Genomic DNA, 72,089 nt, shown 5'->3' with positions numbered 1-72,089 from the left:
AAGGAATGTGGAATTTCCACCACTGGCTTTAAGGCCACCGTGGAAGATGAGCACTGCGCTCAATGCTCCTTTGAGCAGGGGACCCTGGTTTTCTCACAACAAGCCGGAGGGCATTGTTATTATTCATGTACAACACACACACAAACATGCCACTCTATGCAAAGACGGTACGGTACTCGTGTGTTGCGTTACTCTGCATCCCATGACCGCCGGTTATTGAGACAGCACGCTAATGAGGGCCTTCTATTCCAAGTAAATCAATGTTGTTCAAACCACGAAGATCATCAACATTATCATCAGCCATGCTCAATCCACTGCTGGATGAAGGTCTCCCCAAGACCTCTCATGACAACGATCGACACGACGATCGACCCGGCACGCGGACGGCCCTGGTCGCCGAGCGGCAGCGCGACACGGCCATCGGAGGGTGGAGTTGGGGGCCCCTGGTGGAACCACGTGGCTGTGCTCGTTGGTCTCAGCCCTCAAGGGTTTCCACTTGCGGTGCCGGGGTTGAAATCCCAGACGGTGCCCGGCGTGATTTGATCCGGCCTAGTGGCCCAGCGTTAGAGCGAGCGGCTCACAATGGGGTGGTTGCGAGTTCAAATTGTGGTTGGGTGTTGACTCATAACCTCGAATGTCGATCAATTTAGGACCATTTTGTGGCAAGTAAACAGTGATCATCCTCTAGGCTAGACTCGCCACCACCTTAGGGATGTGGAATTTCCACTCCTGGCTGCAAATAGGTAATGAACACCAATGCCTCAATGCTCCATCTGACCAGCAACGCACTCTGTCTTGACTTAATAATAATATTTTGTAGGTCTTTGTTATCCCCTGCTGGGTGAAGGTCTATCGGCGGCTTGTCGTGAGAATGCCTCCGAGTGGCGCTGCCGCCATACGGCAGCGCGGCGCGCCGCTCGCAATTGCCGAGCGGGCCGCCCTCCTCTTTGTGGAGATTATTCATCAGGAGTTTATTGATGGGCAAGGGGGTCTAATAACTCCTGATTCAACAAGACAGCTTCATTTATGTCCGGGCTGGTCACCCTACTCGCTGCCCTTCCCCCCGACGGAGGTCCTGTGCCGGGAAGTAATTAAAACGCGGATTCCGTACACCTCAGATCGCTCGGAGATGGTGCGCGGACTGAGAGGCCGATGCAAGGTCGCGCCTCCTCGTGTTGCCAGCCCTCACAGGGGGGGAGGGGGGGGGATAATGCAGCGCGCCTCTTAACTCCTCCGAGATGGATACGTTTCACAAAGCGGACGTAAAGTAACAAAAAAAACATTCCTAACAACTGCAGGGGGTTTGAACGTTTTAGTGTCCATGGTGCAATTATTCCTTCACGGAAAGGGGGCAATGGGCCGATCGGACGGGATTTCATTTCTGGCGTATTACGCCATTAGACTGTCACACGTGTGGCACGATGTTTCATTATCGCATGAAACGTATTAATCCCCGCGCTATCAGACGAAACGCCGCGCGTCTCCGAGCGCGCATTTAGCTGCGCAATGGTAAATTTTGACATTTAAATTAAAATGTATAATGCAATATCCTGGACTTTTTTTTTTTGAAGGAACAGCTTGTACTTATTTCCAAGGCAATTGTAACTGACATATTAAACATGATATGCAATCACGGAGCCCGGGAGACGGCGGGAGGTGTCTGCATTGGGGCCGGAGACTCTCAGCTGATCCACCATCGGCCGAGGTCGCTTTGAAGGACGTCGCCGTTACGAGCGAGGCGACCTTCAGATGACCCCGACCGCCCACTCACAGAGCGGTGGGTCCACGTCGGTTTTTGTTAATTGGCAAGGGGACGACGATCAGCGAAGGTCGGCTTTCCCTAACCCGGCTAGCGTTACGTGGGACTCACACACACACGGCAAAGATCCCGCCTATAGCCTGAACGGACTGTAGGGGAAAGCGCTTTTAACTGGCACCTATGAAGGCCGGCAAAGGCACACGAGGGGATGGGTGGCCAGCACCAGGTCCTCGTTTGAGGCTGAGTCGACGTAAGGGAGGCCCATCACTGGTGTTGGCCGGGAGTGCAGCGTGTTAACCATTGCACTACTGCTCCCCATACAGACACGCACAAAGACAAAGATCCCTCCTCTAGCCTTAACAGACTTGTTGGGGCAAGTGCTGTGAGCGAACTCCTATGAAGGCCGGCACAGCACACTCGGGAAGCATTATCTGTAAGTTCGTTTGTGTTCTTATAATACTGGGAAAGCTGTTATAATGTTAGAATGACCGTTATAATGCTGTAGATGCCTTTATATTGCTGTTCAATTGTTATGATAAATACGAGGCCTAGTTAACAACGAAGCCTGCAACTTTCCCTATTGTGAATTTTACTTGTAATTTAATAAGTCGAGTCAAACTTGTACCCAAGTAACTACATTGCGATCTTGAGAGCAAGGATGATACAATGTCTCATCCACAGTTAAGTGTTATATGTAGTGCGGTATATTTGGGATGCAGTGTGATGAATACACGATGTGCCTTTATGTAACACAGTAGCTCATGCTCTTGTATAGCTATTCAGTGGTAAGATAGGTGTCTGGTCCATCCAGGACGTATTGTTGAGAAACATGTTATCTAAGACAATGTTATGATGCTGTGGTGTTCATTCATTGTGTTGGTGTTTCCGGGTATTAACAGATGCTGTATCTGTGACATTTTCTTACCAGTTTTACCTCGTTCAATTCAATAAATGACGTTTGGAGTCGGATGTTCACCCTGGCTCTGAGGGTTTATTGGACGCGAGGTTAACTACTCAGCTAGCGGTGCAACGCAGCGCACAGCGAGGCCGAGATACTCCGTGTCCGCGTTCTAATTGGTGCCGCGTGCCCTCTGCGCATGTCGCACCCACCAACACGTTGGGGTGCCGTAGTTGCGAGATGTTAACTACCTCGCCTGGTGTACAGGAGGTCGTGGGTTCAATCCCGACCCTGATGCCTGCTGCTGTATATTTGGAGTTTGCATGTCTCTCTCTCCACGTGGTCGCGTGGATTTTTTCTCCGGGTCCTCCGCTTTTTTCCATCGACATTTATAAACACGCGTTAAGACTATTTGGCTGCTATAAATGTCCACTTCGTTGTCCTATTATTTTGTGGCCGGGTCGCGTCTGAACAAGAGCTACATAGCTCAGTGGGCCTCACCTGGTGAAGTTTAATAGTTTAGATTTTACATCTCTCGCTCGTCTCAATGGCCGGTGCACGTGCCGGTACAAGCCCCTTTTGGTCAAGCCGCTGCTGCTGCTGGGGGCTTGCCTGACCGCGATTCATGATCGGTGCCGGTTCGTGAAGGCAGGAAGCATTGACCCGCCACACAACAATGGATGTCGCTGCGCGGCACAGCCTCACAGCCGCCTGTGTCAACCTGGTCTGCACGTGGGTCGCCCAGCCAAGCACTGTCCAGCCTCAAGCCTGCTTAGCTTCTGAGATCTGATGGGATCAGGTGCATAGCCGAGTGATTTAGTCATAGGTTGCAATGGCAAAAAAAAAAACAATTACCATTGACTGATGTAGCTCATCTGTGTGTTGCAATATGTTTTGGTGAGTGAACCAAACGTGTGCTGTCAGAATTGTATTTGGGTGAGGGGGGGGGAGGTCCTTCCATTGTGTCTCGTGACACCGTGGTCGTGAATCTCGTGGAGGCCGCGCTCCAATTCTCAAAGCCTCCAGGCACCGAGGGTGGCGGGGCGGGGGGTCAGTGACCGGGAAAGGAATCGGGGCAGTTTAAATTTTAAAGACGACCCAAAGGCCAATGCGCCGTGATTTACAACGTCCCCCACGACTTGGAAATCAAGCGATCACTCCAGTGCACGGAAGCACATTTGCAACGTCGCGCGATTAAACTCGACCACCGCGACAGGCGTCGTGTGAACCGAGCGGACGTGCGCGGCCCCCCCCCCCCTCTGTGCCACGGCGACCCTCGAGAGCAGGGCCACACAATCCACGGCCCGTGGGCCGGAATCGGCCCCCCGCGACGTAAAACTTCACGTGACACGTGATCCCACGGGGCCCAACACTGCACAACGCCCCACATCGCGACATTTGTCCGTCACTCCGACAAACATCTTAGGCCACTCTAATCACCGAGTCAACGACGCTGCTGTGATCGTAATGCTAGTGCCTCTGCAAGGGCTTCTGTGACGGGGTCAACTCGCACGTTCGTCGCATCATCGCTGGGCGACGCCAACGAGCGTTCGGTCATCTGCGGTTGCCCGCCAAAGGATTTCGAAAGTCCAATTTGGCCCTCGGTAAGGAGAAGTTCCCCTTGCTTCGAAGCCCCGCGGGAACGCAACCCCCGGTGGTGGACTATGGGCCAATGCAGGCGTAGCGGAGGTGCGGGGTGCGGTCGGGGCTATGCCAGGCGGAGGGACCAGAGGTCGCAAACGGGTTTTGATTCCTTACCTGTACCCGTACCCGGCCGCACCAGGGTTGCAAACGGGTACCCAGGGTACCCAGGGTACCCGTACCCGGCCGTACGGGTATCGGGTACCTGATTGCGACCTCTGGGATGAAGCCATGTTGCAGGCGCGGGTGGGTTGATTAGAGGAACTTGAATTGTGAGAAGAGACAAGACGTTGGGAAATGAGTGACAAACAGTTACTCACCAGTGACTCACGGCCTACCCGTACCCGTACCCGGCCGCACCAGGGTCACAAACGGGTACCCGTACCCGGCCGGGTATGGGTAGCCGGGTATCGGGTAGGGTACGGGTATCGGGTACCCGGTTGCGACCTCTGGGAGGGACCCCTCGCGTGGAGCGGCCGAGGTCTCACGGCCACGAACGCCGCGCGGCGCGACCACCGACGTCCGAAACGTCGCCGTCTGGCAGAGCGACGGCGACGACTCGCTGTCGGGGGCACAGAGCGGGGCTGATGGCTCAGACGACGTCAACCTCGCAGGGGGCCACTCTCTCGGGCCACGTGGGCAATTTTGCCGTGGGTTTGCTGGCGGTTTACCGCGATGGAGCTCGTGGAAAGATACGCCCCGGCCCAATTAGATGTGCTCCGTGCGGCACGCGAGCTGCGCGCTTGCCTCATCAGGGCCGCGGTGATTGTAACTGTCGGGCGGGCGTGAGAGCGACGGCGGACACACGCGGCATACTAATTACACATTCCCCCATTAAACACGTCCGCGAGTGTGTTTGTGTGTGGGGGGGGGGGGCGGTGGGAGGTGCTTCAGTGATAATTAAAAAAAATAAAGTTAGGCTCGTCGGTAAACATTATGATAACAAGCAGGCAAATAAACCAGCGAACAAATTGCACGCGCGAGAGGCATAAACAACGCACGATATGTGCGTGCGTGTGTGTGTGCGTGCGTGTGTGCGTGTGAGCGTGTGTGTGTGCGTGCGTGTGTGTGTGCGTACGTGCGTGTGCGCGTGTGTGTGAGCGTGTGTGCGTGCGTGTGTGTGTGCGTGTGTGTATGTGCATGTGTGTGTGCGTGTGTGTGTGCAGCATGTATTGGGAGCACAGTGGTTAAGCCCGGCCACCCCAGTTTGACTCCCAGTCATGGCTAACATCACTGACGAATACCTGAACCAGTCATGAGCCTCCCGTAAGTCGACTCAACCTCAAATGAGTACCCGGTGTAAACATCGTCACTGGGGAGACAAAGGCGGCCGGGCGTGGTGCTGGCCACCCACCCTATCTCGTGCCATGCCGGCCTTGATCGGTGCCCTGCATTTGCCCCAGACGTCTGTTTGAAGGATATACGGGGAATCTGTGTCTTTGCGCTGCCCGTAATTGTACAACCAGGTCGGTGGGCGCTGCGAAACGTCGCGAAAGGGCCCAGAAAAAAAAGAAGAAGCCATTACGGTCAAAACCGAGGGAGACATTCGTCTCAACAACGCAGTCTGAAATGTAATGCGTCGTGCTCGCCGCTGCTATTTGACATCGTTACCCGCGCGTCCCCGGGACCTATTATTGGAGCGCGCATCGCTTCGGTAATTCATCTGAGCCCCGCGCACCGCTCTCGCACTCGCGTGGCGTTTCATCTCCCGATGCGCGCGCCCGCTAAAGGACGCCAACGTTGCCTTGCTACGGTGTCACGGACACGGGCAGGTGCGTCGACATCAAGAGCTCAGATGTGACAACGCAGCAACCTCACAGGCTTCCACAACAACAACAACACAACAACCTCACAGGCTTCCACAACAACAACAACACAACAACCTCACAGGCTTCCACAACAACAACAACACAACAACCTCACAGGCTTCCACAACAACAACAACACAACAACCTCACAGGCCCACAACAACAACAACACAACAACCTCACAGGCTTCCACACAACAACAACACAACAACCTCACAGGCTTCCACAACAACAACACAACAACCTCACAGGCTTCCACAACAACAACAACAACCTCACAGGCTTCCACAACAACAACAACACAACAACCTCACAGGCTTCCACAACAACAACAACAACAAACAACAACCTCACAGGCTTCCACAACAACAACAACAACAAACAGCAACCTTACAGGCTTCCACAACAACAACAACACAACAACAACCTCACAGGCTTCCACAACAACAACACAGCAACCTCACAGGCTTCCACAACAACAACAACAATAACGACACAACAACCTCAAAGGCTTCCACAACAACAACAATAACGACACAGCAACCTCACAGGCTTCCACAACAACAACCTCAGGCTTCCACAACAACAACAACACAACCTCACAGGCTTCCACAACAACAACACAACAACGTCACAGGCTTTCACACACAACAACATAAAACCTGCTCAGGCTTCAACAACAACAACAACAACACCTCACAAGCGTCCACAACAACAACACAACAACGTCACAGGCTTTCACAAGAACACAGAAACCTGCTCAGGCTTCAACAACAACAACAACGACACAACAACCTCACAGGCTTCCACAACAACCGAGTAAGATGCGGCAAGACGCTTTGTGTGCAGAGGAAGAAGACACCGCAAATATTATCTCTCGCCTAAAATTCCCGCGAAACAACCTCGACTCTGGCTACGACGTTACGAACGGGAAAGGCAGGGAGGGGTTGAATAAGGCACTATCGGGATTCAATGCGGCCACGCGTGTGACTCTGCGTAGTAATTCAGAGACAAATTAAATGTAATCATGAGAAAAATATTGTTTAGTTTCCAAAAAAAACAAAGCAATATACTTCAGCAGTGCATTTTTCATCCAGACGTTCTTTAAACATATGCAGCCACATAGGACTAATTCATACAGCCTGGCATAAGCTATGATTATGCTAATGAAATCATGTGTCCCCATAATTTGAAACGTATTGTGAATGTGAATAAAATCTCCCGCCTCCCTCCCAAGTGCATCCCGTCTCCCCATGCAGCTGAGCAAGCACGGCTCATCGGGAGGTTTTTTTTTGTGACACGCAATGTCAAAATTACGTGATTCTCTTGTTGCAAACGCACAAAATCTCTCACTTTCTCTCTCCCCTTCTCTCTCGCTGCCTGTCTCTCTCTCTCTCTCACACACACGCGCGCGCGCGCGCGCACTCGCGCTCTCTCGCAATCTCTTCATCAGAATTAGTGAAGGACATTACCGGTTGAGATCTATCTGATTGTACCGGTTTACAGCTCAGTGCTGTGGAAGAAGTAAAAAAAAGTCAATCTTTCGCAGAGATAGCCACTGCAGCCACGGAGAGAGAGCGCGCGGGCGGGCGGGCGCCTATTTTTAACCGCACCACTCGTCTCTCGATCCATCCTGCCGGATGATTTCCCTCCTGGCCTCCGCGAGTGGAGCTCAGAGGGGAAGGGGGCCGCTCATTCCCGTGGCCGCGCTTACACGTGCCCGATCGTGGCCAGGTATAACGCCGCGAAACGCAAAGTGCCCATTCGAGGGGTCAAGGGAGCGGGCGCTGATGACCCGAATTGGCCCTGCAGCCCTTTTTCTTTCCTCGCCGGCGTTGATCCTTGACGGGAAGAAAGAAAGAAAGAAAAAAAAACGGACAGCGTATCGTTAGCACGGAGTCCATCGTGTGAACAAGGAGGACCCTCACGCTGGGAGGGGGCGGGCGGGGGGGGGGGGGCGGTTGGAGGGCTGTGCGATCCCTCATTAGAAAGTGTGGGGGGCTCTGTCTTCACGTCGTACAGGACGGGGGCCCTGGCAGTCAAAGATGCCACGTGCAGGCGCGGCCACGCGGCACACCGCGCACGTGCCACTCAAAGGGCACGGCGAGCCGCTCTCTGGTTTCTGGTGTGCGTACAGTGCACCGCGAATCGTGCACAAAGGCGTAATTCATCATAGTTACCGATACTGAAATGTCCCATACAACTGCGCGCGTTGTGGTTCATTAACTACCCCCCCCCCCCCCAGCGCTCGCACACGTGACGCGTTTCTCCAACTCATTACGTTTCCCTATTAGGTACAAATAAGAAGCAGTTATGGACAGGCCTCGGCGTAATAAATTATTCAGCATGCACACAATGCGTAATGGTTGTCACTTTATTGTAATTGCAGGCGAGGCAAGCGAAGACTGAACGTTTCGCGTAAACAACCGCCCTCTGTGCCGAGAAAGAAGAAATGCCAAGCGCCAAATATTCACGCGCTCGTAAACGTGGCCTCCTCTGCGGCTCGCCCGCTCTCCTCCGTTTACAGAACACGTTCAAGTGCGGCTGTGCTCCAACACGTGGGAATGAAAACTGAAAGAGTGCTCGCTTGAAATGTCACTCAGACGCAGGAAGGGCAACGCGCGCGTTAACGTCAACGCGAGGGTTAACGTCAACGCGAGGGTTAACGTCAACGCGAGGGTTAACGGCAACGTTTGATCCACGCAGGAGAATGAGGGGACTTGGTCGGGGGTGGCCTTGGGTAAAGAACAATCGCGGAGTGGCAGCCCAGGGGAGGGAACGTGCCTAACATCACATCCACCGAGGAGACGGAGCAACAGAATCAGCTGGTACGCAGCTGCGAGGTGTAATACCAATGCGATGGTGACGGCTGGCTACGAATGACGTCGACGACGATGGCAATTCCAAAACACCCGCTTTCGTTAAAGCCGTCCTGTCACCTCGTGCGTCACTCCCGAGAGGGTCTGTTTGGCCTCGAAATACCGCACGTCCGCGCCAGGGAGTGCGACAGACTCTCAAATAATTACAGGCACTCGCCGCGCTGCGGGTTCCACCGCGGCGACTTTATTTAGCTCTTTAAGTGGCTCCGAGATGAGCGTGTCAGTCAACGCGACGAGCGAAGACGAGGAGCGTCGGTGCGGGAGTGGGACCACGGCAGCCTTTGCCAGGCGCCGCCCGTTTAACAGCCCGTGTCGGGAGCTGTCACACCGGGCGCGCTGTCGCCGCGAGCACAGAGACACGAGCGAACGTCTCGGAGACGTTGGGGTCGGGCGTCAACGCGTCTCAGCGCCGGTGCGCGTGCGCGTTTTTGGACGCCAGGATGAGTTCTAGATTTGAAGCTTTCGTGACTGCAAGGATTCATACTCTTCGTTTTTTTCGGTAAAGTCACGTAGGTACGTACGTCACGTAGGTACGTGACTTTACCGAAAAAAACCTAAGAGCCAGGATGAGTGTCCGTCAGACCCCGGGCCCCTGTGCGGGAGCGCTTGTCACGTCCAAATTAAGTGCCGCGTTCGCCAAACACTCACAAAGGCGCTTTCTCACGAACAATCAACAGCAGCAGCGGCAACAACAACGGGAGCTCAGCTGACACCACCGCACTGCCAGTCGTCTGTAAATTGTTGCAGATACACCACGAAAAAAAGCCCGGCCGGAATACATAAAAGTCTTCTCGGCTTTAGATTCAGGTGGGGTGGGGTGGGGGGGCGACACAAATATATACGCGTGACTTATGTTTTACACAAAAATCCCTGCAACAGGCAATTTTGTTTCAGTGTAAACCGAATTTACATGCATTACTCGGTGTTTCTTATTACATTTATTCAAATATTGTATCTGGGTTATCCCTTGAGATGGAACATTTTGCTGGCAAGGATGTCCAGGGGGGTGTCGAGCGTAGTTTGGAATTAGTAAAACGAGTACGGTGCGGTATTTGCGTTCAGGTGCATCCCAGCAGCGCGAGCTGGGGGTCACGTGTGCCCGTGTGGGGAGCGGTGGCACAGCGGTTAGCACAGTGCCCTTCGAACCCGGAAACCCAAGTTCGATCCCCGCTCACAGCCAACACCCGTGATGATTATCTGAACAGGTCCTGCCCCCCCCTCTAGGTCGACTCAGCCTCAAATGATTACCTGACGCGGCGTGTAAACATCGCCACGGGTGGTCAGGCGTGGTGCTGGCAACCCACCCTCTGATGTGCCGTGCCGGGCCCTCACAGTTGCTCGCTAACAGCACTTGCCCCAATGGTCTGTTAAGGCTATAGGGGGGATATTTGTCTTTGCTATAATGGGGGGTAGTAGAGGAGGGGTCGGGGAGCTTTTCTGGTGTCCTGGGGGCAAATACATCTCGGCGTGACCTTGATACACGCATAACACCAATACTAATGTATGTGTTCGCTCAGCAAAGCTTTGCTTAGATTGCAAAACAAATTTTCAGTCGGGTCCACCGTTGGGATGTATTGCTATTTCTCTTTGTTTTGGTATTCATGTTTGTGGGAGAAAGCTATGGTGTGATGAGAAAAGCCACACATACCCCCACATACGCAGACAATGAGAAACCTACTTTCTGTACTGCCTCATGTAGAGAAAAGGGCTCTGGTGTTCCGGAGGAGAGATTGCCAAATTGAGCCTCTCTTGCTTTGGCGCGTTAGTTTGTTGACCTTCCCCTGCACATCCGATTAGCACGGTTGGCTACGTACGGTGCGAGAGAAAGTCAACAAATGCGAGCCGAGCCAATTCAAAGTGCTTTTCCACTGTCTTGTTTGGCAAGCCAGAACCAAAGCGCGCAACGCTGGCCTCACACAATGCACCTGCATCTGTGTGGAGGAGACCAAACAAGGCTAGGGCTGGGGGGATAACGGCGCGCCGTTCACAGCGTGCGACATCGTTAGGGACACCGTGGAAAACCCTGGCGTCGTCTGCGTCGCCTCTCCGCTCGTTCGCCGCAAAGCGCCGTCACCGGCACGGTTTGGGCTTCTGCAGCGGTGACAAGCGATCGCTGCGGTTCAGGCGCGCAGCGGGCTGGGCGGGCATGGTTCCCGGCGCGGCTCGGATGCGTGTGTGCATGCGTGCGTGTTGAACTAAAGCACAGCAAGTTGGTACAGTAGGGGGGCACAGGTGGTGCATCAGCCAGTCATCTCGGTCATCTCGGTCAGTCGACCCGTGGCACCTGCTGGATCTGTCCTGTGACCTCCTGCCAGCGAGCGTTCGACACTTCACGTGGCCTCAAGGTGCACTTGGCCTGGCACAAGCGTCGTGGTGACGTCACCGCCACTTAGTGGCGAATGGCGGTTGCTGTTGAACTTCTTTCGCCAGTGCGAAATGGGGAGCGAGTGCGTGAGGCTTGAAGAGCCGTCAGTCTGCGGGGGTCTTTAGGCCGAGGCTCCCGCGCAATTACCCCACAGAGCTGCTAATTTCAGCGCGCATCCTGACACCAACGCGGGGGCGGGGGCTCGCTCGTGTTGCGCGCGAGCTCCCGCGTACGGAATAAAATCTATTTTTATATTTTAATTGCTGCCAGAGTTTGGAAATCGAACTGACATTTGAGGAATCACGTCGCGGAATGAACGCTTCGGCCGTTCGGCCGCGCGCTCCGCTACGGCTGACGACGCGCATTGAGTAAACACGGTAACCTTTGTGTGACAAATAAATATCCTCACTTATTTTTCACGATGCGAAACCCCCCCACCAACCCCCACCCCCCGTCTCGTAGGCATTTATAAATATCATCGCAACTTTCGCTGCGGCCCCACAGCCGGTAAATGGTGGCCGCGTGGTTGAGCGGTGGGGACTCTGACAACACTGGTCCCAGAGCCCTTGACGATAACAAGCCGTGAAGCAACGTCGTCGTCCTGGGACGGGACGTCATTCCCAACCTTCTGTGCCCGGTCGCAGCGAAACCCGACTCCCGCAAGTCGCTGCCATCTTCTTCCAAGCCAGAAGCCCCAATCGCTGCACGCGGGCGGCAGTTTGCAGTTTCTCTCCCCACGGGCTTCTAATTCCAACGCCTCTCCTCTGGTCACAGCCACCGTGCTCGCATCTCACCATCGGTGGCCCGCTCGCTCTCGTGCCCTGCGCCGGTGGCATCTCCACTTCCCTTCTCATTGTTGTCGTCTTTGTCTCTTTTGAACACGGGCACAACCCATCTTGGCCTCTCGCCTTGGCTTCGACAGAATGTTGGTAACGCACGAGACGGCTCTACGGTCTGCATCAGAGCAGTGCCACACTTCACGTTAAAGCACGGCCCACTGAAGCGGATATCAAAGAGCTACCTCTGAAATCATTCAAGCGATCTCTGGACCACAGTCGGGCGCTGCACTCTCCTACCCACCCTGCCACTCGGAGTGATGTTCGTCTCGTGACGGTCAAACCGATAGCCTTCATTCTCACAGCTGGAATGCAGCCAAATTCAGCCAAATTCAGTGCAAAACAAAATTGAACATGACCGTGGTTTCATCTTTTTTGCGTGTGCAGACATTCGCGATTGGACCACAGAGTCTCAGCGGCGCCAGCTCAGCGCCGTGACCTCTGCGCCAGGAGGACCACCCCTTTGTGATCGCCGACATGTCTTACTGACATGCAAATGAAGCCCACTGCACGCTGCTTACACCTGAAGGTTGGTAACCATGGAGAGCTGTACGACGGCGGGGGTCGTTCCTGCTGGGCTCCAATTCCCCAGAGAGACAATTGCTTCTCCTTGTTTGGCTTTCTGAAGTATGTGGCTTAATAAAGGTGACCTCGATTATGGCGCTTAAATAACACAGCTCCTTGCCAAATATTGTGACTCTCTCTCTCTCTCTCAATGGAGTATATTTACAAATCAATGTATAACTCCCTGCTACCTGATTCTGGTCAATTGCAATCAAAGCCGTCGCCCCCAACCCTCCACCCCCCCCCCCCCCCGTCGCTTGTATTTCTCGTGTGCACGTGTTTCATTTGATGGATGCTCATCAATCAGAATCGACCGGAATTGCTTACGAATTATTAAAATTGTGCCGGATCAATGTGAAACCCGAGCGAATCAACCACGGCTCAATGCGCAGAATATGAGGGGTCGGCGTCATTAAAGATTTAAACAATGGGACGTCTCGATTTGATTAAGTGGGTGACTTCCCTGGTTGGCTTCAGCCCAACCACACTTTGCAACCGTAGCATTGGCCAAGCGTTGCCTCTAGAAGCAAGATAAGGCGGTAACAATGAAGGCAATTAATCCGGACCCCTCCTGCAACGTAACCCAACGGCCACCTCGCGACACTGCTGTGCGTGGTGCGGACACAGCTGATCTATGGGGCCGGAGCGGCAGCGTAGATGGTTCACGCATCTTGCTGTGAACTCGCCCATCCGAGTTCGGTTTTTCCGGGCTTAGACAAAACACGAAGGAATTTGCCGATCGTCCGATAAGGTCTCAGGAGTCGTGTATCCACTGGCGCGTAAATACATCTCTAAAAACCCATAAGAATACACAAACATAATATATATAACTGACATACATTTCCAATGCCTGACGAGAGCTATCGGAACCGGTCCTGGCCAACCCAGCAACACCAACCTGCGCTCGCGAGCATGGTGAAGTAAGGTCAAACAACCTCCACGACTCACGTGCCCGCGAGAGGCCTTCATCGAGCAGTGTAATGATCGTGGCCGATGGTGATGGTGAATGATCGACGGACTGCAGCACCCGCAGTGTCCGGTAACGCAGGGTGGACGCGCTTAACGCTGCCGGCGCCACGGGAGGGAGGGGGGGAGGGGGGAGGGAGGGCTGGGGGGTTTGGGCGGGCGGCGGGGGTGGGGGCAATGGAGGGGGGGGGGAGTCCCTTAAATCGCTGCATTCCACCAGGCCCCCCACATTCGGAGTTGACCTTTCATCTTGACCTTAGCGCCGACCTCGAGCACTCAAAAAAAGAAACCCATTACCAGACCTTCTAGAAATTAAAAGCAGCTTGAGGTGCGATGCGACAGGCAAAGACAAGCGGCCGGAAGGACGGACGGACGGACAGACGCGCGGACGCACGGACGAAGGACTGATCACATCGACCCGTGAGCTGCGTGTTCATTATTCCAGCACTCGTTGTGCAACAGAGGGGGGGGAGGCTGCCAGGCCGCGCGGGGCGCCAGCTGCCCGTTCCATCCTCGCCGTGTTTTGTTGCATTCCTCTTCATGTCACTTGGGCGACCCGGGTCACTTTTTTGCAAATGAGACTACCCTGGTCCCTGGAGTTCTCACCTGGTTAAGCAAAATAAACAACAACAACGAAACTATCTCGGGCTGAACGGCTCCGCGACGCCGGAGAGGAGAGAGGGAGAAAGGTCGCGGCTCGGCAATGAGGTCACGGGGAGACCGAGGACATGCCGCGGTATGGTAACAGCAGCCTTGCCCTCCGCGAGCAGTGAGCGGCGTGCAACGTTCACCGCATTTCACTCTCACCACCGCACGTTTAATTGATTTTACGTGTCCATTATTAGGCGCCTGATAAACATTGTTGTTTCTTTTTTGGGCGTGTGCCCCCCCCCATCTCGCGGTAGCCTCTGACTTTGAACAAGTCACCTTGCTGGGGCACCGGTGGCCGATGCTGTGGTTGTGGCTGGTGGTGGGTGGTGGGGGCCTGTGACTTGCGGTGTGGACCACCGAGCCATCGCGGAGCTCGGCGGAGTGAAATGCAATTTAGATTTCAAATTGAACATGATAAACTGCGGCTGGAATGTGTTTTTTTCTTGTGTGTGCGTGCGTGCGTGGTTGTCTCCAGTGGCCGTGGCTGTGAGATTGGCTCTGTCTTCTCCCACGGGACTCCCCCTCCGAGCGCGCACGTGGACGAGGCGAGCCGTGGCGCTGGGACGCGGCGCCACCGCCACCTCCTGGCAGCAGTGGCAAGGCCAGGAGGAGGATCACTCGGAAAGGCCCAAGCTCCTTGAACAGAACCAGGAGCGGCAGAGAATAAATGGAGCTGCAGAAGAGCATCCACCTTATAATTTTAAGATGCTTGCCACGAGCGACGCATCCGCCCCCCCCCCCACCAACTCAAATGTAGAAGTAACAATAATATTTCAACTTTGGTTGGTACAATGTTTTGGCAAATTCCTTTCAGGAATTTTGACCCCGACGTGATTGCTTGGTCTCGTTTTGTCCGCCTCGTTTTTGTTTTCGGTTTCGTTTGCACAATCGGGTTTACCCCAATTGGCCGAACACAAATGTCCATCGTGCCGCATCTGTCATCGTTCATCACGCAAGTTTCGCCAAGCGAGTGACCTCCTGCGACAGCTTTCGCACGAACTGCTCTTGCTGCCAGACACCGGCGTCTCGAGCGATTCGTTTGCTCCGCATCCTCGCGGGGGCGACCACGTGGGGCAGCGTCCTCCTTGAGAGGGCCGCAGTCCGCTTCCAACGTCGACCGCCACCTGAACCGCACCTGCGGGTGGGACCGCCTACAGGCAGCGGCTGTGCTCTCGGCCTGACGGGGGCCTCGGACCCCCAAAACCGACCGGCCAGCTCCAACGTGGGCACGCGGCCCGCACGGAGCGACGTCCCTCGGCCGGACGCGTCGAGAGCGCGCGAGGTCACCCCTCTAGAGGCGGCACGCGGGCACAACGACGCAGCCGGCGAAGCTGCGGATTTTCATTTTGGCGGACAACGAACGCGTGACATGAGAGCAGGCGAGGCTGCTCGTGAAGCTGACTGTCTTTTCAGCAGTCAGTGTGATGTCTCTCTCACATCGACAGGTGGTGCCTGACCCGTGCGCATTTCTTGCCGTCTGGGTGATATTCCAAGCTGGTTTCTTCGCGACACCAGTCAGCTGTTGATCTACTTCATTTGCCAGCGTCCACGTTTCCGATCCATGCGTCTCATCGCGGGTAAAAAGCAACGATTGGAACATTAAAATGCCTTTCACTGTCAAACTCCGTTTTCTAAGTTTTCCAAAGGCATGGTATTTTACGTTCAATTAATGTGGGGGGGGGGGGGTTGCCCATAAACTTACAGTATCTCATGCCCACGCAACTTTTTGATTAAATCCCAGTCAACAAAAACGGCAGCGTTGGCTGCGCCTTCAAGTTGATAGCAAGGTTCTGACGTTCAATGTTTTAGCAACTAGAACACGGCCTGCAGAGACACGTGCTCAGTTCTCCTCCCTGCATGGTGTGCCACTCCAGCAGAGACGCGCAGATTAAAATAAATATATAGATCCTTGACAATAACCCTGCGGCTGATGAAAATGACACGTGGGAGGGAGGGTGCTGATGGAGCTGTGCTCGGAGAGTCATTTTCTGTTCCAGCGTGTGATCTGAACCGTTATTGATGCGGCGGTCTTTAGAGTCGATGCCGCGTCTTTCTCGAGAAGCCGAATAGACTTCGGGAAAATTGACTCATCTGCGTGCACGACGCAGGACAGATCAACAAAGATGTGCCTTGGGAAAGGCGCGAATCAGAAGTGGGGGGTGGTGGCTTTGTTCTCGAACAAAGACGGTGGGGTCACCGCATCGCGCGGCGCTTTCAAGATGCGCTTCTACGGCCGTCTGGAACGCTCTTCCTCCCGATGTTAGGAAGCCAGTGGAGCTATGATGCACTTTTAAATCTAGATTGGAAACCCATTTCTTTAGAACTGCCGTTTGTGTTTAGTTTGTTGGCCTTCCCCCGCACCTATTAGCCCGGTTGGCTACGTAGAGTGCAAAAGAAGTTCAACATACGTAAACGTAATGGCCGTGTCAGAGATTGGACTTGGCACCGCTGCAATTCGTCGGTTAGGATCCGGGTGTTGGCCGCCCGCGATTCGACTGAACCACAAAGTGGAGCGCGTTAATGGCCTCTGGAGCGGTCACCAGCGACCGCACAAGTCAACTCTGAGTCATCTCACGCGCAGCCCTTCGTCAATCCATCGCGGCTCGGCGTTTGTTTGACTTTCCTCGACCACGCGCGTCACTGCGGATGCGATGAAGGTGGTGCTCGGGATCGATTCCGATGTCACTCGCCGCTCATGCTCGCCGCGGTCGTGAAGCGAGCTCGGTTCACCGAGTTCAGAGCGCAGCGCGCTAACCGCTGCACGACTGTTTCCCCCCCACACCACAAATAAACTGCTATCATAAAGATTAGCGGGTTCACCGACTTGGGTTTCCTCCAGCTCTCGGAGTGAACGGTATTGGTTCATCGCGTGACCAACTCGAACGGGGTGGGGGGGGGGTGCTTTCCTGAGTGGACAACGAGGCCCGTCGACGGCATTTGAGAAATAGCCCCCCGGCGTCGCCTTTCGGGCCGCTCTCTGACACGTGTTGGTGCACCGCTCGCGGTTTAGAATCCCAGCCGGACGTTTCCGCCCAGCCGTGGCGTGCAGTCGATAGCGCGCGATCACAAATGAGAGAAAAGAAAGAAAAATGTTTTTATCAAAGGAAAAGAGAAGAACCACGAGACCCCTCCGTTTCCGTGCCCCCCACCCCCCCCCGCATGCCCCCCACGCATGCACCCTGAGGCTGTGGTGCTCTCTTAGGGAGGGGGGTGGAGGGTGAGGGGGGGGGTTATGCTTTAATAGCGAAACGTTTGAGTTGGAAGTGACAAGTCTGTCAACATCACCGCTAATGCTTTCGGAAAAAATCGTCGCTGTTCTAATTCATGTGGAACCGCGAAGTACGAACAGCTTCCCAGAAGTCATTACCGAGTATTTTTTTTTGAATCACGACAAAATCGCGGAGGGTAACCGCTTCAGAAAGCGCTCGCAGATTCGCGCAGCGATATAATCTTCGCGCTAGAAATTAAACGTGGATATTTGGTAGCGTTTTTTTTATTTTACGCCTGAGGCGGCTGACGTGAAATAGCAGGCACGGTTCCAACATTGCTTAATAAATAATAACAAATATACTTTACCAAAATATTTAAAAAACGCAGTGTTGAGAAAGCACGCCAGCTCCACCTGATGTGCTGGTGACAAAAAAAGTCTCGATAATTAATTTTACGAAAAAATCCGAGCAGGTGTCAGGCAGTTCTCTGAAGCGCTCGGTGTGTCTGCTAATCACAAAGAGTTTCCCTAATCATCGACACGTTGCAATTTACAGGACAGTAAACAGCGTCTACATGCAACCGCATCTCAAGACGCTTTACCAAAGTGAATAACTTCATTTGGATAGAGAATTGTGGTGTGGGGGGGTGGGGTGGGCGAGGTGGTGTAGTGGAGGAGTCCGGGCAGAGAAACGCGGGGCGAGAGAGGGAGAGGGCCCATCACTGCCACGAGCCCCAGGGGGAAAATAAGGGCAGCACCGATGAGTTCCAGAGCATCGCCAGGGGCCACGGCACCTTCACCAACGTGCCCCAGGAATGTCTGAACAAAGGAAACGAGCAGGTGCGTGTGTGCAAAACACCTGCGCGACACGCACCATTTACAATTTAGAAAAAACCCATCTCGACGGCTCTCCGACTCCGCCCATTTAGACTCGCACAAAGTCAAGTGTCCCGACACTGAACCAATAAAATCACACTGCCGCTACAACTCCGAGGCTAAAGGCAGCCTCGAGCCCGCTTCGCTCTCGCATGGTTTGGCACACTCATCTGGGAGGCGACTGGGAGCTGCAAAACCAGCAGCAGCAGAATGTTCACACTCCCGCGACCCGAGCCCCGCTCCCGTGTCTATTGACACGGCGCGGTTTACACAGGTATGGTTTATACTGCGATCTCAGCAGGTTCCTTTGAACGCGCGAGCGAGGAGGGGGAATGGTTATACCGTGGGATTGGGGGTGCCAGACAATGCTCCATTGTCACGTGATGGAGTGCGACGCTCAAAGCGACGACAGACCTTGTTTTCACAATGCACGTGATAGCATTGACTCGGCCTGCAGTAAAACACGCGCCCCTGGCCCTCCCTCGCGAGCATTCCAATTGCATTTATAGCCGCGATCAAGAACCATACCAGCCCCCCAACCCCCCAAGTTCGTTTACTGCCACGGGTATCACGAGGCGGGGAAGGCGGCCCGGGCGTATGGGGCATTAATCCAGCGGCGGTCGATGCGCTCTGCCCCTGCCCTCTCCGCACCCTCTCCCTTCCCCCCCTCTTGTTCTCTCTATGGTCAATGGACGATCACCTGGGATGAGGTCGGGCCTGCATATTGCTTGGATGCGTGGCCACCATTCTCAATGGACGCACCAGAGGCGGAATCTTGATTGAGCCTGCAGGAGGAATCCGATGAGCGATGAAGCTCTTTTGTTTCGCACAAATGTCCAGTGGGGGTGGCTCAGAAAATGACAACAACAGACGTCAACCTCAGAGCTAAAGTCTCCATCGTCGAATCCGTTGTGCTGCTAGTGTATGAAATCATTTATTAAAAAAACACTCCGCATGTTTACCCAGGAAAGCCTCGCTTGAGTCTCACGACTCTTTGCCAGGAGGGTCCTGCCAAGTATTTTTTTGCATTCGGGGCGATGATTGCTATGTAAAGTATTGCATATGACAATTGAGTAACGTTTCTCAAATTCGGATGATGACGCCGGCGTATGGCATCAAGAGATCTTTCACGTCCACCGTGAAAATAGACGGCGGGGAGCATTATATTGTGGCTATTACACTCGCTGTTATTACACTCGCTGTAATAACCAGGACTGCCGCTGGATTCGAACCGCGAATCCCCGCAACAAGGGGAAAATGCCCGACTGCTTGGTCACGTTACCGCGACAAATTAGTCTGAGAAGCTAAGCGGGTTCCAGCCTGGTTATTGCGTGGGATGGAAGCCTGCCTTGTAAACGCAGCTTGCTGTGGGTTGTAGGATCAGGCCTTGTGGTGGCCAGATGTGAAGTTGGGAACGGAGTCTAGAACAGTCCGGAATGCTCTGCCGGGAATTATGACGGCACGCCACAACCATCTCGCCGCCTAAGTTGTCATGATTATCTTTATAAACCTGTTTCTAGGATTATAGAAACATGGGGTACGATCATTTCGGATTATTACGGATAGGCGTACCGAGTACTCTCGCCTTAACATGCATACTCCAAGCCAGCCGTAGCAGCGTTACGGAAAATATCGAATGAGGGTTGCAGTCCTGGGCGTATGGATTCTGTGCTCTTAACATCCTTCTGTCTCGCAAACACACACGACAAAGATCCACCGGATAGCCTCTACAATCTTTTGGGGCAAGTGCCGTTAGCGAGCACCTCCGAAGGCCGGTCCTCGACACTAACCACTGTGCCACCGCTCCCCCCACACATGGACAGGATGCGTTTTTACTTGCAGCAAGAATCCGCTCAGCCTCACAGCAAATAAAAGTTAATCTGCTAAAGCCTCGGCCCTCAACTTTGATCTGTCAGGCTTTCCACTGCATAGCTGTGGGCGGCAGCCAAGAAGAACCACAAATCCTGACTCTGCTTATGAGACCCAGGAGGTCACAACCAGTCCACCGTTTGCTTGCATAAACGCTGCTTAATCATATCGGTCTAAAACGTACATTCATTCATACGTGGAGCCAACACATTTTGTTCTGCTTGTATTTAAAGTTTGCCATAGTCAGGGGAGCAGAATATCCCGTTATGCCACCACTGCGGACGTCTTACAAAGCCGGAACGATTTTGTGGGAGACCAAACAGCTGGGCGAATTGGCGCGCGCGCGCCCGTGATCGAGAACTGCCAAGGCAAAGGTTGGCGGATCACGGAGAGATCTGCAGAGCTGCCGATGGCAGCAAGAGGGCAGTGCAGCCACCCGCCCGCTGTCACCGGGAGACGAAGTCACGCGCTCGGCGTGTTGACGTCAACGCGATGAGTGAAGTGGCCTGGGTGATAATAAAATAATCAAACTGGGGTTCATTATTTTTTTTGCCGAGGTTTTTGGGAAACCCTCGATCAACTTTCCTGGTTGGCTATCGGGAAAAAAATATCGAAGAGCAACGCATCTTTAAAAGAGCATTTCATATTGGACCATCTTTGTAATAACATTCATATTGGATCTTTTTTTTTATAGCGCAACCTTGACCTCCCCCACACCTCCCATTAGCACGGATGGCTACGTACGGTGCGAAAGAAATTCAACATACACGAACATTATAGGAACATTCATATTGGATCATCTTTGTAATAACATTCATATTGGATGATTTTTACGCGCTATCGAGCACCTGCCGTGAGACAAACAGAGCTTAACGCACGGCGATGCGGCCCAGCGGCTTGTTGCAGCGCTCCACGGCTCGAAACCAACGGGCCGCCCTGATTAATACTGCGGTCGTGCGTATTAACCCTAAAAATACTGAATTCCGCCTGTTTCACAGTGTAAGTTGAAGATGTCGTGTCTTCGTTTGCATGGTACAAGTTTGCCAAATTTGAAAAAAATTACACCACTAACTACTCAATTGGAATACGGTAATCATCGCCCCCCTCCCTCCCTACTGTGACAGCTTGGCAGGATCCTCATGAAAACGAGTCATGAGACTTGGCGAGGCTTCCCTACGTGGTAAACAGCACGCGATAAAATTAACAGTCTCAACCTTCGTTGGAAAGCAGAAAGGAGATGATGCTGAAATAATCACCTTTTTAATGAATCGTGACAAATAATCAGATTGCTGGCGGGGTTGGGTCAAAGATCACACTGCCAATCCTGCAACCTGAGAATAACAATGCATATTAGAATAAGACATTAAAAAATAACACCAGATGAAGGATTACCATAGAGCTCAGATTAGCAACTAATCTGCATTTTAATACTGCAGTGTTTCACAGCTCATTGAGATGAACACGTCGTGTTAGCAGGCATTGTGATTTAACACGGCCCTGAAATTGCTAAAATAATAATAATACAGCGAGCACACGCCTGCGTATACGCGGCAACTGATTAACTTGGCATCCTTAAAGCAATAATGTAAAGGATAATTATTTGCAATTAAATCGTCGGCTATGTTAGATCGCCCTAATTGAATGCAAGCTCTTGTCCTACAGCAGCGCTAAATCACTTGTTCTATTTTTGTAACTGGTCGTTTGATCGGGATATGCAAATCTGCCAGCTTTAGACTCTGCCAAACGCCTCTCGTGTGAACATAGTCACGCTTTTACAGAGCGATCAATTTACAGATACCCCATCACGATAACTCAGAGACATTAGAGAGAGAACAACGTTTCGTTTTAAAGCCTCCGCACGCCACCCACCAACCTCAACGCACAAATCGAATCTCGTCCCACGGAGCCATCGCTCTCACAGTATCCAATCGCCCGGAAAAAAAGTTCGCGTCTGCCACAGTAATGTGGAATGCCCACCACTGGCTCAGCCTTGTCAACTGGGGGGGGGGGGGGAGCACCGGGTGTGCCGAGCGACGGACCACGTCACGGCCGCTCTGCCCGGACTCCGAGCGCAGCGACCTCAGGGCCCATCCCGGCCGCTGCCGCCGCCGCTGACGAAGCTTCGGCCGTTGCCCGGCCCGGCTCGGCAAGACGAGCGGCCGACGATAAAATACTGCCCCCGATAGTAAAACAAAACCAATGACGATGACACTCATTTCAGCAGGAATCACTACGCCCGGTTGGGAAGTTAGGGGGGGGGTCCATTAGATATCAGTGGGGTGTCTATAAATGGATCGCCCTGTCATCGCGCAACAATGTTTTCTTCCTTTTATGCGTGCCTCCGCGCGGATAACAAAGGTGGGGGGGGGGGATGGACATTTTATAATTTTCTCCACGCTTTACCGCGTGGAGAAACGTTTGTACAAGTAAACACGGATGATAGGATCCGTCACAAGCGTCCCCCCCCCCCCCCCCCATAGCAAGCCGGATACAAGGAGAGTGTTTTTATATCTCTACACAGTCGGGGCTCCTGGATCGCGCACATCCACAGTAATCAGCCACGATCCATCCACTGCCGGACGAAGGCCTTCTTCCGAAACTCTCGCCATCTCTCAACGTCTCACGATCCATCTCGCTGCCGCACACGAGTCGAGCGCACCGCTCCTTCTCCAGGGCACACGTTCTCTCCGACGGGCTCCCTCCTTCGACTGCCACTCGTTCATTCGTCTCGACCACCGGCCATCGACTCTTCCTTGCGACTGTGCCCTAAGCGCCGCTTACTTTGCTCAAGTCAATTCGACGTCTCCGAGTACGTCAGGAGCCGGCAACCTGCGGATCCGGCGCCGCATGTGGTGGCTCTTTAATGACAGTGTTCGTGACACGATATTTATTAAGGACCACCGCCGTCTCCTATTCACCAGCCAGTGCATTGCGGCTCTTGAAATAGAGGGTTTTTTTTACCGAAAGCGAAATGGCTCTCCTTCTTATTTTGTTTGCTGGTCCCTGGGGTATGTCCTCTAACGCACGTTTCCCTGGCTGCCTCTCGGTGCAAGTCCACGTACCTCTACGCACTCCTCACCTTTTGTTCCGCACGTGTACACGCGCAGAATCATGTTCCATACACGCGGCGCCGAGATAAACGAGCACTTTAATTTGGCCGTAAAAAATAAACACACACACTTCTTTCCAACGGTAATTAAAATTCAACATCTAAATTAGCAGTAACTGTTTCTCTTCCACGCGTCTATGTTTTCCGCGTAATTTATCAGCATTTACCACAACGCCGGTGAAACACGAGGAAGGGGTTGGAGCACAATTATGGGTGTAAATATGTCACCCGTGTGTTCCCGTCAGAGGTAGAGTTGTCTTATCACCATGTTTAGTGTTGCTACTCGCAACTAAACAATAAATTAGCGGACTGCGTTGTCAGTGGCGTTAACACGAGTCAATAAAACTCACAATGTTCTGAACGAACGGCGCCGTCTTGTAAGTTGACATTTTTAAAACAGTAATTCAACTTGTAATATGCCGCGAGGTGTTCACTCCTCGCTCTCTCGTGCAGAGAGAGCGAGAGAGGACGACTCGGAGGGGCGAGGAACGAGGGACCACGGCCACGCGTTGAGCCGATCCAAGCAGTTGTCCAAGGTCTACGGTCCTGTGTATATGAAGGTGGCGTCGGCCAATGAATGATACTGGTAGGAACCTCCTGGTTACACCAGCCCACAGGGGATTATTGTGTCCGTCCGTCGTGCATCCAAAAATGGGAAGGGTGGGCTGGGTGGAGAGGGGAGCGGCTGGGAGGGGAGGGAGGGGAGGGTGGGGAGGGGCTGGGTGGGGAGGGTGGGGAGGGTGGGAGGGGTGGGCCTGGGTGGGGAGGGGCTGGTCACCCCGTGGTGCCCTTATAACACTCAACGTTTAACCTACTCACGCCGGCTTGTGCCCGCCCTCACAGTCGGCCATATTTGCGGAATACACCACGCCGCCGTTGACCCTGACCATTGACCGAGCAACCCAACGTTCCTACCAGCTCCCTCTGCAGCAGGAATGTGTTTATTGCCACTTGAGAGGAAACCAGAGCCGTTTGTGTGTCTGCGCGTTCAAACCAAAACCGAGTCTCGTCGCAGCTCACACTTTTGGCCATGGCCCGTTGCCCGAAACGGGACCTCTGCTGTTCTACTTTTCCGCCGTAAGGCAGTCGTCGTGCCGCTCCATTGCCAATGCACCGAATTAAGTCATTTAGTTTTACAACTTGTGCACCCTGTATATTAACAGCTTGACAGCTTTGCATTTGGTGTAAAGTTGCAGTCACCATGTTTACGACAAACTGAATATCGCCCTTTTCCAGTCGCCCATCCCACGCGTGGCGTCTGCAGCATGACCTCTCCTCAGTGTTTATATTTTCCCCAATTGTATTTCAATTGTGCCTTCGGTGTCACGGCATGAGACGAAAAGTTCGTCCACAACCCGTGCTGGAGAATGTCCCGTGGAAGTGGATGTCACAGAGCTACCTTCGAGATCCCTTCAAGTTCCAGTGACGCTCTGGTCCACACTAGGGGCCGCTGCACTTCCTCATTTACCCTACTTCAGATAGAAATGTTCATTACATGAGAGTCAAACCGATACTTTTGAATTCTCAGACCTGGAATTTAGAAAAATGTATTGCAGAACCGAATTCAATACGATGGGGTTTGTTTAGTGCAGCGACTCTTTTCAGTTGAAGTTGATTTCATTTGTTACACGGATTTGTCCCGTTTTTTCCCAGTTGCCCAAGTATTTTACACGGGAGATCCGTGGTGCTGCGTGAGCACAGCATCAGCAGCAGCAACGACAACGAAGACAAAAACCTCGACATCGCAGAGGACGAGTCCAGGGTCCTTGAGCCATATGGCACAACTGGGCTGAGACCACCAACTCACTAGACTTGAGAACCCGGGTAAATCACAAGGTCCGCTGCCTGGACTTGAACTGAGGATCTCCGGCGGTGTTGGCTCAGTGCTCGGACCTCTGAGCGACCAGCCCATATCCTCCCTCTCTCGCGTGCAACGAGTTCATCCGCCTGATCTGCCCACGAAGGAACTCGATCGATAAAGCAAGTCGTTGTTTTCTAACCAGACGAGAACGCGGTGGCGACACCGTGCTCGTCTTTGTAGGGATCAGGAGCCTCGGGGTCCACGCAACGGCAATCGCAACCAAGACCAGCAATGTGAACAGAGGGCGGACGACAGAGCGACGGAGTCGGACATCACCCACGCAGTGCACCGGCCTCTCTGAAAGAACGGCAGAGCGAGTTGACACCAACCGGCCTGCGCAGTCGTGACCTGTGACCTCTCACTTCAAGTCGGGCGGGGGACTTCGCCCGGCAGCGCACAGCGGAGCGGAGTACGGCCGGAGTACGGCTGGCCGCTGTGATCGCTGTGCGCCAGCGTGGAGCCTCCCCGTGCAGGGCAACCCACGGGTTGGTGGATTGTGCACAGACTGTCCACAAAGCTCCAGTACACTTCATGGTAAGAGGTAAAGGTGCAGCCCTGCAACGCCACCGCTGGCGGAAGGGCTTCAACGAAAGACAGCTCGACAGTGCCCCACTCGGGGACATTTGGCCTACTTTTACACAGCGGTCAGACGTCTGGGTAGATAATTGTGTACAGTGCTCATCAGATAATTGCAGGAAAAATTAATGATGGAAGACAACAACAGAGTGAGGAAAGTTGCTTTATTAAGACTACACCCAAGGAGTCCAGTAGGAAAAACAAATCATAGTGGAGTAGGCACAGGGAAAAGCCTGAGTTGTTTTCAGTGACTATCAACAGCTTCACAGAAATGTACAGACATTCACACGCTACTTGTCTACGCACGGTGCCGCAGGCCAGTGGCCTCTGCTGCGTACCGAGACGCAGCGCTCCGATGGCGCGCGTCGGTCCCGTAATGCCCACGACAGCCGCGCGGAATTCCCCACGACGCTGTCCACCCAACAGCGTCGTCGACCACCAACACAGCCACCCTGATAACGGCGGCGAGGGGGGGGGGGTGGTGAGGTCTGTGCGACTGTGTGGACCACCGCTCACGAGTCACGCCACGCAAGGTAACCCCGCTGTAGGGGATTCGATCGTTCAAAGCGACCGCGTTCGCAGCCGGAGTCGGTCCTCCGCCGGAGTCGGTCCTCTGCCGGAGTCGGTCCTCCACGCAGAAACCGCTGCCATTCATCCGCCTTGAACTTTGCATCGGGAGGTGACGACGGCCTCTCTCCCGGGCCACTCGCGAGCCTTCCGTCTTTATTGCTGGGGGGGAGCTCTTTATTTAAAGTTCGTCAGTTTTATTATTTTATTGTTATAGATACGGCCATTATCGTCGTAGCAAACGTCACCTTGGAGCAATTATAAAACGGCCCGTCTTTGTAGGGAAATGTACGGGACACGCACGGCACGGCACGTGCGAATAAAACGACGCATTCCTAGGTTACACCGGCGACGAAGATGACAAAACAGGCGTGAACACAGACCAACAAAAGAAAATCCCTCTACTGCCAGATATTCCGTAACTTTGTAAACCTCTTTGCGGCAGTTTGTTTTGTAATACCTGTCGGTTACTGCGAGACGGTGAGCTGACGGTGGCAGCAGCGTTTGGAGCTGTGTGGCGTAGCCGCCGTGATCACACAGAGGCCGCGGATCCCACAGGGGACCGGCTCAACTTCGCCGTCGGGAAGCGATAAACTTGGCAGCAGCGGGCAGCCGCCTGCCATTGTCCGAGAGAGGAATATAGAATTCCTCTTGGGTTGTTTTATTTTTACAATGTTTATAAACATCACGGAATAATACAACTTTTTTTTTAAACAAAGAAAAGCAAACGGTGCCATTTTACGAAAGAAAATATATGTTGTCATCATTATTACACGAAAGTTAATTGCCTCCGTATAATTGCTTGGACTCCCATTACATTTGCGATGACCGATAACGCGCTAATTTTAGCCAACAGCTCGTCAAGGGAGGGCACCTTACTAATAAAGCGCTGAACTTGTGAAAAAATATACTTTATACGCATCCAGCGCCGCTGACGCAACATCGTTTACCAGCGTGCGCCGCGTCTCGCGTCACGTGTAATGGAGTGCGATCGAACCGCCCAAAACCGATTCCTGCAGAGTCCTTCCTCTGCCCACGCTCGAGCCCGGCCGCACAATCCGGCCCGTGCCACGGCCGAGTTCAAATCCTGGTCCAGGGGTCAACTCAGCCCATAACACATTCCTCTCTCAGGTCGATGAGCTCAGCACGAGTTTGTGGGAAGTAAACAGTGGACTAGCTGCCTGCCACGGGAATGCGAAACTTACACCGCCGGCTCTCGAGCCGTGAACGAAGAAGGGCATCGCCAGTTCGCTTATCTGAGCAGGGGAGACCGCTGACGTTTGCCTTTTTGAGCAATTCGATAGAAAATCAAAAGACTCGAATGAATTATATCGTCAGGAGGAGCGCAGGATCACAAACATGCAAATGCCGAAGAGATCGATACTGCTCAGAATATGTCAATATCGTTGCACAGAAATAGGCAGAGCTGACCAAACTTGACAAACGGGTCCACAGCCACAGTCCTCTGTCAACCAGTCCATAACAAACTCGAGCGGTGATCCTCGGCCACTGAAGAGATCATCATGATCAGGTCTTCTTCACGATGACCATCTTCATCATCAGCAGCAGCCATGGTGAAACTACTGCTGGATGAAGGTGTATGACCAGAAAAGAGGCCATTATGTCCAGGGACCAGATTCACACGTTGACAAACAGTGCCTGGGTGATTTTCGTCAGTGGTGGCGAAAGAGATGTAAGCGGACATTTCTCAGAGAAGGTCGAGTGAGAATGAGCCTTGTCAAGCCGTGAACCTTGCCTCTGCAGTCTGTTTCAAGGGGGAGGGGGGGGCGTTATAAAATAAGACGGAGTCCATTGGTGATTTCGTTGGTGAAGAGCGAGGAGGAAGGGGGGGGGGGGGTCGTTAAGCCACTAGCGGTGAGCGTGGAATTAAAGCGGTAACCTTTACAGGGATGCGGTCGACCAACAAACTACTCGCCGAGAGGCCCTTGGCCAAACATTCACGGCCTGTCAACGGCAGCTCGAGCCCGGAGCGGGGCAGCTCCCAACGCGCTGATGATGAGCGAGTTGGTTCCATGACCGAGCGATGGTACAAAACAAATAACGCCTCTCTCTTCACACGATCGCCTCTCCAACGAAACCCATCGGGCCTCAGGGCTTCCCGTGGAGTGCATTTCCATGAGCAGCACAAGGAAAACTCTAGGCCAGGATCAGCATTCAAGTGTCTCATCAGCAGTCAGGCTTGCTCAAACCAATGCTGGTGCACTGCCCGATGTCAATCGGCAAGGACCCACTGTATAAGACGTGGGTCCTGCTTTGGACACGCAAACTACGAGGAGCGCTATTTATTTTGTTCTCGACATTCCCCACAACGACGCTTTAACGATAATGTTGTGTTCGAGGCGCATTCCATAATATCGAATATCAACAGTTCATTGCACAGCGTTTTAAGTACGTACTGTATGTATATACATGTATACAGTGTGTTCCTTAAGTACGTGCTCCAGTGCTCGGCGTGCTGCACAGTGAAGCGGGCGAGTTAGATTCCTGCCCACGGCTATAGCCATCGGTGGCAAGCGCTATCAGCGCTGCCCCTGCCCTCACGCCCCCAATCTCCACCGAGCAGCGTGAAGTGTGGTCACGAAACAAACAAACAAAAAATAACCCGTGGCCGAGATGGCGTGGCGAGGCCTCTCTCATCCGTCGGTGGATTGGTAACGGCAGGAATTTGTTCTATTTTTTTGTGAGCGAGTGTACACATGCCCGTGGAAACGAAATTCCACAGACTCGGCACAGTGCGTCGTCAACGCAAGACAATTTTCCGCCTGGAATACGCCGCCCAAAGTGTACGAATAATTCGCCGGACGTAGAGAATTGAAAATGAGCGGTCACGGTGGAGACGGTTGTGCGAGAGACGACCGCACGATCGCGAGGCAACGCCGTGCGAATTAGGCAGCGCCCAGGTCGCCACCGAATTCAACTCAATTCGGGCGCATTTCACGCACAAAGGGGGCCGTTACTTCAGCGCAAAGCATCGCAGCGAATTGGTGCTTGTGACAACGGGGCGAAGTGGCGCATGCGATTTAAAGTCGGAAACCCACGCAGGAGACCAACAACGCGATTGATGACGCAAACTGACAAAGCTCAGTAAGAACGGGTGGCAATACACGCAGCTCTAGAGCTGGAGGTCTGGGCAAGGCTGAGAAGCGTTGTACCGCACGTGCAATGTGGTGGCCACATGACCATGCAAGCGAGGAATGATGGGAGTGGTGCGTTCCCGCTGCGCCCTTGGTGTGTTGCCAACCTGAGGTCCGTGGCAGACTTTGGGGTGCACAGAGTTAAGCGTGTGACTTTACAGACAGATTATTTGCAGCACATTGCAAACTGGCGTTTCGGGCAAAGGCTCATCTTCAGAGCAGAGGCTGATTGCCCAAAACGTCAGGCTACGATATGTATTACTCCTTGGTTCTTTCGGTAAAGTCACGTAGAAAGAAAAAATAATCATAAAAATTATTTCGACGTGACTTTACCAAAAAAACCAAAGAGTAATTCCTGCAGTCACGAAATCTCCAAATCAAGTTTGTTACGAAATGTATTCATTCTGTCACTCGGCAGTGTTCATCGGAGAAAGCGGCGATGTCATCGTGAACGTGGATTAGCGCTTGTTCGAATTTCGAACGGGAACGCTCGAGACCAGACCGGACCGAGACGTCTCTCCCCCACACCCCCCAATGTGACAGCGGCGAGCGGTGTGGCGACCGCTTTGCCACCACCCTCGCCGTGTCACGCTGGAGACTGAAGCCGCGCACACAAAACGGGCCGCTCCGTTGCCCCCCCCCCCCACCTGCTCGTTGGTTGCAGCCGGGCTCTGTCCCCGGCTCGGTAGTCCAGGAAACATTTTCGCACACCCCGGCCCACCAACATCCACCATACCCATCGCTGCTATTGCTACAGCTATTAGTCGCAAAGCCTACTCGAGTCGACCAGAGACCTGGATTATTTTTCGGTGGCAAATTAATCCCCGATAGCACCTCCTGCTGTGGCTACGATCTCCGCCCTGCGGTCAAAACGCCTCCCTTGTTGGACGGATGGGTGGTGGGGGCGGTGCCCCAACTTGTGTGCACGAGTAAAAGCTAAGCATTGCCAGCCGACCACGTGGATTGTTTTCCTGGCTAATTATACACGTCACCATCATAACAACTCGAGTACACCGAGGGTCGCTCGTTTTGCGTTCCCATTCGACTCCCGCACCATTTGACGGACCCCAACAAATCTGCCGCATGAATCCGCAGGGCAGATTCGCCGCTCGCGTTCACTTCACATTTCCATTCCTGACACGAGGCCACACTGCCATTGTCTGCCAACCAAGCGCCCTCAACCAAGTTAGCTTCAGGATTAGGGGGTTTGGGTCAGGCACCTACCTTGCGTGTAACCCTACCTCGGTACGTCTTCTTGGAATAATAAAGCAATTTTGTTAATCGTAATTAAAAGGAGAATCCGGTCTTGTCGTGTGAGCGATGCTGATCAAGGAGTCGCTCATTAACACAACCATCGTTACCCCGGCTGGCATGATCCGTCAATTCTGCCGTAGAGCGTCCGTTTGGCTGGAGAAGGCCACGTGGCGAGGAACGCTCTCACGTGGCCGCGTGCGTGCAGTGTCGTTCAGCCCGGGCTGCTCGCAGGCTCCTGGAGGCCCGGGGTGGAATGCCACGTGGGCCTCCCTGATTCCACTACCCACATGCCCCTGTTGCGGGCCCTCGTTTGTGTAACGCCCGCAGCAAATGTCCCCTTCTGTCCACATCCCCCCCCTCTGGGCTTCCCTGCGCTCATGAACAACGATTACTGTTAACAATTACTCTTAACAATGATCAGTTAAATATTAATAGCCAATCCGGCTTGCGCAGATGCGCAGCAGCCACCGAATAGACGTGCGCAGGACGCAAAGCAGGCGTTGCCCTTATCGTCCATCAGCTGTGATCTATCCACCGTAGGGTGAAGGCCTCTCCAAGTCATCGCCATCACTCGTGTGGCCTCGCGATGCGAGCCATCTAACCTTGCACACGAGTTGAACCCTCATTGCTCCATCTCTGTGGACGCAAAATCCAACCTCACCCCCCCCCCCGCCCAAAAAAACAATCAATGTCTCTCTGAAAATCTCGATGACTATTTGGCATGTGCTTCGAATACCTGTCGGGATTCACATCTAACCATCATCTATCAGGGATAAATAAAATGAGTGACCCACGAATACCCTAAGGAGTCAGCCTGTGGAATTTACACTGCCGTCTCGTGGTGGCTGACAGAGATGAGGAGCTATGCCAGATGCTCGTTTGAGCCTTGGGGAGGCTCAACCAGGACACATGGAGGGGCTGGCGGCCCCCTCTCTCCATCAGGGAATTCTCTCTTTGCATAAACGCCCCTGATCCACCACCCACCGGCTCAAGTTTGCCAATGGCTCAAGCCTCCTTCCCATAGCCCCCACCTACTTCCCATAGGCTCCACCCCCCACGCACGTAGCCCCTCCCACTGTCCAGAGAACCCCTCCCACTGCTAATGGAGCCTTTGCCACTGGCCTGGCATCACGAGTCGGGGGCATGACCCCAGAACATTTTAAACCGGCGACAAAATCCAGATTTTCACAAAAGCTTGGGGAGGGGGACACTGCCCTGTTCTGGCCAAAGCAGGTCGTTTGGCCACCGAAGGGGAGACACTCGGGGTGTGGACAGGAGTGGAGTGCGGGCCCAGCTGCTAGGATACGTCGGGGTCATGTGGTTCACGCAAACGGGTCGCGGGGCTTTTCGGCCACCGACCGCAAAGGTCACCATTGCGCCGGCGACACGAGGTGGCCCACGCCCCGGGGTCATCCTCTACAATCATCGCCACTAAAGCCCCAGTGGCGCAAAGATCAACATCAACAACAAGATCAATATCAACACCGTCAGCAAATTGAAAACCAAAATCACGACGCCGTCAGCCTTAAACATGCGACCTCTAAAGTGCTGGAATGCGTAACGTTCATTATGAAATATTTGTGTTACGACTTTCGGTACTTCCTAAGTTCCATTGCAATACACATGTATTTTACGTTTTCTTGGCAACTAAATTACTGTGGAGCTGCGGATTGCTGCGGCCTACATTTCACTGGCCCCAGGGCAAGCAAGAGGTTTATATTTCGGAATTGCGACAGCTCTCCGACGCAGCGTCCAACAGCAACGGCAGTAAAATCTCTTCCTTATAAAAATCCGCTCGTCAGCAGATTTCAGCAACAATAATCAACACAGAAGCGTTTAGCCCCCGTCGAGAAACTGCAGTTCATTCTGGGACATGGGCTCTTGTGCGCAGCGTGCGTAACGCGTGAAGACACGAAGCGGTTCGCGACGCACAAGAGACTGCACGGACTGGCCAACGTTCGGCCGATGTACGGCCGAGGTGCCGTGCCACCGCCAAACGGGGACGGGGGCGGGGGGGGAGTCCGGCCGAAGCCGTCCCAATTTCAGTAGCCATCGCACGGCGACATTAAAACCTTTGCACAGATGTGTTTGTACAAATGTCATGAAGGTTAGAACAAAAACACGGAAAATTCACCGGTGGAGGGAGGAAATAAAATGAAAGACTGCAACGTTTCCGGTTCACCGATTTATGAACGCATATGCAAAGTCCGGTTGTACTGAACCTGCCCGGAACAATACCAAACTCAAGGCCACAAAGCGACTGAAAAGGTTCTAAAGAATATTTGTCAACAATCACCAACACCAGGTTATCAGCCCTTCTGGCTCAACGGCGTCGCGCGAGTCTTTAGAAAACGCGTCTCCCGGCTTTTGCGGCGAACTCTTCTGTAAACAGGAAACACCTCCTTCAACCCGGACGGGAATGTGTGCGAGCGGTGCGAGGTTCACGGAATGTGAGATTGAAAAACGGTCCGCGGTAAATCATAGCCTTCTCTTTCCATTGTGCTTCACACCCCCCCTCCCTCCCCACCCACCGGTTCCGCTTGCGCGCCGAACAATCTTTTGTTTTGTGCTCCTTGTGCAAGTGTGTTGACGAGCGCCACCCAGTTTCCCGTACGCGCTTTGCAAATACGCCAAAGTCTCGAACGTTATCGGAGCGTTCCTTCTCTCGTCGGATCCTAAAACTCAAACAGTACCGCTTCCGCTCTGCCGTTCACTGCCTTTTGATTCAACCGAACGCCGCGCTTAAAATAAACAGCTTATAATATCCGAGGGTAGTATAACGTCGTGTTCAAACAAAGCACAGGCAACACGTTTCGCACAGCAGATAATCGGCTCGGTGAAACATTCTATTAAAGAAGCTTAGGACGTCCGACTCAAGACAAGACATTGGAAAATGCCAGAGCTTCATGCGGAAATAAGCCAAATGTTAGACCGTGAATGGCGAGCGGTCACCGACTGATGGGTGCCCGAAGTTCATCGCGAATTTTAAAAAGATCAAACCAGAGAGCGTGATGTGGCATGGTGTGCAGTTAATTCATCAGAGAGACAATGCACTGCCACAATTACAAACTGCAAGGTCACAGCGGCTGATTTCATTCAGGGTCCCCGAGTCTCCGCAAAATGATTTTGACAATCGACGCGCTGGTCATGGATCGTTGCGAGCGTGGTTGTGGTGCAAACGAGGCCACGCTGAGGAGGGGCACGAGGTAAGACGGAGACACAGAGGAGACGTAGAAGCCAAGTGAGGGGTGAGTTGGACACTTGCTCAATAACCAAAAAACTAAAAACCAAGTTTACCTCGATTGAGTCATTGGTATCGCGTCACGAGATGTAATACAAACACGTTGACCTCTGGGAACAGCGGAACCCTTCACGTAAGACAACAGCCCACAAGAAGTGGATTTCACAGAGCTACATCTGAGAACCCTTCAAGTGAGCTCCGGTCCACACAGCAGAGGGCAGAACTTTCCCAACCCGCTGTCTCATGAGGACAAAGTTCATCGCAATGAACGGTAAAACCGATAAGATTTCATTCTCAGAGCAGAAATTTTGCCAAAGTGCAGATTTTTTTTTTTATGTGATGGGGCTTTTTGTTCAGTCATCGGTGACTGGCCTGAAACTATAAACCCACTGCGCTTGAGAACCCCGTTCAATCACAGGCAGCCGAACATCCTGGATCTGAACCCCTCCCTGGACCTGGCCTCCAATTTGGCGCACGCCGTTCGGAGCGCATAGCCGCACAACTTCTCCCTCCAGAGGCCACGGGGCCGGATAATTACGGAGCGAAGGAGTCGTGTAAAATAAACTCCGAATGCCGCTTTTTCTGCACCTCTCTCTGGTTATTACGCAAGTTCATCGCAACGCTTGGACAGTTTGGTTTCCGGAGACGGCGAACCTCGCGACTCCAACCGATTACTTTGGGGAAATAATTCGCATTCGCGTAATTTGGGAAACTAGCAAGTGCATGGCCCCGCGGACAGACACGGGGCACCGAGTTGATTGCGAGGGGCAACTCGCGCAAGTGAAACAAAAAAAAAAGCCACACGTGAAAGCAAAATAAATTACAGCGGGGTGCGTGCGTGTATCCGTCAGATTTGAACACGAGCCGGGTGAAGGCAGAGCGAAGTAAAACAAATCCTTGACGTGTTTGTGGAAGCGTCCCCTTGCCCCGCGGCGGCCGCACAGCCGGACAGAAGCATCGGCGATCGCAGCCGAGCGCGCGGCGTCTCCAATTCCAAACAATAACCCTGACGAGACGATCTCCCGCTCCCAGCACGCTCCCCTCGGGGGGTGGGCGGGTGGCCGACAGCACCGCATGGTCACCGACTGTTCCACCGCAGCCCACGAGGGGGCGTGGCCCGGGGCAGATCAGGGGGAGTGGGCGCGAGAGACACCGGAAACCCATCCAGAGGGCCCCGCTGTCGGACCCGGCCCGCGAGGGTGCGCCGCGCCATCAGTAGGCGCAGGAGGGCCCCTCCGCAGATGCCACGGGCTTGACGGGCACCAGCAGGCCCGGCGGGCGGAACGCAAAAACCGAAGTGTCACCCAGGCAACACGGGGACGTGGGGCCTCCGCCGATGCTCTGCTCCACGGTTTTGACGATGTGGGGGGGGGGCGGAGGAGAGGACACACCCAAGACACGCGCACACATACACACACACGCTATTAATCCCTCGATCAGCCTTCTCAAGTTGCGCCACGTGAGTCCGCTGCCCTACAGACATGGCACGGTGCCGTGCGTGCGCCCGCGCGCATGTGACGAGTGCTGGAGCGCGGTTGGCATGGGCCCTGGCGCGAGGAACGAAAGGACCCCCGAACCTCACCCACCCGGTCCAAATTCCCGCCCCTCTTCGTCGCCTGGCACCCGGGCTCCTCCGGGCCGTGGCACCGCTGCACCGCCTGTGCCGCTCGATGGCTGTGCCACCAAGTGCGGTGGCGCTGAAGCCGTCAGCAGTCCAAAGGAAACCGACAGCCGAGGTTATTTTCATGCAATGCACTGTACGAGCATTGCATTGCCCAGAGGTCTTAAAAACTCGGATCGAACGTGGAAAACGAACATTGAAGGAAAGGCGGCCGGGACCACACCTGCACAACCAGAACCGGTGGAGCATCGCTGCTTCTTTGTTCAAAACATTAAGAGGCCAAACGGCGAACGTGAAGACTGGAATTGTTTTTACATGAAAGCTGGGTTCCTGTCACTTTGTCGATATTGCCCTGGCGCCCACCGAGAAATACCCACTGCAGCGAAATGTGTTGTACTGTGTGTCTATGCTCCCGCGTCTGCGCCCTGTGGATTCGCCAACCCGCGCCGACTGGCATGGTGAAGCATGGTCAGTAAACCTCCCCGACCCCCACGACCCCCACGACCCCCACAACCCGCACGACCTGCACGACCCCCACGGCGGCGTGGGGAGGGGCGGCGCCCTTATCCAGCTGGTAGGACAGGTTTGATAATGAAGTCAAAAAGATTTCACAGCACACAAAGCTGTGCACCGCAGCATTGCATTTGCAAAAGCTCTCAGCCTCACCCAGACCACCAGCTCAAAAGAACTGAATGTGTGGTTCACTTTGACATTCAGACCACCCACTCAGAGAGTTTGTTTCCAGCCTCTGTCACTTGTTCTCCACATCTGAATGATCGAGTCAAAGCGACAGTCGGTTACCGAACCAAAGCCCCCCCCCCCCCCGCACGCATCAACGCACAAATGCACGCGTGCGTGCACACACCCGCACGCGCACAGACACGCGGACACGTGCGCCTCCGCTGATTAGAGAAGGGGGTCTAACCAACAGCGCAAGATGTCGCTGCCAAAGCTCTGGATCTCTAACGCCATGCGCCACAAACACCCACCACTCACCGCTGCGCTGCTCCCAGGAATTACTGCTATCTTGCTCCTAGCAGCTGTGCGCATAGACAAAGACCACCCGGGTAGCCTACCATAGCCTTTTGGGACATGTGCTGTTCGCGAGCACCTAAGAAGGCCGGCGCATTGCGCAAGCTGGTGGCATGGCTAAGCACCACGCCCGGCCACCTTTGTCTTCCCGGTGCTGGTGTTTACACACCGCACCGTTTCAAGGTACTCATTTTAGCCTGAGGCCCCAGAACACGTTTGGATATCACTCACCACTGATGTTAGCTATGGCCGTGCGGTGCGCTAACCACCGTGCCACCGGTCGAACACGCATTCCGAAGCTGCGAGGAGGGCCGGGGGAGCTGCCACTTTTACAGCCAGGAGCCTTTGCTCTGTGCACACATTGCACTTTCTTTATTGAACTCGCGTCCGTGCGGCTGTGTTCAAGGGCAGAACTTTTCGCTTTGCATATCACTCACGCGCCGCTCAATTTTCCAGCCCGCATACCTCAAGGTGAGGTGCTCCGAGGCATTCGACAATGAGGAAGAGACAGATCTCTCTCTCTCTCTCTCTGGGGTACAAGTTAAACTTCCCACTTTCTTCTCCATCTAAGCCAGGAGTCCAATTACTGCTCGGGGTTTTTCTCTCTCTGCGAGCTTCCATTCCGTGCCCCCTTCTCCAGTGCCATCCACCGGCCTCGTATCTCATCCCGTCTCGCCGTCGGGGTCTCCCGCGGCCCTGCTCATCACAACGTCTGCGTCTCTTCTCAACGCGCGCATCGCCCATCTGAAGCAGGGGTGGGCAACCTGCGTCCTGTGGTGGGCCTCGCGGTGGCCTCGTCTCGGTGCGTCCAGGGGCGAAGGAGGGCCGCCCCTGTGGCTCACCGACCCGTCCAGGCTGCCCATCACTGCTCTAAAGATTCGCCTCCATTGCCGTGTTGACAATACAAGTGAAGCCTGGTGTGGCTCCAACTTCTTCATTCTACCTCCTTTGCATAAACCTCCCCGAAGTGGTATTATTGTACATTTCTCGCGGCATTTAAACAGAGTGTATACATGGACACTGGATGGATGTATGGGTCGATGAGCCGATCTATGACCGTGACTCATCTGCCACAGGATGAAAGCAAACAGCAGAACTCCACTCTGCGTCTCCGCGCACGCAAACACAGATCTCAGTTTGTAGCCCATCGGCCTCTCGGGTTTTCAGGCCAACATTATCCAGCAGCAGCGTTTGTTTAAAGCAAGCAAACTCTGGATCGGATTCGACCTCCAGGGTCTCATCAGCAGAGGCCTTGCTAAACAACCCCAAAGGGGTAAAGAGGGGAAAAGGCAAACACGAGCCCCATCGCGGCTCGCTCACGGTTCACTCCGCGGCCGGCAGTGTTGATCTCGGAGGAAACGTGACGATGGCGCCGCCGCTATATTTCCAGCAGGATAACGTACACAATACAAGAACTGAAACCTCTTGCAGGCAATCGTGTCTGCGTGAACCACACACAGTTGGGGTGAGCACGAACACACAAAAAAACACGCTCTGGTAGTATATGCATTGTCTTTGAAACTGATTGGTCCACAAGAGAGGCTCTAAAGAAGGCTGTCTCTGTTGTGGACCAATCAGTTTAAAAGACAAATGCATATACTACCAGAGCACGTGTTTTGTTTGCATGTTCACTACAAGTATATGTGGTTAATGCAGACATGATTCCTTGCAAAAGGTTTTAGTTTGATGTTTTAACATCTTAACGCCGGTTTTATTGCCAGAAAGGGTAAAACCTATTCTTATATGTTGATACTGGCAAGGGAGGTGCCATGATATAACGTACACAGTGTGTGTGGGAGTGCGTGCGTGGGTCTAACAGTAAGTGGGGAGCGGTAGTGTTGCGGTTAGCACTCTGCGCTACGAACCCGGCGACCAGCGTTCGATTCCCGCTCAGGGCTAACACTGGTGACGATTATCTGAACCGGTCCTGGGCCACCTCTAGGTCGACTTATCCTCAAATGAGTACCCGGACGCGGCGTGTAAACATGTCACTGGGGAGACAAAGGCGGCTGGGCGCGGTGCTGGCCACGGACACCCTCGTGTGCCGTGCCGGGCTTCAAAAGGTGCTCGCTAACAGCATTTGCCCCGACAGTCCGTTAAGGTTGTACGGGGGATCTTTGTCTCACAGTAAAACCTCCAGGCGGCCAGGGAGAACGGCGCCTGCTTCACATCTAAGCGCGGTGGTAGCGCTCTACCGTGATGGCGCGCGGTACCCGAAAGAAATCTGTCGTTCCTGCTTTCTCAAGGAAAGGTAACCTCGCCGAGGCGACTTCGGGGCCCTGCACGGATCCCGGAGGGAAACGCGGAAACTTGACACGCGACACTCGCGGGCCCAAAGTTTTGGCAGGTCACTCGCCGTCGAGTTCTCACCGCAAAAGCCAGGTCGGCGTGCCCACGTGCACTCGGTCCGCTGTGAGCGCCACGGCGGGGCCACAGTTCTTTTACGGGCCTCCAGTTAAATGTTCTTCATACCAATTGGCATGGTTTTTTTTTCCATTGAATCCCATTGCAAGTAAAAAGTGTCGGCGATGAAGGAGAAAAATTGTAATAGCGTGTAAGAGCATTCGCCCGGCATCGCATACCAAGATTTTCCAACATCTGCCAAATTACTTCGAAAGCGTACAGTAAGTTTTTACTACACCGGCACATCATTCCAACCGATGGGGGTTTATTCTAGAATATAAACCCTTACGTTGCTCCTGCGTATTACGGCTGCCAAGACACTAACTACGCCGCGTTTGCGACGGCTTTACAATGACAATGAGACATAAACCATTACAAATAATTTGATTGCAATTGGATGACGTCAAGCGTTGCTGCTATCAGCAACTCGAGGACCAAAGGTCTTGGGACTATTATTTGCTCTGCGCATTCGCGGACGCATGCACGTACGCACGTACGCCAGCCGCACACGCCTGGACGCACGCCTGGACGCCTGGCTGCCTGCCGAGCAAACGGACACTGCTCCCAATAGAAAGCTCCGTGCGCCCACTGCGATCGCATCATCTGCATATAAATAGGGGCCTCACCTCCAAGCAAATTAACAGCGGCTCCTCGTGCCGGGTGGCGAGCAAACCGCGGGGGCGCGTAGCCAACGCAGAGAGACAGTAGCGATCGCACGCACGCGCCGTTAAAAAGGTAGAGGCGCATCCCTGCAACTGCCCGCTCACACCACCGCCGCCGCCGCAGGAAGGGCCTCCGCTAAATGGTGAAGGCCTCCACGCGAGGCTCCCCCCAGTGGAGGCACTTCCGCCAGCAGTGGCGTGAGAAGGCAATTGCAGAGGCTGCACCTCTGCCTTTTAAGCGAGCTCGCATGGGCCCCGTTCGAGAGTATTTTGGCTGCACTTTTAGAATTGGCAGTACGTCCTGGAAGAAGTGAGAGTGTCCCCACTTTGCCCCAACGCACGGGACCTGCCGATCAACTGTGATTAACCCATTTGTGCTGCCGAGTGGACAGATGCGGTGGGACGGGGGGGGGGGGTGGGAAGTTGAGAAACCGTTCCCATTGTTTCAGCTGCCGCGTAGGGAGATCAAAACGGGAGACCCCTGGAGTCTGACATATCATGAGCTTTCACCCCCCCCTCCCCACGAACCCCCCCCGCCCCCACCCCCACCCACTCGGCGATGTCGTTCAAATTCACGAATCGCTTCTTGTCTAGGCCTCTTCGAGTACTCAAGAGGAGAAGTCCTGCGAAGGGACCTCTCCTCCATCCTGACGCGCGGGGGCACACCGCTCTCCGTGCGAGATTTCCGAACGGACCCTTCATCCCGTGACATGGACGCGGCGCGCCGTTCACAATTCGGCTCCCGAAGAAGCTCCCAGCACGCGGAGCGAAACGTCGGACATCGCGCCGACGACGCGCGGTGGGAGATGGAGAGACACTCACCCGGAATTTGAGAATGCGCGTCCTGGCGCCGTGGCCCCACTGCCTGCGCCACGCCATCTTCTGCAAAACAGCGACAAACGAAGGGCTTAGGGGGCGCGGAGCGAGAGGCGCGACGGGCGGCCGTCGCGCGCTCACGACGGGGACAGCGCACGCCGTACGCCAACGTCGTCAAACGACACGGACGTCGCAAATTGTCTGCCACGTACCACCGAGAGTGTGCGGCTACGCCATGCCGATGAGCACAAGTGGTGTGTGGCCCCCCGTGGTTTCTATTCGCCGAATGCAACCCAAGCCTGTGAGGTCATTCAGAGGCATGACAAGATACTCTAGGATGAACAACGACGATCGTTTCAGAAAAGTTGAAATATTAAAAAAAGAAGCAGCCCAACACTAAGTTGGGGTGCAATCGAGTAAATGTCTTGAGACATCTTTTGAGAATTTCCATTAAAAAACGTAAGATAATGATGATGATTAAAGATGACGATGATTGAAGATGATGCTAATTATAAGTGTGATGGTGCCGGGCAAACAGCATCGCCATGTGGCCCTAGTTGGCACAGTTGGTACGATTATTCCCAGAAGAGCTGACGGCACAGTACGGTGTGTGTGTGTCCGCTGTGTATAGAACAAGGGGCCATCCATTAAGCACGTACGCAAAAATCTGTCAAAACTTGACCCCTCCTCCCCTCCCTGTACACACGCTGTACTTTTTACACCCCCCACCCCCGAATCCTAGAGAACGGCCGATATTTATTCCATGCAGAAACGATCAAGGATTAATAATATAAACGTGTTTAATAAAACCGAGTCCACCGCCCGGTAGACTACCCATACGCAAGCATACACATTTGGGTTAACCCCCCCTCCCCCCTCCATGCGTACGTACTCAATGGATGGCCCCCAACCAAAATAATTGACAGTCCTTTTTCAATCTATTGCTGGATGAAGGCTTTCCCACACCTTTCGCTCATGCGAGCCGTTTGGCCGTACTTCACCACACTGTTCAGTGCGGGTTGGTGCCTGGTGAGACCCAGGACAGGTTCAGATTTCTCTCGCCACAGGCGTTAGCCATGGCCGGGAATAAAAATCCGCTCACCGGGAGCGTAGTGCAGCTCGCTAACCGCTGCACCACCTGATGCATCCACGTGCGTGTGTGTCTGCACACAGAAGCAGCTTTGCACGAGCTCAGCCCGAGGGAGCGCGGCCAGCTGTACCAGCACGGCGTGCTCGTCTCCATGGTTACCCTTGGCCTTCCCCCACCAGTGGAATGTAAGCCTGCGTCAACTAGATCAGAACTGTGCTCATAAAAGGTGTGCTTATTTTCAGCTTCTATTCTCTACAAGAGAAAATTCTCGACCGACCGCAGCAGTTTTACTCTTTTACGCCGGGAGAAACCAGAAATAAAAAAAAGGCAAAGGTGCAGCCCTCGCAATGGCCTGCTCGGGCCACTGCTGACGGAAGGTTCTCCACGCGAGGGAGCACTAGACAGCCCCTCTAGAGGGTGTTTGGCCTACTCTTCCACGCCGGCCCAGACGTCTCGGAAGGTGATGGGAGTACCCACACTTTACCCCACCGTGGACGGGCCCGCCGATCGACCGCGGCGAACCCATTCACACCGCTGGGTGCGAGCACGTGGAGGGGAGTTAATCAACTTGCAGATGGAATCGAACCGGCGGCCTCTGGGTTCCAAGCCCCGCGTGCCGACGACCCCGCCACGGCGACGGCTTCCCTGTGAAGATGAAACCCAGGCGGAGGCGACTGCCTGGGTTCGCTCTCGGTGCGGGGGTTTTATTTGCACCTCGGAGTGGGACGCACGTCGGGACGCGCGGCTCGGCGAGTGATCGATGGCTTGCGCGTGCACCCAGTCGGACTTAATTATCCACGCAGTAGCGCCGGTGGCTTGCACGGGGGGCCAGCTGGCCCCGACGCGTGATTGAAAGTCGGAGTCGATTTGATTGCCGGCTCATCGCACGCGCGTGCGGCGAGGCACGTCGAGTAGTGGCGTATTGTTAGAGAACGGAAGTGGGGTAATGAAGCCATTAAGAGCCGTTGCTCCGTACAAACGTACATTAGCGATGAACAAAAACAAACCTCGCAAACATGTACAATGCCATTTCACTCCTTCACCGAAACATTACAGAAGCAATGTTTGGATGTTATACAGCGCGATGAAATTGGTTCTTTTATGAGTCTCACTGACGTGCCGTTTTGAGGACATTTACGGTGTGTAAATCCCCAGAACGATGCACGCGTAGAGTTTTGTTATTATCCGTTCTGCGTCTCCGTTGCCGTCAATTCGACCAACTGTCTGTCCTGTGCCACCACAGTGTATACTAGCCCATCATTCATCTGGGGTCGATATATGAGTAACGTTTTGCAGGCAAAGTCAATCGTGATTGCCCTGTTAAGAGACTCGCCCCGTCATAGGGATGTGGAAAATCCACCACTGGTTCAAGGCTATGAACAGGATATCAACACTGATGCCTTAAAGCTCACGAGAGCAGGAAATCACTCTGACTTGACGGTGTACACACAAGAGGTGAGAGCATTCGGCTCTCTGACTCATCCGACAAAGTACGAAAACTGGGCCAAGGTGCGACATTGCAGAGGATCCAACCACGTCCTTCTGTATTTTCGTATCGCGAGTCGAGCACGAAGCGGGGACGCTTAAAACCAACGACAAAATCCAGCTGTTCACAAAAGTGTTGAAGGGGAGGACCAGGGACAGATCTTTCTGAAAAAGGGCCGGTCCCAGCCGAATTGGGACATTTGGCACCGCTTACCACACCCGGGATGGTTACAGGCACCTGCATCTCGGCCCAGAGAAAGCCGCACGGATAAAAATGTTAAGGTACAGGCGCAGCCCTGCAATAGTTCACTAACGCCACTGCTGGCGGAAGAACCTCTACTCTAGAGGGAGCTCTAGAGGGCAATATGTCTACTCTTCCACACTGATCAGATGTGTTGGAAACGATGGGAATACCCACAATAACTCCACCACATACGATCTGATCGACCAAATGTGGCGTACCCAATTATGAATACATTTGCACATTGCTTCTATGGAATCGAACGGGTGACCTCTCGATTGCAAGGGCAATGCACGGACCATTACAGTGCCGTGGCAGCTCCACAGTGATGAGCAGCGCCGAACATGCGGTGCCGTTCAGCCTCGGGCGTCATGGAAATGTGGACAAAATTATCCAGCCCACTCCCCCCTTTAATAAAAACAATTCTCATCAAAGCGCGGCGCTATAAATCGAGAGTCTGCCAGTAGGCGGGTGATGTTGCTACACAGTTTTACCCAATTATGTAATTAAACCGAGTGGTTTTTATCGAATTTGGCAACTTTGGACCGTGACACCGGCACGCATGGCCTACTGCTCTTTATAATAAAAAAAAACCCATTACCGGATTTCGAACGTCCGCTGTGAAGCAAATGGTGCGTAGCAATAGTAGTATTTTAGGGCCGATACTCTCGCAGTATTGACCAGGCCGGCCGCCGGGCTCCAACCCCAAACCCCTTCAAGGAGCGGCGAGCGCGCTTCCGCCTCTGGGCCGCGTTGCCGCCCAATTTCCCGTTCGCCGGCACTCACTTGGGACCAATCACCGTTGCCTCCGTTCCGATCTCGCGCGATTCAATTACGGCACAACTAATGTCTGGCAAAGAGTCAACATCGTTAACAAACGGTTTTTTCCCCATTTTGTTTCTATAATTCCCAGTTGTATAATTTAAGCGAAGGGGAAAAAGAAAATCCCATTAAGTTAAATAAATTAAAGTGTCAAGGGGACATTCACGTGAAACATGAACAAATCGTTGCTGATATATAATCGGCAAAGCGTTACTGCAGATCCACAAGGGCCCAGGCTGTGCGGCAGCTCTGTGCAATCCTCACAAGCCGAGGGACTGACTCCCGAAACAACGACAAGCGCCGCCGTTCACAACAGGACGTATTCTGGGCTGGATTGAAATGCACTTGGGAGAGGTGGCAATGGGTGGCTCAGGGCTCAACGAGACACCGTGCCGGCACTGCTGCCGAGACGCTGTACCTGAATCTGGGTTTCAGCCGCAACGTGATTGAACCGGGTTCTCAAGCGGAGCGAGTTAGCGGTCTCAGCCAAGCCACCGGCGACCCGCAGATTTATAAAACAGACCCACAGACTTGCGCAGACTTACGCAGACTTGCACAGAGACACAGACTGATGTAGATATTCACAGACGACTTACACAGAGACCCACAAACTCACGGGGAATGAGATGTGATTAAGCAAAGAGTACATTAATTAGTTAATGGTCTCAGCCCGGTCACTCATGACTGCACATAAATCCCATGATATTACATTTTGTATTCACTTAATTTGGCAATCCATTCCAGCTCTGGGAATTAAGAATGTCAATGTAGCAATACAAATTGGACATGAAAATAATCAGTAAATTTTTGCATGAAATCGTGACCTTGAATCGTGACCCCAAATCGTGACCACAAATCGTGACCCCAAATCGTGACCCCAAATCGTGACCCCAAATCGTGACCCCCAAATCGTGACCCCCAAATCGTGACCCCCAAATCGTGACATTTCACAGAGCGCAGAACCGTTACGTAGCAGCGCAGAACCGTGCGGCGGTAAGAATATGCACGATGCGAATCACGCCGCGGATGTTTGTTCCACCACATCTCAAGCCCCCAGAGCAGCATCACCCACGCAAGAGGACAACGACGACTTCCTGGCTGTGGACTCTGCCCTCAATTCATCTCCAGGCTCTGAGCACCGCGGAGGCAATCAACCCGAACCTACAAACGCGCTCTGCCGCGGAATTCACGAGCAGGGCTGGCCTTCACACTTCCTTGAAGCAAAAATGTCAGCGTTAACACTTTCTCTCTCTCTCTCTCCCTTCTTTTCTTTTCCTCTCCTCCTCCTTCCCTCTGTTTGTGTTTTTAACGTGCGCTCGCAGTCGCTGTTTACACACGAGGTCTGGCCAGGCGGCGCTGTGTATTAGTGAGGGTCAAATGGTCAAGCCAGGGCGATTTCCTGCTGCTTAAATGAGCAATGAGGCGGTGCTCACCTCCTGTTTACAGCCCTGAGCCAGTGGTGAAAATTCCCCATACAGTGAGGGAAAAAAGTATTTGATCCCCTGCTGATTTTGTACGTTTGCCCACTGACAAAGAAATGATCCAGTCTATAATTTTAATGGTAGGTTTATTTGAACAGTGAGAGACAGAATAACAACAAAAATTCAGAAAAAAGCAGGTCAAAAATGTTATAAATTGATTTGCATTTTAATGAGGGAAACAAGTATTTGACCCCTCTGTAACTACGGTGAGAGAAAGTCTAGTCATGGGACAACCACTGGTTGACTTCCCCACAAGGTGGAACTCGTTTCATTGACCCTTTGGAGACGATGGGCTGAGTCGACGACCAACCAGGATGTGCACTCGCAACCTTTCCGATAGCGAGCCGCTCGCTCTCGCGCCGTGGCACCCGGTGTGATGAACACCTTCAATCAACTGGTTGGGTGGCTCGGCGGCACGGGGACTCGGCTCCGAACGACACGTTTGCTAATTTCAATCCTGTTCAGGGGTCACTCACCCTTTGTTACGCATTGTAGCGGTGGCTATCACTCCACCGCTAGACGAAGACCTGTCCACGACACGTCGTTCACGGCAACTGTTTCACCGCGACATGCACCACGTGGGTCAGCGGCGGCCCCGGAGAATTTGCGGAGCTAACGTCAGCACCACGTTGTGGTGATGAAACTCACTAAGGCACAACATGAAACACGTGCTTACTGATACAAAAAACACGAACGTACGACATGAAACACGCGCCTTACTAATGCCGCGTTGACTAGAGCTATGGGACATGTGATCCTCTCTGTGTATTGTGGCCTGAGTAACCTTGGGGGGCGCAGGGGTTGGAAGGTCGTGGGAATAGGGTGGGGGCGGTGGAGGGGGGGGGGCACGTGGGCCAAGCGTGTCGACTGGGGGGCCACCGCAACGGCACCAAAACGCTCGAGAGTCACTGGGCTAAAGGGTTAAATCCAACGAACGGGCAACAGAAACGACCACGAAGAGGCCAGCAGTCACATGCACAGAATGCCATAAAAACACCCTGGTCAAGGTTGGCCACAGTTTCGTGTGCAAACAAAGACAAGGCTCCCCCCGTGTAGCATTAACAGACCATTGGGGCAAGTGCTGTTAGCGAGGAGCACCTATGAAGGCCGAAACGGCACACGAGGGGGGTGGGTTGTCAACACCACACCTTTGTCTCTGCAGTAGCGATGCTTACACACCGCACCAGGTACTAATTTGAGGCCGAGTCAACCTAGGGGAGACCCATGACCGGTTAAGATAATTATCACTGGTGTTGGCCTTGAGCAGGGATCGAACTCGTGTCACTCCGTTTGTAGAGCAGCGCGATAACGACTGTGCCACCTGCTCCCAACTCGCACACACATGCACAAACACACCCACATGCACAAAAACAAAGATCCCCCGTATAGCCATAACAAACTGTAGGGCCAAGTTTTGTTAGCGAGCACCTATGAAGGTCGGAACAGTACACGAGGAAGTGGGTGACCAGCACCACGCCCGACCGCCTTTGTCTCCCCAGTGGCGATGTTTACACACCACACTAGGTACTCATTTGAGGCCGAGTCGACTTAAGGGAGGCCCAGGACCAGTTCAGATAATCGTCACTGGTGTTGGCCGTGAGCGGGAATCGAACCCGGGTCGCCAGGCTCATAGCGCAGCGCGCTAACCGCTACAACAACAACCGCCATTCGCCACTAAGTGGCGGTGACGTCACCACGACGGTTGTGCCAGGCTATGTGCACCTTGAGGCCACGTGAAGTGTCGAACGCCCGCTACACTACCGCACCCACACACAAACCCACGCACACACATGCGGAACGTACACACACACTGAATTTAGCTCCAATTGGGACGGTACCGTTGGGCCACTGGCTAGAGCCACGAAACCACAAGTTCTGCTATTTAATTTGCGTAAATATTCTTTTTGCTTCTGTTTACCGACTGTTCTGTCAGAATACGCTGACGTTTTCTGCCTTTTGGCAGATGTGTCAGAAATAGATCAGTTATTCCCACATCATGCAAAAACACATTTTGAGCTACGATGTAATATTTTTCAGCGTTGGCCGTTAAGACCCATTTGTTTCCCCTGTGTTTTAAAGGAAAAGCTGGGTAGGTGTGTGTGTGTTTTTTTTGTGTGACCAGATTTTCCACTGGGGAGCACACAGGTGGTGCATCCGCCAGTCATCTCAGCCAGAAACACCCACAACCACCTTGGGTCTGTCCCGTGACTTCCTGCTCGCAGCCAGCCTTCCACACTTCACGTGACCTCCAAGTGGACCTGGCATGGCACAAGCGCCGTGGTGACGTCGCCACCACTTTCGGCGGCTGTTGTTGTTGTGACCAGATTTGTATCACGATGTTGGCACCGTGCACAGGTTGGTGGTTAATTCTTACGTTCCAGAGCTTCTGATAATCTATAGAATAGGGTACACATCACCTCCACGGATTACGTGCGGGTGTTGCAAGATATTTTACGGCGAGTCAAATTCATATATTTTTTACCGTGTCCAACACAGCGTATCTTTTAATTACCGTTTTATTTGCCGATCCATACATAACTAACACGAGCTCACGCTTTGGGCTTTTATAGATGGCCATCAATATAATAGCAGGAGACCCCTCAAACTTAATTTACAGCCAGCAGTGCCCGGAGAGAGATAGGGGTCGTTGGAAATGATGGGGCTTTACAAGCAAATAAAACCAGCAGGCGCCGCAGGCTCTGGGCGCTTGTGCACCCACCTGCCCTCGCTCGAAAGGATTTCGCTCGCTCGCGACGACGACAACGAAGACGGCGGCGGTGGCTCCACTCGGCTTTACGAAGCGCCCCCTCGGCAATTCCCTACGGTACTAATTTCGCCAAACTGGTCGTTACGCACAGGCATAGTAAACACGAGCGTCGATTAAACCATTAAGAGTCCTACATTTCGTACCGTGCGGAAAGGAATTTGGAGCAATTTAAATCCCTCCGTGGCCGATAAGATAGGTACCCCGCTTTAGAATAAGTCGTGCTTTTCACCACCATTGACCTTGATCATTCCAATGCTGGATGAAGATCCTGCGATGCAACAATCAACCTATGAGCTGCACGCGGGCGGATTTCATCGCTCCAGCTCATCGCGGCGGACGTCCTCTCAGCAGCGTCCACTCGGATTGGACTGCCACTCCGTCGTTAGTCTCCACCCGCGGCCGGTCGCCCCTTGCAGCGACGTGCCCTGCCCAATAATTCTTATTGACGGCCACGACGACACCTGAACGCCACGTGTTTCTCTTTCTGTCTGCCAATGGCTCAGAGACCAGGAGGCCCTGGTCATAGGAACGTGGAAATGCCACTACTGGCTTGGGGCTGTAAGCAGCAGATGAGCAGCACCACCACCATCGTCACCTTGGTGGGAGCAGCTCTGGGGTTATGTGGCGAGGCGTGGTGAGGCGTGGTGAGGCATGGTGAGATGTGGTGAGGCATGGTGAGGCGTGGTGAAAGGCGTCACCGGTCCTTCCTCTGCAACTCTACTCGCAGCCGCACCAGGACTGTTGCTGGCACATTCGAATCTTATAGATCAAATATAAACCCACACGATGAGTCCGATTCACGTTATTGTTAAGGTGGATTGATCGGCCAAATGAGTGTTTGGGGTTGTGCTTTTAATTGTAAAGTGCCCTGGGGGATGCTCTGAGTAGGTTTCAAACGACCCATAGGAAATATGTAGAAAGCACTCAGACTTTATGTATCGTGCAAAAAACCATCAGCCGTTCCTGTGCAAGTGCATCTTGCCCCTCTTGACTTTGGGCGCCATCAAGCCAAGTTGAGCAAATGTGACCGACAGGAACGGTGATAAAGAGACGGACAACTGTGGATCAGATTCATCCTTGTTCGGACTCATCCGTACAGTCTGCCTCTGGGAACCATGCTCTGCGTGCAGAGAACTATACCAGAAGCAAAGGGTTCCTGTATTGTTGTACAGGGTGATCCACAGATACTCTTAGATAGCCCACTAAAATAACACTGAGAAACTAACAGAAAAAAACTGGTTTAGTTTCAAGGCCTCCACACGTCTCCCACCAATCTTAAATGCACTTATTACACCGTGTAGCACTCACCGTATGCTACCGAGCCATCCCAGTCACAATATCCAATCAGAAGTTGAGAAAAAAGTGCGATGGGGTCATTAGAAATCGGTGGGTGGGGTATCTAGAAACGGATCACTCTGTATAACGGACGACGACGATGACGACGACACCACAAGGACTGTCGCGCCCGCCTCACCTGCTGCATTTTCTCCAGGTCGAGGCTGGGCCTGGCCGCCTGCTCCCAGCCCGGCCTCAGCCGCTTGCACGGCGACAAATATTGCTGCTGCTGCTGCTGGTGCTGCTGGTGGTGGAGAGTCTGCTGCGATCGGCCGCCGCCACGCACTGCGTCGCACGCGCCGTCCTGCTCGTTCTGCTGGATCGGCCTGAAGGCGCTGGGGTGCTCGCACCCGAGGTCCTGCTCGGCCTGCGGAGGCAGCGGCCCGAAGATGGCACCGCTGCCGCAGCCGCCGGTCCCCGCGTCGACGCACAGCGCCTTCACCTCGTCGTCGCTCGAGCAAATGTCCACGGGGGCGCGCTTGCGCTTCTCGGGCAGCGACTGGGGCCGCTGGACCGTGCCGCACCCGCACCGGTCGGTGAACGGCGCCGGCGCCGCCACCGTCGCCGCCGCAGGAGGTCGCTCGGGGTCGTCTTCGCAGCCGGGACGCTCCGGTGCCGAGCTGGTCCGCGAAACCGCGCGGAATTCCCACTGATGGTGCACGGCCTGCGCCGCTCCCGTTCCGCCGCACCGCCGGTGCTCTGCACGCGCACGTGGCCGGACGACATCGTCAATCCGCGCCGATGACTTTGCCGTGGGTATAAAGTACATTCAATTAAATAGTCAGGGTCTTTTTTTTCTGCAAGCAATGTTGATAAACCAGTTCCCATGGCTTCGGCACACAGAAACACAAGGTGCTGCCACTATAAGATAAATCATTCCAACCATGTCCGTGTATTCGCAATGACAATGTATCCAGCTCAGAGTGCTGCTGAGCCACCTCACTCGAACGGGCGGAACAAGCGATAATATTATTACCATCCCGTGCTCTAACGTCCAAACAACTGTAAATGTTGAAGCGGTTAAGCTGAGAGAGTGCTACACTTGTAAGGTGAAGCCAAGGAATGTTTTAAACCCCAAACACACACACATATATGCCTGCAAAACAAACCATGACCACAAAGGCAATGATATGCCTCGCCTACTGCTGGCACACAGTACCACGGTGAAATGGAGATCTGTCAAGGGTTCCGCCTCCACTTTACTTTATATAACCAGCTGGGATGAGTGTGGGAACTGCTTGAAGGCTGCATCCAGGGTTAGGCCTGGGTTAGGCCTGTGCCCTGACGCTGGTGGCACAGCTTGTGGCTCCGTGGGGTCGGTCACCAAAAACTCGAGTGGCCAAACCAAAAAGGGGCAGCCAAGGAAACGCCTCCCACCTCTTCTCCCCACAACCACTCCTGGCATCGCAATCATTGTGTGCTCCCCTCACCCCCCTCTCGGTACGTTCCACTCACTGGCACTTGGCAAACACACAAGGGTATTTTGTCTTTTTATTTTTAGAGTTCAGAGAAACACTGAACACAACGCCAGGCAGTTGTAGCAGATTTGCACGCACGTGCGGTGCACCTCCCCTGATGGCTCATCCCGTGGCCTACGGTAGTGCACGCGGCGCTCTTCTACCAACGTTCGTTATTCAACCCAAGCCAGCTAGAGCCAATTGAGAACGAAAGGGCTCCGTTGCAATGGGGACCTAGCTAAGACGGCACATCGGGTAAAACCATCACAACTAGCAAGCCAAACACTGGCGATCACAAACCTGATATCAACATGACCTGAAACGGTCAACAATGCACAACAATTAACAATAAAGTAACGACCGACAACACATTCACAATAAACAATGCATTAGCAATCAACAATTACAGCAACGCATTCACAATGAACAATGCATTAGCAACCAATACACATTCTACAATATAATTAAAGAACAATTTCATCATAGTGAGTGACCAAGCAACTAACATAATTTCAATTAATCACTGACTGGCAAGGATTACCTTGCAAACGCAAGGGAGACGCAACGCTATTCGACGGGCGAGGAGCGTGGTGACAGACGGCGGAGTGAATCGGCTCGTGGTGCAGGAACGCGAAGGATTGCGGCACCGCGAGACCCTCAGAAATGGCGGCGGCTCCGGCGACGCTTACATGCAGCAGTGGATAGATGCCGGCCCGCGAGGACGATGGGCGCATGCCGCCGCATTTAGGTGTAGCGTCGCGCGTGCCAGCCACGTGCACCATCGCGGTACCTTTGTCGATGAGGGCCAGCTCCTGATTTTCATCCTCCGAGTCCTGAGTCTCATCTTCGTCGCTGGAGGAGCACGTCACCTGCACAAAAGCACCGCCACCAACCCGTCTCTCTTTCAAAGTCCAACAAAATCCACTGGCAAGCCGATCACCCCCTCTTCCGCCACCCTCGCGTCGAGAAAAGTCGACTTTCCTGAACGCTTGGAACGCCAACTCCCAACCCCCCCCCACCTTCCCGATTCTCGCTTTGGCGGACGTTCCCTTTAGCCCCCTCGACGTTTGGCGATAACACGCCAACGTTTCCATTACCAACGCTGGGGCAAAGTGCCAGGGCGACAGGCCCCCCCCCCCCCCCCCCCCGCTTTGGCCGTTGCCTCAAAGACGTCAACATGGCTCTCTTCAAGCGTGTGCGTGCATGCGTGGCGGGGACAAGCTTCGATCCCAATTCAAGAGTGCCAATCGCTCCTCAAGGGATCTGGCCAAACATCCCAAATGCAGGACTCTACCGAAAAGGAGATGTTGTGCACCCCCAGTCTGGCTTTCGTTATTGTTAGTAATCAAATGTTTTCATTTTATAGCATCTGTCATCTTGGTGACCTTAGTCCCTGTTGTAAATGAGACCTATCCTTGCGCTCGGTTAAACAAATCAACGTGCCTGGACTCCTCCAACATTAGCCGTCGTTGTTTTGTGGTCGTGCGGGAGGGGGCAGGTAGCCAAGGGAGCCTATAAACGCCGCTCAAGGGGGAGGGTGCAGCACGTGGGTTTCCCCCCCCTCGTCCAAATGTTGTGGGAGCAGCTGCCTCCTCCTCCAGCCTCCACATTCCCACTCCCATCAGCGTAACCCCCGGAAGGTTCCAGCAGACTGACCAACAGCAAGGAACATTTGCATCCCTGCAGCAAAATTAAAAACGTGTTTTGTCGTCGTTTTGGTTATTTGATTAGGAGGCAGCAGCAGCAGCAACACGCCCGGCACATAGAGCTGTGCTTGCTGGCTCTCGCTGCGTAAGAGGTGGCACACTGCTCACACCGGGTCACTGGTGAGCCACTCCGCGTGGTGGTCGATTATCCGGGTTGCGGATTACCCACACGCGAGCCAGTTCTATAACCAGCTGCTCCACGCTCACCGAGGGCCTGCGACTCGGTGCCCGCAAACACGTGGGCGAGTAAAGCGATAACTTTTTAATTGGCAATAAAAACAGAGCATGCATTTTGTGTCTTCACCCCTGTCCTATGCAGCCAAACAATAAATATCTATTCAGGCCAAATTTATGTAATATAGTTGCATCCATAAGAGGTTTTTTGGGTTGGATCGCGTAAATAAATGTGTTGTTAAAACCCGCCACCACCCGACGCAGCCAACTAGTAAGGGTTGTCACGGAAACAGAACATGCCAATTCGTCACTAGTACAGCACACCGGTGTGTTGGAGAGTCACGCCACAACATTTACAATCAGTTTCATGATCGTGTCTGTTTTATTCGGGCCAAACCATGCCCCCGCCCACCTTCCCCCCCCCTCCCGGAGATAACTGAGAATTGACCGTACAATGCAGTATCTCAAATTTGACCTACGGGGTCGAGCCGTTGTCGGTGAAAAAAAAAGCCTTTTTGGAAACTCAATGAATGGGACAATGATGTCGACACCGCCATGCCTGTGTGTGTGGGCTGTAGACGCACGCTCAGTGTGTGCGCGCGTGCTGTGTGCGTCTACAACTCACAGCAATGGACCACGGTACAGTGCACGAAGTAAGCCTGCAGGAGTATCTGTGTTTTGTCACGAACGCTTCACCACATTCACGTGCCGAGCGTGGCTGGTTTTGTACAGCACCAGTTTGGGTCTACAAAGAAATGGCACGGTCATGACAGGGCAATAAATTACGAGCCGCGGGAAAGAGAATAACCGTGTGTACATTGGGTGGTTGAAGAATGTTTTTTTTTACATTCATTTGTCCAAAGTTTAATGTTCGGCTCTGTGGAGGCCTGTCTTAGCGTCAAGTTTTACACAAGCGGAAGGGTGAAGGAAGTTCCTACGCACGTGTACAGCCCACTTTGTCAAGCCACTGCTGGATGAGGCCCCCCTCCACCCCCCCCCCACCGTGGGAGTTATTTGACCGGTCACACTGCCTGGTGCGGGTTGAAGGTTGTGCGCAACACAGAACAACAACAAGTGGGTTTTTGCTCCATTGCCCTCCGCGGAAAGTCCAGTAACACAACTCTGCAGCCACTGTTGACCATCTGGGAATCACCCATCCAAGCAATGCCCAGGCACAACCCGGCTGAGCTTCCCAGGTCTGGCGAGATCGAGCCATACGGTCACACACACACACCAAATTCTTATGCAGAATAACAATTATTCAGTGAATGCTGTAATCATGTCAACTCCAACGTCCCGATGCACCTGTCTTAAGGTAAGCCAACAGCCTAAACGTCTTTGCTCGAACAAGCTTGGGGAAGTGCTCACGTTCACCGACAGACCCTAAATGAGTGGGTGGAAATTCCACGTGTATATGGCAAGTGCCAGACAATAGACGGTGCTTCCCACAAACATGGCACCATTTTATTTACCACGACGGAGCCGCAGTGCGATGAGCCGAGTCGGCCCGCAAGCAGGATATGAGCTCGCAAACTTCCGGCTGTGAGTCACCGGCTCTAATCATGGCGCCACACACCACGTGTAGCCACCCACCAGCCGCTTATCGACGTTCATAAACAGGGGTGGGATAGTGGCTGATTCTGTTATCCGTGTATGTCCATGGAAATATAATCCTGATATCCGTAAAGTAATCCGCAGACGAAAGATCACAGGTAATTAAATCAACTTGCTACCATGCCTGGGTCACTCCGCTTATCTGTAAACAAAAAAGCGAATGCGGATTTAGTGCTTTCCGAGACCACATTTGGATGACTTATCCAAAAATAAACGAGACATGGGATGAATTTGCCAACACATCTGGGCCACTCTGCTTATCCGCGAATAAAAAAAAACGCATTCTAGGAAAAAAGTTATCTATCAACGGATAACGGGATTTATCCAGACACCAGCCCCCGCTCCCAAACTTTTGGCACTACGATTTGGCAGCAGTTCCACGGGAGGGGACCCTGGTCGGCGTTACCTTGGCGGAGCCAGGCCATGGCTCGCTCAGCGACTGAGCCCGAAGCCTCTTGGTGAGCACCCGGAGCATCGCGCCGGTGCCGTGACCCCCGCGTAGGGGTCACGGGGTCACGAGGTGAGCGTCGTGTCCACACAAGATGATGATGATGATGTTCGGGCGAGGTGTCCTCCTCGTGTCGTCCCTTCGCACATGAGTGCAGCCCTGCACCCCCGGCCCGCTTCCTGTAACGGGCATCATCAGAGCAATGTCACGCAAGGACAAAAGATACAGGCGGATGGACACACGTGGGGAGAGAGACAGCGACATGGCCACACGCGTACGGATGGAGACACAACGGGGCGGTCTTGTCGACACCGTGTTTGCCCATAGAAGTACACACAGCCACGAGCACACGCGATACGCACAACTATCACGGCAGGGAACACAAAGGCGCGGGGGCATGGGCACAATAACTAGAGACACACACACACAGGGATGATGTGCACGGATAGCGAGGGTTTCCTGGGATTATGATTACAAAACAAGACGGATGATGTACACGCACGCACGCAGCCAGGGCGGAACTCATAAACACACAAGTAGGGCACACACAAGGAAGACAAACACCATTGTGTAAGTTACAACAACAATAAGGGTGTCAAACTCAGAGTTCGAGAGATACAAAGGGGCACGAGTAGATAGACAACAATGCAGACATGGGAGACACGCAGAGGTGCACATTTGCCAAGGGAGAGAGACAAACGTGGGGAGACACACACGACACACACGCAGACACTCAAGAAACAGGCTGACAGCAAGACAGAAAGACACAGGAAAACGCGCATATACTCAGGCACAAAGATTGTCAAAAGAAACACACACGGACACCGCCACCAGGGCAAAGACACTCAGACACAAACACACACGAGACGCCGATACTTCGAGACAAAAGAGAAAGACACACACACGAAGAGACAGATAACAACGCAGAGATACTGTCTAGGCACACATACACACAAAGACAAACGCACAGACACGAAGACAAACACAGACACAAAGAAACACACACAGACACACGCAGAGACAGACGTGGACACACACAGGCATACGGAGAGCGGAGACACGGAAACCCAGACACACAGAGAGAGACACACACACAGAGAAGCACCACAGCTACACAGAGACACAGACGTAGACACAAAGACACAGAGAGAGAGACGCACCCTGGACACAGCCTCCAGGCCGGACTCGTTGTAATGGCCACGGCGCGAGAGGATAGTGGCAGCAGCTGCTGCTGCTACAGCAGCAGCAAGAAGAGCAGCAGCAGCAGGATGATGATGAAGAGGAGGAGGAGAGAGGATACGAGGAGAGACGAGAGGAGCTGAGAGACAGAGAGAGAGAGACGGGGTGTGAGTGAGACACCGAGACTGCGTGACTGCCGCCTTTGTGAGCGGGCGGTGTTGGGAGGGGAGAGAGAGAGAGGAGGAGGAGGGGACGCAACCAACTCTCGCGATACGCAGAGCACTGGCGACGGGCGGACTACCGCATTCATTATTAAACTATATACATGCACCCAATGTGATGATGATGATGTACATGCACACCGCAACACGTGTAGCCGGCGTGCCACGTGCAGCGGGCGCGTGACGCTGTACGTACCGCGCGGATGATGAGTACGGTTATACATGCACACACGCAGTTGATACATACACGCAACACACGTGTAGCATACATGCCACGCACATCCTGTGTTCATGCACGCACGACATTGACTCTACACACGGGCTGCGTGCCTGATATACTCACACATACGTGCAACCAAATATTCATGAAGTCACGTCTGTATGTGTATTATGCATACACGTGTAATGCATGATGTACACACATTCACTCCATAAAGATATCATGTATAAGTCGTATATTATATACATGCTGTACTCTGTATTATGCACAAACTATACAGAGCGCGACATGGCGCAAACAACACGCTGTACAGTGTATGCCACTTCCTACAATATGAGAGCTCAAAAATGTAAACAATTGGTTTTCACATTTTAAATCTGATCTAACACCTTTTGTCACCTCCAGAAACAAACTTTCGCAGGCCTAACTAGCTTCGACAACACAGCGGGCAAACATTCTCGACGAATAATGTGTATTTAGTGGACTCAAATGTGTTGGATGCAATTATATTTTTTTTTATTGTATTCGGTTCAGCAATATATGGACCACGTTTCAGCTTCTTAGCCCTTCTAGAATATCATCATCATAAATTACTCCAATGCCCCAGTCATCATCGCTGTCATTTATATTTGATACGTAGACTGTGTTGCATATGCAATTGACGTACCGATAAAGTCACACGCACACACGTGCTGTCAACCGACTGAATGCAAGTCAAACGAGGAGGCAAGGGCAGCATTGGCAAGGTCACGTACGGGCGTGGCCATGCCACGTGCGTGCGACTAAGCTCAAAGCCAAACTTGAACCTGGACCTCACCCGAAGCGAGTCGCCTGTCAACTTGAAACCCGAAGCCCCCACCACAGCAAGACTCACCTGGCCTGGCCACCCAGGCTGGCTGGAGGCTTGCGACGAATCGCCCAAAATCTAGAAAGCCCGCAAACTTTTCACGCTTCAATAAATCGATTCTCGTTTGTCTTTGTGTTATAGCGAGCACTGTCCGCCTCCCAGTGTCCGTCTTCACCGTGCCCGTTTGTACTGCCTGACTCCTTCTGCCTGACTCGTTTGTGCTGTTTGTCTAGTTGGTGCTGTCTGTCTCGTTCTGTCTGGCTCGTTTGTGCTGTTTGTTCTGTCTCTCGTTTGTACTGCCTAACTCCTTCTATCTGACTCGTTTGTGCTGTTTGTCTAGTTTGTACTGCCTAACTCCTTCTGTCTGACTCGTGTGTGCTGTTTGTCTAGTTTGTGCTGTCTGTCTCGTTCTGTCCGACTCGTTTGTGCTATTTGTCTTGTTTGTACTGTCTAACTCCTTCTGTCTGACTCGTTTGTGCTGTTTGTCTAGTTTGTGCTGTCTGTCTCGTTCTGTCTGGCTCGTTTGTGCTGTTTGTTTCGTTCTGTCTGGCTCGTTTGCACTGTTCGTCGTCTCGGTTAGACTGCATGCACCAGTGTTTCGGTCTTATTTCTACACAACAGCCTGCATTATATTTTTGTAATACAATTCGCATGCATGTCAAATCATATAACTCCTATTGTCACGGAAACAGAACACGCCGATTCGTTACTAGTACAGCACACATCAAAATATTGTGTACATTGTTGTGGACGTGGATTTGCTCTCCAACACACTGGTGTGCTGTACTCGTAACGAATTGGCATGTTCTGTGTACGTGACAAACCTTACCAATTGGCTGTGTCGGGTGGTGGCGGGTTTCACGACGCATTTAAATTTTACGCGATGTAACCAAAAAAAAAACCTCTATCATGGATGATATTGGTCGCGAAAGCTTTTGTGTTAAGCAATTTTAATACTGATATGGCCAACAATAGAATAGCTTATACATCGTTGCGAGAGTCAGAACACTTCTACTCCGAGCTGTACAAACTATACAAAGAGCCGTTGCCTACACAACCTACCAGCAGCATTTCTGTAACGGCTCACACGCCCTTGCTGATGCACCTTCAAAAGTAGAAACCGGCCTGAGGCTCTGCCGCTTAAAACCAATCCTGCTTGGAAAAAAATTTCCCCCTGAAATACGCGTCGGCTGATGGTCCTACAACGGCTTCGTCGTTCTTGTGGTGGCGACGAAGAAGGCACGTTTGTCGATCCTGCGAGATCGTCTCGGGTTTCATTTGCGGCCCCCAAAGGGCGATGCCAACTCCGCATTGGTGGCGCCAGATGCGACCATTCTCCACGGAGTGCCCCTCCTCGTCACCCACGCATCCATCCATCATCACGCGTCGTCCCAGTCGACTGCCAGGCTCAGATGTAATGCTCCGTGTTCATCTTATTAGGCAAGCGGCTGATCGATACTGTGTGTTGTGCGCTTGTACTATTAAGGCCGTGATGAATGACTCCTGGGCTAAAAAAAATGTCGAGTCAGAAAGCGTGAGGTCATTTATGCGGGGGTCATTCTTCTTCTTCTCTCTTTCTCCTACGACAGTGCAGTGTATTGGTGTTGCATTCTCGTCGCACCCGCCGTGTAGCTGCTCCCATTGTCATGCACGAGCTCTCATTGAAAAGCCACGAGCATGCAGGGGACGTCTCTGTGGCTCCACTGCTGGATGAGTGAGCGCCTCCCCACGCCGTGAGGGCTGTCGGGGTTAATTGACCGGACGTAACCTCCGCTGGTCTGTGCGGGCGACGCGCAGAGATGCACTGCCCTCTGCTATCCAAAACGTAACCCCGTAGCCTATAATACCTGTTGTGCATTGCAGCTGCCCTTCCAAATCACTATCCAGAATTGGCTCCGAGCAGGTGATGCGAAACGTCTGACAACATGCCAAACAACAACCCGAAAAACACAACTCAGCAGCGACAACCCACTCGGTAGTATTGACAAAGAGATGAAAGCACATGAACAATTGTGCATACTCTCTTCCCGACTCGAGAGTTTAAGTAGCAGAGTCAAAATATGAATCACAATAATGCCCTCTATCCAGGGAATACTTTGAGTCTCGCGACTTTTTTGCGGGAGTGTGCTTGATGAGGATTTGCGTGTGGGTAAAAAAAATATGGAGTATCCAGAGAAAGTTCATACATCTGAGTGAGTAGCACCCAAAGATCTGCAGAGATTATGTTATCGCATTACATCCATTTGCTGTACCGCCATCTTCCACTCACCGCACAGCCGAGCCGGTTTTGGTGGTTCCGCAGAGTTTGTACGATCCGTCAAGCCTTGCCTCCACAGTGTCTGCGATTGAACACAAGACAGAGTGCCCTGCTAGAACGGCGCAATCACATCGTTCTTTCATAAAAAAAAACAATAGGTGTTTTGTTTACCCTTTCTGGCAATAAAACAGGTGGTGTGAAGATGTTTAAACACCAAATAGAAACCTTTTGCAAGGAATCACGTCTGCATTAGCTACACGTACTTGTGGTGAACATGCAAACAAAGTCTTCTTGGTTCTTTCGGTAAAGTCACGTAGAAGGGAAATAATAAAATAATAAAAATTAAACATAATTAAATAATTCTCACGACGTTTCGGCCACAACGCAAGCAGCCGTCCTCAGGTGAAGAACAGGTCTGTCGGAAAGACAGCGTCTGAATGAACACCACCAAGCTTGGCAGCGTATATTTAAGCTGGGTTAGGGGAGGAAGGGCGCCTTGACAAAGGAATTTGCATATCAACAGATGAATTTAGCATATTTATGGGAAATGCAGATATGGGATTAGTCACTACTTGTGGAATGTGTAGGAGGTGGGGGGGGAGTCTCAAAGTCATATTATGCTCGTGTATTATGTAGGATTAGCAGTAATAAAGGGAGGAAGTAGGGTTATCAGTAATAAAGGGAAGAATTTTAATAGTAAGGAGCTGCAGCAGCCAAACCACCACGTAAAAAACTAAAATATAAACTACATCAATATCATCAATATACTAAATATACTCTCCAATAAGCTGAGCTACTAACAGTAAGTCATACATTTAAAACAATGCTCTGATAATGCAGTGAAACTGATTGGCCTTACTCCAGAGACCGACTTCTTTATGGCCTTGTCTGGCCAGTGTCGGACCATAGAACGCCGCAATACGAACAGGACAAAGACGATGCACTATCAGAGCATCTATAGTTCGCGGTGACTAGCTATATTATGCTGTACATGCTCTGATAGTGCCTCGTCTTTGTGCTGTTCGCCTTTTGGCGTCCTCTGGTCTGACACTGGTGAGACCAGGCCCTAAAGAAGGCTGTCTGGTGTCAGCCAATAAGTTTCAAAGACAATGTTTATATTATCAGAGCATAATCTTGACTTAAAGCTTTCGTGACTGCAGGAATAACATATTCTATGGGTCTTTCGGTAAAGCCACGTAGATGGAATTTTTTTTTAAATATCACGACGTTTCGATCGCAACACAAGCAATTGTCTCACCTGATGACGATTGCTTGTGTTGCGATCGAAATGTCGTGATATTTTTTATTATATTGTTATTTTTATATCTACGTGACTTTACCGAAAGACCAAAAGAATATGAATTCCTGCAGTCACGAATGCTTTAAGTGAAGGTGAAACGGTGTAAATCGCTCACCTGAGGGTATTCAGTGGGGAGAATTCTACGTTCCTATGGCAGGGACCGGTGTAATCCATAGGACAACCACAATTGGCTTCCCGGCAGTGCCGGATTAAGCTAGTGCGGGGCCTGTAGCATATGTTATAAAGGAGCCATAAATAAAAAAAACAACATAAAATATTAAAACACACATTTGTAATTTGAATAGTAAAGAATTGGACGATTTTTGACCCCCCCCCCCCCCATCGTCACACGGCGTCACAAAAAGTCAGCCCCCCCCTCAAATATGACGTCACAAAGCTCTGCCCCCCCCCCCCAAAAAAAATAAAATAAAACATGCTTCAAATCGCTTTAAATCAGGGGTCGGGAACCTTTTTGACTGGGAGAGCCATAAAAGCCAAATATTTCTGAATATATTTCATTGACAGCCATATAGTATTTTTAACGTATAGTAAATTAAATATGTCTTACTTTTAATGCGACTTCTGGTCACGGGACCCGTGACCCGAGAAATTTTATCTTTAAAACGAATTTCTGTTTACTTTAAAATGACACAGTATTATTAAGCAATATCACAAGTATTTTAAAATCAGTTCCAAACTGATTTTATTATTATTTTATGATTATTATTTTTTTCAACTCAAAATTGTCTGGGAGCCATATGCCGTCACCGGAAGAGCCATATATGGCTCGCGAGCCATAGGTTCCCGACCGCTGCTTTAAACTATTGTCATTGTAGTGCGTATTTAATGGGGCGCTGCAATCTGATGTTGTAGGAGAACACATGTATTAAAAAGTCTATTTAATTAAGTAGAACGTGTTGTCTATATTTATTTAAAGTTGCGCATTTTGATGTGACGTCACATTTCTCACCCCCCCCCCCTCGTCACACATCGTCACAAATGTCTGACCCCCCCCCCCCAGGTGCGTGACGTCATTTATGGATGGCCCCTAATACGACAAATCGCTAACCTTAAACACCCAGTCGTTCATAAAAGTTGAAGGCGGTATAGTACTATAGTAATAGAGTAAGTGCAGAATCACTGAACTGGAATCGATAGCTTGAAAGCATTTAGCGCGGGGCGCTTGAAAGTACGGGGCCCGTAGCATATGTAGTTACTTTTGCTACGAGGATAATCCGGCACTGCTTCCCGGTAGTGTACACATCATGAACTTACAGCCCCTTTGACAATCCATTGGTGCATGAAGGCCTCCACTCGCCATATTGGACATGAAGGATTCTAGGTTTGAAACTTTCGTGACTGCAAGGATTCATATTCTTAGGTTTTTTTCGGTAAAGTGACGTAGGTAAAAATTTTAAATTAATAAAAGTAAAATAAAATAAAAATCACGACGTTTCGGAGGCAACACAAGCTTCCGACGTTTCGGAGGCAACACAAGCTTCCGTCGTGTGTTGCCTCCGAAACTTCGTGATTTTTATTTTATTTTTATTTTACTTTTATTAATTTTATTTTTTTACCTACGTGACTTTACCGAAATAACCCATCACTTGATACAGCTATCATGCTGTGACGGTTCCACCTGAAGACGGAAGCTTGTGTTGCCTCCGAAACGTCGTGATTTTTATTCTATTTTTATTTTACTTTTATTAATTTTAATTTTTTACCTACGTGACTTTACCGAAAAAACCTAAGGACATGAAGGATCTTTGACCATACTTCACCAGGTGCATCAAGTGTGGGCTGGCGAAGGTGTGGAAGAGGCAGGATCAGTTCGAATATCACTCTGATGTTGGCCGTGGCCGGGATCGTGCAGTGCGCTAAGCGCACTGCCACGACTCCACCCCTATTACATATTAGTCCCTTAATATTTAGTCCGAGAGAATGTAAAACGAGGAGATGGAGCGATGGAATCAGCTCATGTACAGGTGCCCGATGAATTACCCCATCGCTGGATCATGAGGGTGGTGTTGGCGGCGGCTGGGGGAGGCCTTCATCCAGCAGTGGATTGACCATGGCTGATGATAATAATGCGAATACATTTTCACGAGAAAAGATTGTGGCAGTAGCAGCAGCAGCAGCCAAAGAGTGTGGCTGTGACTCTGGGTAAAGCCAGCAGTGGGTGTGGCAGCCAGCAGGTGGAGACATCCCCCAGGCTATAAAACATTTCCACTTAAACATTTATACTTTTTTTTCAGAAATCAGATTAAAACTCAAACTTGAGAGCCGCTTCTAGAGATATTATCCCTAAAGAGGGGTCGCGCGGGAACACTGATGGGTGTTTATACTCGGCTGGTTCAAGTATAAACACTCATCATTGGAGTTGGCCAAACATCCAAATATAGAACTGTAGAGCTTGGAGGGGGGGGGGGGGGTTTGGTGCCGGTTCTGGCTGCCTTCCTATTGTTCCGTGGCTGTGCGCGTTACGCATTCTGTAGCCGCGTTTAGAGAGTGCTATATTCGTGACAAGCGCTTTATAAAATATCACGCAATTGTTGTCTGATGTTCTTAATGAGGATGAAGTTCGGCTCAACCTGCTGTCGCTGACATCGACTCATACCTGTCAACCAATACGGTTTACCCGTGTTCTTGTACAACAAAATTGAGTTTTCAGTTCCATACGGCGTACAGCCGTTTCAATACGGGCAAAAAAATGTGTCTATTTGTTTGTGTTTCACTTCCTTGTGATGGGACTTTGTAGGATGAACGTTGAGATTTATAAGGGACACGGGGTGACCAATAAAGTCTGAATTGGTCTGTAACAAGGCAGGGACTGATACGGGGTTGCCAGGTATGTCGACTGGTGTGTGATCAATAAAGCTGACTTACTGGCTTACTAAATAACTTCACAAAAATTTATACATTCAAAGTGGCTTGCCCTTCATTAATCACCACTTTCTATGACAAGAGGAAAGGAAGGACTCACTTGCCATTAGAAACGTTCCAAATTCAAATCCTGATCGAGGGTCAACTTCAGCACAACATTTCCTCAGGGGCCGATAAAATGACTACTGCTTTGCGGGAAAACAACAGTGATTATTATTTCGACAGAATGACCCTTGCCATAAAAATGCGCACTTCCCACCGCTGTATCAGGGCCATCATAAGTAGCCAACTGCTCAATGTTTACTTTGGCTTGGAGACACTTTCCACTTTGAAAACAAAACATCTGCTTCACTCCCCAACAGAGGGCAGACGACTTCTATCCGGCAACAAATCCTGGAGGTTGTCAGCTGCAACGCTTCCCCTCTGGGTTGCACGGCGAATGCGAGCTGGGGCTCCGTGTTTAGAGAAGAAGGGATAAGCTGGGCCACAGCTGAGCTCATTCACGGAGCCGGGAGCGCTGCTGATAGACACCGTGAACGCGGACACTGAAACGGGAACAGATAGTGACAGTGGCCAGCGCTCGTGGCTGCTTCGATAGTTGGTTCAGGCTGGGCCCGTGGGAGGGCTAGTACCTGTGGTTGGTGTGGTTACCATCAGTGGGAGGGCTAGTACCTGTAGCTGGTGTGGTTACCATCAGTGGGAGGGCTAGTACCTGTAGCTGGTGTGGTTACCATCAGTGGGAGGGCGAGTACCTGTGGCTGGTGTGGTTAACATCAGTGGGAGGGCGAGTACCTGTGGTTGGTGTGGTTACCATCAGTGGGAGGGCTAGTACCTGTAGCTGGTGTGGTTACCATCAGTGGGAGGGCTAGTACCTGTGGCTGGTGTGGTTACCATCAGTGAGAGGGCTAGTACCTGTGGCTAATGTGGTTAACATCAGTGGGAGGGCTAGTATCTGTGGCTAATGTGGTTAACATGAGTGGGAGGGCTAGTACTTGTGGCTAATGTGGTTACCATCAGTGGGAGGGCTAGTACCTGTGGTTGGTGTGGTTACCATCAGTGGGAGGGCTAGTACCTGTGGCTGGTGTGGTTACCATCAGTGGGAGGGCTAGTACCTGTGGTTGGTATGGTTACCATCAGTGGGAGGGCTAGTACTTGTGGCTAATGTGGTTAACATCAGTGGGAGGGCTAGTACCTGTGGTTGGTGTGGTTAACATCAGTGGGAGGGCTAGTACCTGTGGCGACTTGGCTAAATTGGTTATGGTTACACCCAGTGCTTATAATGCTCAGTTGCGATTATACAGCAGCAGCAATCGCCCCCTACAGACAAATTAATGCCCCAGTTCACTCTTGCGAACGAAACTCATCCTAGTGTCTTGAGTTTTTTGACTGACACGTGACAACAACAGTGAGTCCATGTTTACAAAACCCGCTCATATGAGTATAACAACATAGCGTACACGAGTGTAGGAGTACTATCATGGGCACATCGTGCTCGAGTCCCAAGTGCCGGTAATCTCCAAGGGCAGCCTAAGCAGCCACCACGAATCTATCGAGTGAGGGACTAAGCCCCACTTATGAAGAGTAAAGACGACGGGGGCTGAAGTCTCCGTGTCGCAGGGACGCGATCGGGAACAAATCCTCTCTCCTATCACCTGCACGCCTCTCGAACTGCTGTGCCGCTCACATCGCCGCATTCCCACACGTGGTGGCCGGCTGCCCCCTCGAACCGCTTTCGCTCGCATCGCGCACAAAGACAAAGATCGCCCGTGTAGCCTCTTGGTGGCGTTGAGGCAAGTGCTCTTGGCGAGCACCTGCGGAGGTTTGCGATACGACGCACGAGGGGGTGGGTATGGCCATGCACCACGACTCGCCTCCGCTGTCTCCCCAGGTACTTATTTAAGGGTCAGTCGACGTCGGGGAGACCTCTGCTTGGTTTAGATAGTCGCCACTGATTTTGACCGTGAGATGGAATCCTGCTCGAGTAGCTGGGTTCGTAGTGTAGCGCGCTGAACACCACGCTACCGCTCCCATTCGCACCGCCGGTCGTCTATAATCACGGTTATAGAGAAACGTAGTTTTTTTTAAACAAAGACGGCCCTTTGAGACTCACGTCCCTGTCCGTCTCTAATCCAGGAGCTTCCAGAATGATATAATCACTCCAAGATGAAAGTGTCACAGATATAAAACACAACAAGCCATCGGTGGGGGAGGGGTGGGGAAACCAATTAATGGTGGAGGGGGGTGGGAGGGGGCATTCATCGCCGTGGCCTCGACTGCAGCCACATCGTCTTACCGCGTCGCCAGACGCTGTGCAGGAACACGACGGGAACATGTTTGTTGTAGCCAGAGGCAGAGGAGAACACAAGAGACTTGAGCTTGGACTTGTGCAAGTGCAGAGAGTCGCCAGCACGGACGCCGTTGGGGAGGGAGTTCCAGACAATGGGAGCTGCAGAGGAGAACGAGTGACCCCCCCCACCCCGCCACTGAGCGAAAGTTCAAACTGCACACGAATCTGACGGAGGCTGCGAAGGGCAAACAGTTAACTGTGCAAGCGATGCCATGTGTGGCGAAAGGAAGGAAGCGATGGCGATTCGTGGCGATGCGTGGCGATGTTGGCAGCATTGCTAGTTGATGATGTTTCAAACTTTCACTCAAATGGCCATCCGCGGCCACCGCACTGCTCTGGGGCGGACAAAGAGAAGGTGGCGAGGCGTGAAACGAGGTGCGGGGTGGGGAGAGCAGTGCTGCTCATCCGGAGGAAGGGGAGGGGGGCATGCTCACTGCCAGCCCCCCCCCCTCCCCCCCAGTGTCCATCGCGGAGCGCGGGCGGTGGAGGCTGTCCTCGAGGTGTCGTTGTGTGCTCTTGTTGAATCCGCGCGGTGGCCGAGAGGACGCGAAGCCGGCCGCGCTGGACGCGGCGTGGGGGCCAATCGGCCCGCGTCTCGGACACTCCCCGCAAGCCGCTCCTCGCTGCCGTTTGAAAAGGCGCTGGGACGCACGCGGAGCGGAGCAAGTTGAAGAGCGCCCTTTGGTGGAGTCGCTACCCTCCCCCCTCCCTCCTCCTGTGCCACCACAACGTTGTGTGAGATCCTCGAGAAGGGGGGGGGGGTTGCTCGAGGAATAGACGAATGAAACAGGACTGCGGCGTACGACTGCTCTCTTGCCTCCAGGTGCACCGTCGTAGACACACGCACGGATGCGTTCACACACACACACAAGCGTGCACGTGTAAGTGGACGCACGCAGACACACGTGTGTTGTAGGTACAAGTCATCCCCCGTAAAGCTTTTAACAGACTGTTGGGCAAAGTGATGTGAGCGAACGCCCCTGAAGGGCGGCACGGCACACGGGGGGTGGCTGTACAACACCACGCCTCGCCGACTCCCCAGTGGCGATGTTTACACGCCGTGCCTGGTACACATTTAAAGCTGAGTCGACCTAGGGGAGGCCCAGGATCGGTTCAGATATGTGGCCGATGTTTGCCGTAAGCGGGAATGGAACTCAGGTCACCGAGTTTCGAGCGCAGTTAAAGTACACACACACATGTGTGTAGGTACACACAAAAAGACAAAGATCCCCCGTATAAGTCATCACAGACTGTAGGGGCAAGTGCTGTTAGCGAGCACCTATAAAGGCCGGCACGGCACACAAGGGGCCGGGTGGCCAACACCACGCCCGGCCGCCTTTGTCTCCCTAGTGGCGATATTTACACATGGCAGAGGGTACTCATTTGAGGCCGAGTCGACCTAGGGGAGGCCCAGGACCGGTTCAGATAATCGTCACTGGTGTTGGCCGTGAGCGGGAATCGAACTCGGGTCGCCAGGTTCGTAGCGCCGCGCATTAACCGCTACACTACCGCTCCCCACACACACACACACACGTGTGTGTAGGTGCACACACACACGTGTGTGTAGGTGCACACACACACACGTGTGTGTGTAGGTGCACACACACATGGTACACACACACACACGTGCACGCGCTCTCCCGCCGACACCGCCTGCCGCACCTGCCCAGCGACCCTGCAGTGGGCATGCCTCCAACCCGGGACCAGCCGACCACGAAATTAAACGCAATTTTTAAAATAAATAAATAACCCCGCTGGCCTTGACCGCAGAAACTGGAGGCGTCTCGGGCCGCCTCATTACCGCCGCGCCCTCTGATTTAGCGGAGCGCCCGGCGTGCGCGCCCCTCACCTGCGCCGGCTCCAATATCACAACGGGACCTCCTCGTAACGCGCCCGCTTTGTTCGGGCCCGCGAGAAACGTCGTCGTCGTGCCTGCCGGGGTCGTTTGAAGCGCCCCCCCCCCCTTCCCTGCACACACACAGCCCAGCCTGCCCCCCCCCCTCCTCCTCCCCCAGAGCAGCCCCCAACCATTTGCTCCTTCCCCTTGACCACCGCCTTGTGCTGGTGGAGGAGGAGGAGGCGGCACTAATCCCCTAATTAGTCGCCATCGCTTCCATCCCAAAAACTTCCCGTGGCCCCACACAACCACCGCCACCACCATCAGCCTCCCGGTGAATATTTGCGGTGAGTGAGCAGAGCAGACTAAGGCTGTGCGGAGTCCCTCTCTGACAGCTGCACCCGGACTTCGAAAATGCGATATAATGCTGCGTGGTTATTCATATATTTTTTTAAAGGTGTGTGTACGTGTGTTTCTTAATTAGTGGCGTTAAGCCAGCAAACACGAATAGAATCGGTGCCCCATCGGAGAAGGGCTCGCGTGGAACGTGACAATTATGTTTCACGAAGCCGTGATTTGTGCTCGATTTAGGATTGAATGTGGATTTAATTAGAGCAGCGTCTAAATGCGACCGTTTCTCGAGACGCTGTAAAGAAACGGCGAGCGCGCGTTCGACAGCAGCTCATTACAGAGACCCCCATGCAAAGACAAATACACACCCTTTGTAGGGCCAGTGCTGTTAGCAAGCAACTAAGAAGGCCGACACGGCACACGGAGGGGGGGGGGAAATGCCACACCCGGCCGCATTTGTCTCCTCAAGTGCTGATGTTTACACACCGCGCCGGGTGCACTCGTTTTATGCCGAGTTGATACAGAGGAGGCCCAGGATCAATTCAATTATCCGTCGCTGTTATTGGCCGTGAGCCGGAATCGAACTCGGTTTTGCCGGGTTCGTCGTGCAGTGCGCTAACCCCTACGTCACCGCTCCCCACGACACTCACACACAGATCCTCCCGATGGCCTCATAGACTGCAAGGGCAAGTGCGTCCACATAGCTCTCTCTCTCTCTGTGCAGAATATTAAACAACCACTTGCTCGACGGAGCACTGCCTTGCCGGGTAAAATAGATCGGAGTGCCCTGTGGACACGAGGAGCCACACTGGATAGGGGCACTCAGACAGAGACGAGGCAACTCGTGCTCCCTTCACCAACCCGCACTGACAAGGCGTGGTGAAGTATGGTCAACACACACCCCGTGACTGCCACGGCGTAGGCTGGCCTTCATCCGTTATGAGTCAATCTCAGAGCAATGTGGGCCTTTCGACTTGTACAGCGCCTTTTGCAGCGGCCACATTTGGACTCTTGAGCGGCACAGCGAGCCGCACAGCGAGCGAGAGCGCCTTTATCTTTACCCCACCCCAGCGGCCAGCAGTTGAGGATTCGACTGCTGGCACGGCACGTCCCAGCGGCTCGAGGCTCGTGTTTACCCACTTCTCCTCCTTCTTCTGATCAATTATTTCTTGTGGCGCGGGTGCTCGTGGTGTGTTGCGTTGGTACAACAGCGTGCGCGCGCCTGCCACGTGGTGCATTCTACAGGCGTGCAGGATTGAGCAGCGAATGCGCGTTGCTGAGGCCACGCACTGGGCGAGCGAGCGAGGCTGGTGGTGAGTCTGGTGCCTGACCCTAAAGCCGGACGGCGCTTCGTGGCAGCCAGCTGCCGACCATGCAGCAGCTGAATTGTTCAGCAAAGGGAAGGAAGCAATGGCTGGGTGTTGCGGCACCAATGGCGTTGCCTGTGATGTCTTTTGAACTAATCCAGTGCACGCGTAAACCACGCGTTGATTAATTAGCTGACTCGGAGATTTATGTGTAAAAGACGAGAAAGACCCCGCTGATGAGAATCACGCCTGCTACCTAGGAAATGATGATGTTTGCTGACCACAATTTAAGCCAAATCAAAAAAACGTTTTATTTATGAAATGTTTTAGCTGGATAACCCCTTAGACGAGTGTACAGGGTAGAAAGTGCATTTAAAATTAAAATATGTGGATCGAGGCCCAAAGCTCACGGCTAACAACAGCAGCAGCAGGAGCAATTACAACGTCGCCTGCTCGAAATGTGAACGTGGGATGCTGGTGCCATGGGGCAATGCGTGCCACAAATGAACCACAACACGTCGCTGATCTCGTCAAGGAGCATGAACCATCATCACGCCAACTCCTCCGGTGGTCATCCTCACAGCAGCAGCGGCTTCTGGCTGCTGCCATCGAGCAAAGGCGGTGATCACCGCATCTGGCGGCGCTCTCAGGTGCGCTTCTGCGGCCGTCTGGAACGCTCTCCCTTCCGATGTTAGGAAATGCACTTGAACTTTTGGCACTTTTAACTCGAGATTGAAAATTCATTTCTCTGGAGCTACTTTTCGTGTTTAGATTGCTGTCGTTCTCCCGCATCTCCGATTATCACGCTTGGCTATGTACGGTGCAAAAGAAGTTCAACATACACACGTAATGATTAGCGGAGCACTGGACTAGCGATCGAGAGATCGACGATGCAATGTCCCTGCGCGCCAGTCGAACAAATGGCAACGCGTATTCGATGCCGACACCGCCGCTGTCCACCCGGCAGCGTAAAGGGGGGCACCCGAGTCGATGGATCGGCAGGTCACGTGGGGTGCGATGACAGCCTTCCCTTTGCGAGATGCCTGGTGAGCGAGAAGGGGTAGAGAAGGCCTCTCCGGAGCTCCCTCGGGGTCTCGAGATCCTTCCCGCCCAACGGTGGCGCGAGCACGGCAACTTCGGGGGTTGCGCTTGCACCCCTCCGTTTAATTGTGGCCCAGGTCGCGAGGACCCTTCTGGCTTTCAAGGCGAAGAGTCGTCGAGAGATAATCATGTGTGCCAAGGAGCGGCGGGGGCGGAGCGCGCTCACGGCAAATAGCAGCTGTTCCGTGTGCTCCGTGGGTGCGGATTAGGGGGTTCGATTTGTCTGGCAGAACGCGGGATTGCCGTGAATGGATGGTGGTGTTGGGGGGGGGGGATGCACTTGAAAGAGCGTCGTCTTAATAAGCAGCTTCAAGATCCTGAAAGCCGAGCCCCGAGGATTCTGTTCATCGAGTGAAACGTGGCGGTAAATGGAGACCGATCATTACCGCCGGCCGTGAACAATTCGCGAAGCAGGACGCATCCGCCCGCTTTGTGCGCTCGCCGAGGAAATGGCCATTTTAATGTCGCCCATTAGAACCGCGTCCGCACCGTCAGAAGCATCGAATATTTTTTTTAAAGAAAAAAACCCACAGCGAGCAACGCTGCGTGGTTAGGGACGCTGCCGCGGTGCGATGGTGTCGTTGGCAGGCTCGATCCAGGAGGCTCTATCTCCTGGGACAGCACCACCGCCCCCCCCCCCCCATCTCTGTCCGCACGGCAGAACAAACGGGAGCAACACAGTCGGATGGGGGGGGGGCAGGTTGCGTGTGGTGGCGCATTGCTAATGGGGCGTTTGCGCCGAGCCAGGCAGCAGCCCCGTTGTGTGTGGGATGCGGGCATCGATCCTCGAGGCGTCGCTCGGCCTCCGTCCTGGACAACGCGCGGCCTTCGCCGTCCGTCTCGCAGCGCGCCCACCGTTCGAGCTGTCGCCTGAGCCCCACCTGTGCAGGCCGCTTTGTTGGCGGGCAGCCGGAACCTGTTGGGCAGCGCCAAGTCGTTGAAGACCGAAGCCAGGCAGGGCGCGTCGTGGGCTCGTCCACGTGCCATTGCTCGACGGAGATG

The 72,089-nt window shown here is 52.9% G+C and overlaps 1 protein-coding gene across 2 annotated transcripts; it reads right to left on the bottom strand.

Annotated features, from left to right (window-relative positions):
* Positions 1-26,016: 26,016 nt before the first annotated feature.
* On the bottom strand, positions 26,017-56,635 carry LOC133342302 (uncharacterized). Of its 2 annotated transcripts, XM_061551385.1 has the most exons (6): positions 56,398-56,635; positions 55,196-55,416; positions 52,086-52,164; positions 49,978-50,537; positions 40,624-40,683; positions 26,017-35,424 (listed from the first exon to the last, which is right to left on the bottom strand). In XM_061551385.1, exons 2-6 carry the CDS (start codon positions 55,262-55,264, stop codon positions 35,296-35,298), a joined length of 897 nt encoding a protein of 298 aa, XP_061407369.1. In that variant the 5' UTR covers positions 55,265-55,416; positions 56,398-56,635; the 3' UTR covers positions 26,017-35,295. The 2 variants fall into 2 exon arrangements, with proteins under 2 accessions (XP_061407369.1, XP_061407368.1); XM_061551384.1 differs by lacking the exons at positions 52,086-52,164; positions 55,196-55,416; positions 56,398-56,635 and adding an exon at positions 51,837-52,072.
* Between the last annotated feature and the right edge of the window lie 15,454 nt (positions 56,636-72,089).

This window comes from Lethenteron reissneri, chromosome 14, assembly GCF_015708825.2.
Source record: "Lethenteron reissneri isolate LAM-NWPU_2019-01 chromosome 14, ASM1570882v1, whole genome shotgun sequence".
NCBI lineage: Eukaryota > Metazoa > Chordata > Hyperoartia > Petromyzontiformes > Petromyzontidae > Lethenteron > Lethenteron reissneri.
Note: the sequence above shows the minus strand (reverse complement) of the source record. Positions and strands in the feature narration are given on the sequence as shown.

Coding starts and splice junctions, on each gene's coding strand:
- LOC133342302 (XM_061551384.1), bottom strand. CDS start 52,029: ATGCGCCCATCGTCCTCGCGGGCCGGCATCTATCCACTGCTGCATGTA. Junction 50,538..51,836: donor GTCTCCCTTGCGTTTGCAAG/GTAATCCTTGCC, acceptor GTGCGCGTGCAG/AGCACCGGCGGTGCGGCGGA. Junction 35,425..40,623: donor CGCGCATTCTCAAATTCCGG/GTGAGTGTCTCT, acceptor ACCGTGGAGCAG/AGCATCGGCGGAGGCCCCAC.